Source organism: Pinus tabuliformis, chromosome J (genome assembly GCF_031772625.1).
Source record: "Pinus tabuliformis cultivar Carrire ecotype Pingquan chromosome J, CPIR1, whole genome shotgun sequence".
NCBI lineage: Eukaryota > Viridiplantae > Streptophyta > Pinopsida > Pinales > Pinaceae > Pinus > Pinus tabuliformis.
This window is the reverse complement of record NC_142295.1, coordinates 500,916,973-500,989,061: the sequence shown is the minus strand read 5'-3', so window position 1 is coordinate 500,989,061 and position 72,089 is coordinate 500,916,973.

Sequence of the window (72,089 nt, the reverse complement as noted above, 5' to 3'; positions counted from 1 at the left end):
TTTATTGTTGTAGGTTAAGGTGGTGTTGTTTATAAGAATTAGTTGTCGTTACGTTTCCTAGCTGTTGTTCCATTTCCCGTTATTCACATTATCTTTTCTTTGGTGTGCAGAAGGTCTAAGGCTATAGTGAACATTGACATATGCTGCCTAGTTCCCAGTTTGATGATCCTTCTTTTGAGTGCCTTTTTAATTGCATCAGTTTACAAAGGGATGAGTTACTGTTACTGTACCCTTGACTGATAAATTGTTGTGGTTTCCTGAATGCATGATTTAAGTTTCAGAGTGATAAGTTTCTTTTAATTGTAAGTAGATTTTATTTCCAGCTTTCATTTACTTTTGGATTTTAAGCACTATACTGCAAAACATTACTCTTGAGTAAATAGCCACCTCAGACTGAGTACACTCTTGAAATAAAAATTCATCCCTGGGTTGACAATTAATGTGAAGGTAATTAGGAGTTAAAAAGACACCTTTTTATCGCTCGACATTTTGGCACCATTGCCGGGGAGAGTGTAGCCATTTTTAAAGAGTAGTGTGCATCTGATGAGTGCCTGTTAGGAAAGAATTGGGTATTAAAAACAGAAGGTAAGAACCTGCGTACGGAGCATGTAGAAGCCTTGCTCCCCCGCCCGCTTTCCAACAGAATTGTTAACGAACTTAGGGTAAATGTTTGAATTTTTGTGTGAATGACTAAAAAAAATAAAGAAATAGAAATTTTTAAAAAACAAATCTCATGATTTCACTCAAGTGGTGATGTACGCACCACCCATTTCACTAACCAATTGATAGGAACATTTGAAGAAGGAGCCTCAAAGAAATGTGTGAAGAACATCTTCTATTATGGTAAGAAATGGCTCACATTTCTACTTTTGAATTTCCTGTCAAAAAGCTAGGAGGAGTGACACAAATGCACATAATTCCCCCATCTTCTCTACTAAATTTTCATGGTTTAGCAAATGAAGATCCAGATACATTCTTATTTGAGTTTGAAATACTTTGTAGAGGATATGATTATTGTACTAATGATCAAATATTGAAAGTGTTTCCTCTTACTCTAAAAGGAGCAGCTCTCTGATGGTTCATGAGCCTAGGTGGGAACTGCATCCAAACATGGGAGGACATGAAGAACATATTCTTGAAGAAGTACCAAGACTATTGCAAGGCCAATGAAGATATTTTCGATATGATACAAGGGGAAGATGAAAGCTTGGAGGATTATGTAGATCGATTTCAATACAACTTTCAAAAATCAAAATATAAGCATTTGGAAAAAGAGATCTTAAAAACACTTCTTCTTAAAGGAATCAAAGATGAATTTTTAAAATTCTTAAATCTGATAGGAAAAGGTGATGTTTTTCAGTTATCATATGATGATGTTTTTCAATTGTGCATAAGGTATTCAAGAGGAATCTCAAAGGCTGGTAAGAATTCTAGAGATGTTTGTTCTTTCTTTTCCAAATCTGCTACAAGAATAGGAGACAAAAGAGCTGAAATCAATGCTTTATTTGAAAAATTTAAAGTTGATTTTATTAGCTCTCTAAATGCAAAATTGGATGTTTTGCAGGTTCATAAAAATCAAGAATTTGATGAAGTGTTTTTTACTCATGACCGAAAGGAGCATACCATAGATACTTGTTCTTCCTTATCTAGGATGGAAGTATCATTTCAAAGAAATGAGGAAGCTGCAGCAAGGTCAAAACCATGAAAATCATGGTCTACAGGTATGGTTCAAAGCACTTCCTCTCCACTTTCTTACTTGCATAATCCATTATGGAATACTAATGTGTTAGGGCAGCCATGTCAATTTCAATATAACCACCAATCTTGTCTACAAGTTGGGCATGGTTCACCTTATGATTGCATGACTACTCTCCCTCATCTTGTAGCACAAACATATTCTCCATATTTTTCACCAGCTCTTCCACAACATCCTGCTTGCATATCAAATTCATCCACTCAACCCAACCAACCACATCATCACAATGCTCCATTCCTTACACATTTTCCTGCTCAACTAATTCCACACCCTCACCATAATAAACCAGTACAACATGCTTACAATGTTGAACTGCAAAATTTACCCACCCTTCCCACCCATTCTATCTCACATGCACCAATGGAGAAAACTTACAATGAGATTCAGAATGTTTCAAATTCAAAAATTGTAGAAGCTATGGAAGAAAATGAGGTTTCTTTTAGTATGCATCAACAAGTCATTTTAAAAGCTCAAGAACTTCATGATATGATGGCTATGGGAAATCAACAAAGTAAAGGATACATTGAAGATTGGTTTCACTCCATTACTTGTTTGCAACATTGCTCCATACTTCAACAATTTTTGATACCATTTTTTCAAGGGAAGTTGGCTTCTCATACCCTAATATTCATTAATATGCATTTTTCAAATTTGGGTATGTGTATACGTGAAGCCTTATTTCTAAAATGGTTCCACTGGAAGTACTCATATATGTATTCATATTCATTTTTCAAATCAAAATAGCCTAGTATAGAAAATAAAATAAATAAGGGAATAAATAAATGCATTTTGTTTTTTATGTAAAACTAGTTGTTTTTTGTTACAACACGCTATCGAAATCAACATCGGTGATAAATGTTTCAATTAATTTGCGTATGTAGATGAATTATAATGGAAATAATAGTTCTACAAATATTCGTATTCATTTTTATCACCAATTTGAAAAAATACTTGAATATCATTTTTTTAGGCTTGCGGGCTTGATGAAATTTATGGAAAAATAGTCGGGACAATCATGTTTTGAGGGACCAAAAGTGAATATTTTTAAAACCTGTTTCTACCCTAAGTAGCCCTTGATGTCTACTTTATAACCCAATTTGAATCACTCAATTTGGATTTGAAACGAAAAAGTTACAAACAAAACATTGATAGGGTGTCTAGTAGGCAGCTCATGAACAGAGTTGGGACAGTTAGTTTTTGGAGGCCTAAATGTTTGAATTTTTAAAACCTGTTAATATGGTAGATTATCCTATGAATATAGTTTACAATTCAATTGGAATCACTCATTTTCTATATCTTATGGGGAAGTTATGATCAAAATACTGACTGTCTATCGTAAATCAGCACCCTTAAAACTATGTCTTTTCGGCTGTTCCTTACAGTATTTTACCTATCAATTCTTCTTGTCTTCAAAACATGTTTCTATTGAAAATAAATAAATTAATCTACTTTCATTTCCAATTTTAATCATTTGAATCTGACATCAAACGAAAAATTTATGCTTGAAACATCAACTATTGGTCTAAGCTGGGTAATCGAAAATGACTCTGTTATGCAAGTTGTTCTAACTAAAATTGACATATCATATCATTGAATTTTTAAAACCTGTTGCTATTGGAAATTAACCTTTGAATTATCTCTCATTTGGCTTTGGAATCACTCAATTTGGACGAAAAACAAAGAAGTTGTGATTAAAACACCGCAGGTTAGCATGATTGGCTATTTCTCTCCCGCAAGTGACAAATAAATTTTACTTTGTTATTTTCTTCATGGATTTGTTATACGGAGTAACTACTTGTTGTTTTTTGCATAATTCTTGGATTAGGGGAGCCCGCGCACCTCTCTTTTTCCATGATTTAATGTTTTATTGTAGGTAGACACTCGTTTTTTGCAGGTCCTAGGAGAAAAAGAAGGTCAATTTATGGACGAGTGATTCTTGAAAGAGTTTTTAATGAAACAGGGGCATTTCATATAGTTCATTACCCAACAGATTCATAATATAAGAAATGAAGGATTGATTTCCATTTGAAGATTCATATCTTGTCACTGCTGCCAAAACATTTTTCGAAGAGACCATTTTTTTTTTTACATAATATCATAGCTGTTGTAACTTAATTTATTTACATACTGTTTTTTAAATAAAATGTTGTTTCTTTTCTGATATCTCTTATATTTTGTGTTTCAGGTGTTGCTTCATTCAAACTAAAACCCATCCTCAGTGTCAATACAGTGAACAATTAATTCATTCTTTGCGTGCTTGCATTTTATGCTTGTGCATTTTGTTGTTCCTTTTCTGAAGGAACAACATTTGTGTGCACTTTTGTTGTTTTTGTTGTTCCTTTTCCAAAGGGACAACATTTTCGTTTTGTTGTTCCTTTTTCAAAAGAACAACGCTTTTTGTGTCAGCCGTTCCTTTTTCAATTTCATTTTGTTGTTCCTTTTTCACGGTTCATTTTGCTGTTCCTTTTTCACGTTTTGTTGTTCCTTTCTGAATGGAACAACACTTCTGCACTTTCACATTTTGCTGTTCATTTTCGAATGGAACAACACTTCTGCACTTTCACGTTTTTATGTTCATTTCCGAATGGAACAACACTTCTGCACTTTCAATTTTTGTTGTTCCTTTCCGAATGGAACAACATTTCTGCACTTTCACGTTTTGCTGTTCCTTTCCAAATGGAACAACACTTCTACACTTTCACGTTTTGCTATTCCTTTCCGAATGGAACAACACTTATGCACTTTCACTTTTTGCTATTCCTTTCCGAATGGAACACCATTTCTGCACTTTCACATTTTGTTGTTCCTTTCCGAATAGAACAACACTTCTGCACTTTCACGTTTTGTTGTTCATTTCCGAACGGAACAACACTTTTGCACTTTCACATTTTTGCTATTCCTTTTCGAAGGAACAACACTTTCACATTTTTGCTGTTCCTTTTCAAAGGAACATCATTTTCGCATTTTTTGTTGTTCCTCTTAAGGAACAACACTTTTTCACATGCATTTTTTGCTGTTGTTCCCTACAGGGAACAACACTTTTTCGTGTGTATTTTTTGCTTTTTGGTGTGCATTTCCTTTGCTGTTCCCTACACGGAACACCACTTTTTGAGTGTTTTTGCTGTTCCTTCAAAGAAACACTTTGGGAGTATTTTTGAGAGCAACCCTTTCTTCCTCTTGTGGGATTATTCCTAATTCATCTCAACCACATTTTACTGATTCCCTTTCATGGCATGAAGTACACTATTTTTATGAGGACAAGAATTATGGATTCTATTGAAGCGAGTTAATATCATTCACGTTATGATTTTTAACAGGACAACTCATTGATGATAGATTCTTTTCAAAAGGGACACAATTATTTATATACTACTTTACTGCATTGTTTTCTGTTGTACATGATACTGATTGATCATCTTAATACCATGCTGGTTGTACCTTCCTGGTTATAATCTTCTCTGTCTGTAATAAATGAGATTATGGGTATATTTTTTTTCTATTGACATGTTCAACTTCTTCCACCATCCCTGCTCTTAAGGAGTACTGAGCCTCCCTCTTTTTATCATAAAAATGTGTAATAACAACAAAATTTTGTTGACAGATGGAGGATAGGGGGTCTCATTACAAGCCAGCCTACCATGTTCATAAGGTTGTAACAAAGTGACATTCCCATTATGGCCACCACACCAGGGTTATGATCCATTGGATAGCCAAATTATCTTTGGAACATGAGGTCTCATCATGAGCCGACCTGATTACTTTTTGCTACATCCCAGTGAATGGCAGTGTGGTTATCCGGTTACCACGCCAGCACACTGATCTCTTCCGTAGAACAACATTGGAACTCTCCATTTATAAATTAAGGATCCTGGCTCATATGGGTTAAAAAGCAACCCTGCCAAGGCTATGGACGCCCGCTGGCAGCAGAGGCTCTGCTTATGGTATTGAAGTTATATCTTATCGTCAATTATTACTATAATACCATTTTCTTATTTTTTTCTTTTTATCGGAGAAGTTATTTCCTTAATTTTTTCCCTCTTTTGAACCTTTATGCAGGAGAAATTGTTTTATGATCAGTCACATCATTTTTAGCTAGAATACCGTCAGTAAAGCATCTTTTTGGCATATTGCTGTCATTTTTCTCTTTTTCATAACTTATCATCAATCCAAAGCGTCCTATCTCTTATTCATAACTATCTTTACACACTCTGCTCTCATTATAACCATAACTCCCGCTATCCTATCATTGATATGTGTACTCCGCTTCATTTACTGTTGTATTGTTCATTCCCTTGCCTTGTCATCAACACAAAACCTTTCATATGCTTTATGGTCATGGGATCCCTTTTCCAATTGGAGGGGGGAATGTATGCATTATGGGATTTCATGCGATATGATTACTGCACTCTGCCATAACTTGTTGATTTGACAACATATTAGTATTGCATGTATACATAAGTTTTTCTGATTGAAATTTTTGCATGCATCTTAATCTGTTGTTATTCAAAACTAACACTATGGATTCAAGAACATTGTATGCAAAATAGTGATTTGTTTACAGGAGAACAACAACTATGGGTAGAATTCTATTCACAGCAAGACCACACTATTGCAACTAATAGAAGAGACTCGAGCAACTCGCGAATATGAACAATTCTTCAGACATGATTTGCTTACCTAGATTCCACCTTTTGCATCACTTTTAAAACCAACTCTATCTACATCAACTTCAACAAATGCCAGTCCATATATGTCATTCCACATTTTTCTTTTCTGGAGGTAAAACTTGAGGTAAGATAGCATAATTTTATGATTTATTATGAATTTAGGAGAATTTAATGAAAATCCATTGAGCATTATTTATCATCCTTCATTCCACATCTTTACCACTTCCCATTTTTTCAGCAGCATATCATCTTTCAGTTTCGGGGAGTGCTGCTTTCATTCATTTCTTTCTTATGACCATGTCATCCATATTCTTTCTCATCCATTGTTATTCTTATTCATTCTCAACGCCTCCCTTATTCCATGTTGTTTTACACCCGGCATACAATTCAACAGATGGTAGCAACCACCTCAATTTTTTTCTAGCATCGCATGAGGGCATGCTAATTTTTCAGAGAGGGGGAGGAATTGCTACGCATGATGGATGTTTTCTACTTTCTTTCTCAAGGCATACAATTTTAGTGCAGAAATTGATTTCCACATATTTTTAAAACTGTGAACTCAATTCTTGTGATTTCTGGATAACACAGATGTATCATTAAAATACATAAACCCAAGACAATTTCAAGTTAAATTGGTTCATAAAATTTCGGAAATCATGCACTATTACCTACAACCATTTTGTTTATATCTCATGATCCGTGCGTCAAACGATCTAATTTTTGGATCATAGAGGAATTCATATATTATAAATTTACTTGCAACATTTCAACAAAAGCTGGTTTGTAGTTTTTGGGAAAATGGTTAATGAAGGTTGCTGTCACTTATATCATATTTTGCTGCAACTTCATATGCATAGAACTTGAGTGTCAATGTAAAAATTGTTATGCCTTCATCAAGATTGCTAAAAGTGAATATTCATTAATTAAGGAAGAATTCATTTGTTCTATCATGAGTTGGGATGAACAAATTTTTTTTATTGCTTGGTTAACACATGGGTTGTGTCTTTGGGTTGCATGAGGACATGCAATATATTCAGTTTTTGTTGTATGAGGACATGAAACATATTGAGTGTGGGGGTATTTTGGGCCATTAATATTCCATTATTATTATCACTTTTGAGCACTTATTTCACCCATTTCTACCATTCTTTATCATATCATTTATTATAATCTATTATATAATTCCATCTTATAATGATTTATGCTCTTATGAATGAATATTATTTATTCTCCTTTATTTATAATAAATTGATGATTATGCATGATTTTATCCATGATAGTTTTAATAAATTAGTTGTAACATTATTCACCATTTTTAAACCTCCAAGATAATTTCTAGATTGAAGATTTGATCATTAAATGTGCCAACTCAGAAATTCGCTAGAATAAGAAGTGATAGTTTTACGGTTGAGATTCTAAGCAAATGAAGAAGAATTTGGAAAATCTGGAACATGAGTTTTGTCCAGAACGGACCAAATTAACTTTGATAAATAACAGTTTGCCCAAATTCGACTTGTATTGAGAGAAACGTAGGGTTCTTTGAGCATGATTTTCTCAGATTTGTTGTGTGGCCGTTTCTCAAATCTCAACTGCAAAGCCAAATTCACCTTGCTCTTGTTGAAATATGGATGGAAATATATTTTCTTGTTTATCAATTGGATGGAAACAATCCAATTTTGTAATAGAAATCATGTTGTAGTTATCTCTATTGTAACTTCTCTCTGATCTCTCTCTATTTAAATGAAAACAGAGATCAGAGAGGGGGATGGAAAAATAATGGAAAAATGAAGATGAAAAAAATGATGGAGAATTGAGGATTCAGAATTGGAAATTCAAGAATGATGATGGGATAGGATAGAATAGGAGGAAAAGGAGATTGTTGCATGTTGTAATTCTCAAGCTTTTGATGTTGTAATGATTTCACAATTTGATGATTAATATATGATTTGGGAGTTGCTGTTCATTCCTCTCGTCTGAAGTAGCCCAGCAGCATTAAGGGCCCAGCCTCTGGTGGATTGTGTTGCTGCTGTATATTATCCTTTTGGTTTAAGCATGGTTTTGCTTATCAGCTTTATTCGGTAATCTGGTATGTTCTATTATTTTACATCACAGTTCTGTTATATCTGATTTATGTTCAATTGAGTAATATCATTCTCTATGACAGGAATCTCGTATTGATACATCTTGACTTGGGAACACATTGCTGTTCTTTTAATCATTGATATAACGTTGTTGATCCTTATAAAATGTATTGTTGTTCAATTACAGTGTATCCGTGCTGTAACACTTATTAATTGGTATTACTGAATTCATCTTAGAGATTATATTTCCTTGCGATTGTTGAATCTATTGACGTTGTTGTTCCATTATAAAATACAATCGTATTCTTTATAACTAAGACTAATAAGTGGATTACCAAGATCAGATTACTATTAAGGTGGGTTGTGTGTTATGTTGTTGTGTATTTCTGTTTGGCTTTCAAGCGTTGTTCCGTATTTCATCATTAATCAATGTTGTTCTATTTCTGTGTGCTATTCGATTCATCCTTCAAGATAGAATATTGCTATTTGATTTCTATAGGACATGATTGTTGCATTTATTTTTGTAGATTAAGGTGGTGTTGTTTATAAGAATTAGTTGTCGTTACATTTCCTAGCTGCTGTTCCATTTCTTGTTATTCGCATTATCTTTGCTTTGGTGTGCAAAAGGTCTAAGACTATAGTGAACATTGACATATGCTGTCTAGTTCCCAGTATGATGATCCTTCTTTTGAGTGCCTTTTTAATTGCATCAGTTTACAAAGGGATGAGGTACTGTTACTGTACCCTTGACTGATAAATTGCTGCGGTTTCCTGAATGCATGATTTAAGTTTCAGAGTGATAAGTTTCTTTTAATTGTAAGTAGATTTTATATCCAACTTTCATTTACTTTTGGATTTTAAGCACTATACTGCAAAACATTACTCTTGAGTAAATAGCCACCTCAAACTGAGTACACTCTTGAAATAAAAAGTCGTCCCTGGGTTGACAATTAATGTGAAGGTAATTAGGAGTTAAAAAGACACCTTTTTATCGCTCGACAACGTGGTCAAACTGAGTATAGTATCGGCATGATGAGCATGTCTGGCTTGTACACTCCCATGCGTAGTGTCTTGGAACTCTGCAATTATAGAAAATAACTTTCCCTCGACCTCTACTAGGCCCACCTCCTCCTCGGCCTCGTCCACGGCCCTAATATCCTTCGTGTGCTCCCCTAGTGCCCTAATCGGAAGGCTGAGTTTCAATTTGCATCGATACGCAGGCATTGTTTCCATCATCAATTCATAGCTATGATAGTTAGGCTCATTGTGGCCACTAGTTTACAAAAAATGCAGAATAACTATTGCAGTGACTGTACAAATTTTTGCAGCAAGTGACAATTGTCTGTTACATGTTTTCCAGCTACCTGAAAAATAGCATACCACCACACTGGCACTGTACTTGGTACCGTGGAAGCCTCCTACTTTAGGGGCATTAGCCCTTCCCCTATTATATAATTTGCGAAAATAGGGTAGTGATCTTTATCAGGCCCCTGACTTTTACATTTGAGGCACCAAAATTCTTCGCACACCTCCAACTGAGCAACGTTTTCCTTCTTCAAGCTCTACAACTCCGCATGAATCTACTGAAATCTAAAAGCAACATCCTGTATAGGCATTTCATGCAATCTCATCGCAATTTCCAATGCTTTTGCCTAGGTCCCTATCTTTTGCGATGATAAAGCAACCCTAGGTGGGGAAAGAGCGAGGCTACAAACCATTCGTGTTGCTGACTATCCGTGAGATTCATGTTAGCCTCGCAGATCTGGCACTTTAGTTTATGATCCAACTTCTAGGGTGTTTCTCCAACCCTCATCATGATTTCTTTGAATCCAATGATTGATTGCGATTCAGACTTGGGCCTACCGAATTCTTTATTTAGAGCAGTCTGGGTGTTCGCTAATGATGTCAATGGGTTATCAGTGCAGTACTTAATGTACCATGTCAACGCGCGATCTTGTAGAGTAGTAACCAACTGTGCCTTCTTTATATGATCATCTATAATATTTTGTGCCATACATATAACCTTCGCAACTAACCAAAATTGATCCAGGTCCTCACTTCCGAAGCCCTTGAAAACGTGAAACTTCATGGTATTCGACATATTGAATGACAGAGGAGGTGGTGGTGGTGTGGGTGAAGGTGTATGTTGTGGAGGTGAAGGTGGAGGTAGTGTGTGAAGTTGAGGTATTCATGGAAAACCCTACTTTATCAATTGTACAATGCTTCATAGTGAGGCCTATACTACTCCCTCATCATCACTCGAAGGACGTTCTATCAATGGGTTGTATTCATGACCTGCTCTCTCCTGATTTCTAAATAATCGTTCACTTCACGTAGATCCAAACATCAAGGTAGTGGCATAACCCACTTTTCATACAAGAGAATTTTAATCCAAGTATTCAAAGATTTCAAATACTTACCTTACAATCCTTTGAAAAAGTGTCGCTCTACTTCACTGTAGCTGACTGAGGCATCGACAGCAAATTTTGTCACAAATCCTCCTATGACTCAATTAAGCCAGTGATCGACAGCGCGCACGATCTTATCTTCAGAAGCTTCCAATTTTTGCACTAGCTCCGGGGTCCAGACTATTGGATTGTCAAGCATCCACCTTCCTTGGCCATCTGATAATTTAGCGATCCATTCGTACAGTTCGATCGAGAAGGTGTAGAAGAAAAATTCGTGTATTTCTGTGTATAGATGCCTTTCCAACCACTAAGATTTTGTTAGGAGTGGATTTATGTTCTCTTGTGCCATGAGTTCATGGATCTTTCTATCCAATCACTTCTCAATTTCTTTCTTTGTCAGATTCTAGTGATGCGACATCACACATCTCTTTATGCAGATTCCGATCCCGACAATGGAACCACTTGTTGGGTTAGTGGGTCATGACCTAGGTTCAGAGTTAGTTGTGCCAAACAAATCCATACACTACTAGCTCTTTTGACATCAACGCATGGAGCGCGGATTGAAGTCTCACCCGAAGAAATATGGGGGGATGCTGGAACCAAATTTCCGCACCTAGAGATCAACGGGATGTCGCTTTATGCCCTAAATCTTCGTTCACACAGATCGATAAGCCTTAAAGGCTTATCGATATAACTTCCTTGAATCAGCCTCTAGATTTCCGTGAGGGTCTATGACTAGCTTTTGTGGACCCTGAACAGGATAATCAGCTACTTACGTGATTCAAATATTACTCTTAACCTAGAAATTACTCAGATCGACCTAAGTGTTTGATAAATTTAACATACAAAAAGATAATCTTCACGTAAACAATTAACATCAATTACATCCATATAACAATATAAATTGTGTAAATTCATGCATCAATACATCATTATTTCATAAACCCATCACAACATAAAGCGTATTCATATAAAACAAAAGTAAAAAGATAAAAATGGATATTTCTGCGACAATCTTCTTTATTCATATTCAGTTCAACTTACAGACTCAAGACTTCCCTGTGCACTCAGCTGCAGGGGTCTGCGCACTCAGTTGCTGACTTTACTCTAGGACTCTGAGCACATAGCTACAAAGCCTTCCTTCTACTCTAAGACTTGTACGATCTTCCTTCTACTGGCCCCTTACATTCGTCTTCATCTTTTACTACTACCTTAGACTGCCTAAGGCACACTTATTTATACAATCCTATGGTCTGTGGACCATGGGTAGATCCTCAACAAGCTGACTCAACTTACATAAAGAAGGGTAAAATCCTTTATGACTCTTTAACTATCTATGTGCTCTGCTATCACAATTTGTGGAGACTTTATATTTTATACATCAAAACTTGGGCTTTTTGCCCCAAAACTAACCCAGGGGACCCCATCCCAACACTTTGACCTCTGTTACTGACTGGGATTGTGACTTTGGCTTCTTGAATTCATTATTTAGTTTGTCCTTCATGTCTTTCAGTGTCGCATTTGGATGATATACTAGCTCAACACCCTGTCTTGCAATGTTGTGACCAGTTGTGCTTTCTTCAGGCCATCATCTACAATCTGTTGTGACTTCCACATAGAATCTGCTACAAACCAAAATTGTTCAGGGTCTTCTATCCCCAGACCTCTGAATATGGGCATCTTCATAGAATTTTCCATGTTGAATAGTGGAGGTGGAGGTGGAGTCCGAGGTGTAGGTGTAGGTGTGTGAGGCAAATATGATGGCAGAGGTGGAGTGGATGTATGTGGTATTCCCTTGATACCCTAATTTACCCTCTGCAACACACCTAGAGGTGTCTTGAGAACACTAATTTCTTTGTCACTATCAGATGCTCCCAACAAAGGATTGTACTCAACACCTAAATCTAGATCTCTTCTGAATGTCTTTCCACTTCACGTAGTTCCCATCAAATATCTCCTAAATATTAATTCAATGGCATAACACTTTTCTCACACAATAACATTTTAATCCAAGTTTTTAGGTTCTTCAAATACTTACCTCTTGGTCCTTTGAAAATATAGCGTTTAGCTTTTCTATAATTGACAAGTGTATCAATCGCGAACTCAGTAATGAATCTGCCCAAAATGTTATTGATCTAGTAATTGGCAACCCTTGCGATCTTGTTTTATGAAGCTTCTAGGTGCCTTATCAATTCTACAGTCCACACAATAGGGTTATCCAACATCCATGTACCTTGACTGTCCGCTAATTTAGACAACTGCTAGTGTAATTCACATAGAAAAGCGTAGAAGAAAATTTCGTGTTCGTCTATATATATGTATCTATTCAACCACTCTTCCTTTGACAGGCACAGATTCTTGTTTTCCTAGGCTAGAAATTCATGCAGCTTTCAATCTATCCACTTCTCGATTTCCATGTTAGTTGGGAACCATTTATTCAACATCACACATTCCTCAAACAGATCCCGGTCTTGGCAATGGAACCATTTGTTGGCTTGAGGGGATTTGGAGCCAGGTTCATAGTTAGTTGTGACAACCAACAAAACCCTACACTGTCGGCCCTTTCAGCAACAACCCACGTAGCATAGGTTACAGTCTCACCCAAGGCAGTATTGGGGGATGAGAAAACTAGTTTTCTGCATCCAGAGGCCTATGTGATGGGTTTATATTACTTCTAGGGCTTTATTTAGACCTTTTTGAACCCTAAGCCTTAAAACGCAGAAATTACATTATATACAACTAACATATTATAACCTTGTGCCAATTTATTTAATCATTCATATCATCAAGTAAATTAACAAATCTACCACTTTCACACATTCATTAAGTGTTTCTTATGACAATTGCAATAAATAAAGTGAATTTAGAGTAAATTTAGAAGTAAACATAACACAAAAATAAACAGATATTGCTCCAAAATAGTCTTTTTTATGTTCAAATATTCTCTTATAGACTATTTCTTCCTTGATAATAGAAATGCAGGGGCCCACACACTTAGCAACAGACTTACCAAGGTCTCCGTTCACACAGTTGTAGGAGCCTTCCCCTTTACCTAAGTACAGAAAATAGAATTTTCTAACTTAGATCACTTGCCCATACATAGATATTCAATGGATTGATTCTCTCCTATGACTCACTATGACTCCTTTTTAAAGCATCTTCTTTTACAATACTATTATAGCAGCTACAACCACCCTCCCAAATTTTGGCCTACACCTAATTTTGGAGCCTCCCTTGAGAGTTTCACTTGATGACTGCACACACTCGGGTTCACTCTGTGAGCTCATGTGAGTCTTCGCACCCAGCTTGCTTGATCATTTCACCAAGATTTTGCATGTTGATGTCAATGCCATGCTTGCGATGATGTTTTGGTCATACTCAAGGTCTTTGCTTCCTCTGCACTTGTTGTGTTCACTATGTAAACATCTGTCACACTCACACATGGAGTCACATACACTGTCATGCAAGCGTCATCACGGTTGACCAACGATCAATCACAAATGTCGCTGCTATCACTCACACTATCGGTCAATCATGTGGAGCATGTGTGTCTGGATGGTTTGAGTCATCTCATCATCTAATCATGTAAGTGTGTGTTTTCAAGATCATGTATGCATCTTTCACTTATTCACACACCTAGTCACTTTGCTGAAGTTATGATGACCAGATTCCCCTATGACATCCGGACCATGATCCTACCATCGACTTGATCAATTGTCACTCAAAACAATGAAGAAGCACCAAGCAAGCCATTTCAAACTGCGTTGTCCACAAGCAAATCAATCAACCTTCATGTTGGTCAATCGGAGAGTTTGACTCGACACCCACCCCAGGACTGACTCCCATAAATAATTTCATAAAGGCTACAGACCTTGCCCGCTTCACTGACTAAGAAAATTGTGTAGACAGGGTGGACAGACACCAAGTGCCCATCCCTATCTCCCTCAGAAAATTACGCAGTTTTTCCAGCCAGCCCTCTCGACAGTCAAATGCCTGCGCACCTAGAAAATTGTGCAGTTTTCATGAGCAAGCCCTCTGCTTCTTAGCAGTTTTCTCATCTCAAAAACTACACAAAGGTGACTAGTAGGCTAGCCTCCTAGTATTAGCGTAGTTTTTCCCACCAGTAGCCGACTGCCAGTGCTCTCTAGTAATTGCAAAGTTTTTGTTGCCAAGCTCCCAGGAGTTGACTGCCAGTTCCCCTAAGGAATCGTACAGTTTTTTCTACCAAGCTCCCACTACCCGCTCGTTTCAGAAATTACACATATTTTTCTTGCCCATCCTTCTAGCAGCCCAGACTGTTCCTCCCAAAAACTACACAGTTTTGTCCTCAAGCTGAGCCAGACCCCGCGGACAGCCACTGGTGATCCAGATTGCCCATCTTCATCACCCAGTTACTGCTGCACATTTTTCATTAGCAGTGCCCTCACAACCTTGTCACCTCTCTTGGTCACCTACATCTGAGATTATCATGCATCATGGTAGACTAAGAGGTTTTTAGATTTGATGTCGTCTCATCATGAGTGACTACAAATATAGGTACACAAACAAACATGGCGACACAAAAAATGGGATGAATGAAGTGAGAACATGCAGAAGGACAGGTTCACCAATAGATGACAGATGATGCATGCAAAAAGATGTGCTCACGAACAAATGATCATGCAAAGATGTGTTCACAAACGGACGTACAAGCAAGCAGGTGAGATGTTTTCACGGACGGATAGATGGATGAACATGCACCTTTCGTGAACAGACGAACTTGTCAAGATTACCAACATATAAGAAAGGAGCAATGTGTGAATGCAACAACAATTGAACCAACAACCATCGAAGACTCCATGCACTTTTCCATGTGGAGGTGAAGCTGTGACACACCATGAGGACATCCATCACCCAACAGTACTGCAACTTGACATGCACACCAGCAGCAACACGAATGTACTAGCACTATCATGTTGTTTCATGTCATGAGACATGTTGTCCACATCTGTACTATGGGCCATACTCTCAATCAATGTAATGTAACGTGGAAGTCCAATAGACCCACTTGTTGTATGAAGATTCATGTAAAGTTGAAAAGTCATGGAAGTCAAACAGTCATGAGGGTAGTCGAACAACCCCAAGGGTCAGTTTCACCTTTGGTTATAAATACCCCCTCATTTGTACATGCAAAGGACTTTTTCACCTCAACTCTTGTCACATAGCCTTGAGAGTCTGTAATCTTTTCTTTGATGAGTAAGTAGTAGCTCCAATGCCCCACATGTAGGGTTTTTGATGTATGGTGTAACGATGTGTCTTGGAACTTTCACTTAATTTAGAAGCCTACTCACAGGCTAGCACGTTTTCACACATGTATTATAACTATTGTAAGACAAATATTTAACACTTGTAATGCATGTTGGTTTAACTTGTGTTTAACACTTGAACTAATTCATGTGTTGTAATACATATCTGTTAATGAAAATGTGCTGTAAATGTTGTTAATGTTGTCTCGCCCATGTAGGCTTCTCTCCCGAACATCAGACAAAAATTTCACATAAAACTTGCTACAAAAACCATTGTACTCGTGCAGACTAATTCACTGAGTGTTATATGTATTATCTTCCCTTGTGTAGTGTGATTGTCGCATCTGTGTGGACTGTTTCACCGGAGGCTATGCATGTCCTGTTGTGTTGTGTGTTCCTAGTAGAGTTGGGACCTCTCCCAACCAAGTTGGGACTCACTCCCACCCTCTCCCTCTACGGTGAAAGAACCATTGACACAAGAGACACTTACAATCACCAGGCACGCAGACCTCACTTCTCGAAAGACAAAGCAGATTGCTCTCTTATGCTTACAAGCAAGAGTTGAGGAAAATATTTAAGATAATGGAAACTGAGCCATCATACCGGATGGGACTCCCACACCAAATGGTGTGAGGTTTAGTTGGGACTTCATATCGGGGTGATCCTCTGAATGTTGGTGGGTCGAACATTGTCAACATTTCTGGCACTAGAAGGAAGGCAACCAGTTTTATATGACTGAATGTCCTCTCACACTCACTCATCAACCATCTGGTCAAGGAAGTAACTCGTACTCCTTCTCACTTACGCGTGACTCTACAGTTGGTTACTTCTCAACTCCCAGGATTGAACATGAAATTCCATATCACCACCTTCACTCCATCCATCCCATCACTCGCCAGTTCATGAAATCCGTCAAACTGATCCTAGGCATGCAACATCTTCCATATGCATCAAGGAAGCAAAAATCCACTCCTACAGAGGTTTTTGTATCATCAGTGGAAGAAGCAGTCCTTACCACACTAAAGGGTCTGGTCAGAGCTATTGAATATGGAGAATTACCTCTGGTCTTCCAACAAGGTGAACGAGACACCCTTTTGATCTTGGGATCAGACTCTGGTACAAGAGGTGGAGGGGAAGGTAGCAGAGGAGGTGGAGGTGTAGATGAACCAACAGACTCAGAGCTGGAACCATTAGATTCTGAAAGAGAGAAGGAGGATGAAGAAGAGTAAGAGATGCTTGACCCAAATCTAGAATGGATGACACAGGGACCATTGGCTCTCCCGGATGTTTTGCACAAGATGCCCAAGCGCGCGGAGAGAATGAACATCAAGTTCAACCCTAACAGCACGATGAAGGCAGAAGACCATTTGGACAACTTCTACCTGCAACTGCAGACCCTTGAGGTAAAACATGATGACATAGCACGTAGATTGTTTCCATGTACCTTGGATGGTCAAGCAGCTGCATGGTATCACAACATTCCACCAAACTCCATACAGAATTGGGGCGCATTCAAATTCATGTTCCTTGAAAATTTTGTTGATGATAAGACCCCAGCTATGTTACTCAAAGAATTTGGAAGCCTGAAGATGGAGGAGAAAGAAAAGGTAAAAGACTTCAACCAGAGGTTTACACGCATATTGAACAAATTGGAATTGGACACCAAACCTCATGACTCCATCACTGTTGATTAATACACGTCCAAACTGTGGAACAACATTGCGTAGTTCACCAAGCGAGCTGTGAAACCAACACTCTTGGAAAACTATGAAGAGGTTATTGTTGTAGAGAAAGACTTGCACACAACTGTAGTCATCAAGGATGATGAATGAGAAAAGGACTTCAAATATGTGATCAAGAATTCCCAAGTGATGGCGAGCAAGGGTAGAGACAAAGAAGCAAATGATATTGAAATCCTTACTTGCCTCATCAAGAACTTGACAACAGAAGTGTCCGAGCTTAAACAACGGAAAATTGACACATACGCAATCATCCATCCACCTAGACAGAGATAGGGAAGAAGATAGTGAGACAGCAATCGTTTCGATCAAAATATTGTGCAGAGCTCTGTGTTTAATGTCAAACTATGCACAGATCCCGAGTTCTATTCATTCCATGAAGAACATTACCCCAAAAAATTCTGTTAAGACTGGAAGCGAGTTGCAAACTCGGTATGCAACCATATATTCGATGCAAAAAACAACATGCAGGAGCAGTCGGATGACAGAGATAATGATGAAGGTATTTCACTTGATGAAGCATCAAGTTCTAGGCATGTGGTGAATGCATATCAGTGCTCACAAGCAATGCCAAAGATGATCACTAAGAAGTAGCCCCTAAAGCAAAATGATCGTTACAATCTTAGGAGAAAAGGGGCTCCCCTTACACTTGGGGAAGCACAGGAAAAGATGAGACTATTATTGATGAAGGCTAATCCACAGGCCACCCCAAAGTATAAAGCACAAAACAAATCTGGGAAGACAGTGGCAGACAAGAGTACATCCATGAGTAGCAAACTGCAGAACACTCCGTCGAACAACACGAACATTAGTCCTACCCCGGATACCTCAGTGAGTCTTCCACCTCTAGACTACTATTGGGTGTGGAGCCCGATTATCTTCTTTATTCAGAGGTATCACTGCATTGGACCCCAGTTGCCACCTATAAAATGTACGCTGCCAAGGGGGTCCAGAGAGGGTGACAATGATTATTTGAAGCCCCTCCCCCAGCGGGGGATTGGGGGAAGAGCCCTCAAAGCTAAAAATAGATGTAAAATTGCCTTGTAAAATGCTATAATTTCGTATTCAATCTGGGCCATTCATTAGGTGGAGATCTGAAGATAGAAGTTATGTTTAATTTAGGGTTTTTTTCCCCTAGAAGGCAACCCCTCGCTATATATGAGGGAATTGTATTGCGGATATGTAGATCTAATTTTGAGTGAGAGATAGAGAGGAGATCGTGTGAGAGTGAAGAGGGAATTACAACGGATGTTTTGTAGGTTGTATCTCTTCAGTTTGTTGGATAATATAAAAGGAAGGACTGACTATTTCTCTGTGGATGTAGCGTAAATTAGGTGAACCACGTATATCTTTGTCTCTCTTGTTTTATGTGTTTTTAGTGTTTATATTTATGAAATATATTTTATGTTTTCCATTGCTCAGTAATATATAGTTTTATAACAACTAGTATCATAGACAAAGGTCTATTTGGCTGATAACTCACAGAAGAGAAGGGTTCCTAGTTCGAGTGGGAGCAATGGCGGAAGATGGTAGGTTTAGGGTCGAAAAATTTAATGACCAAAACTACCAACTATGGAAGATGCAGGTAGAAGATTATCTGTACTAGAAAGATCTGTACCTACCATTGAGTAGAAAGATAAAGAAGCTAACGGGTATGATAGACACAGAATGAGATATTCTCAATAGAAAGGCACTTGGAACAATACGGTTGTGCCTAGCGGTGTCAGTAACCTTTAATATTTCAAAGGAAATGACAATAGAGGGTTTAACATCGATATTGGCCAAACTATATGAAAAACCCTCGGCCTCAAATTAGGTATTTCTTATGACGCGTTTATTTAATATGAAGATGTTAGAAGGCGGATCTGTTGCTGATCATTTAAATGAATTTAATACAGTTACTAGTCAATTAAGTTCTGTAGGGGTAACTTTTGATGATGAAGTTAGGGTTGTGTTATTTTTGTGCTCATTTCCAGAATGTTGGAATGGTTTAGTTATGGTCATTAGAAACTTTGTCTCTGGATCTAGTACTTTAAAGTTTGATGATGTTGTTGGTGCATACTTAGTGACGAAATGTGATGGAAAAGCTATAGTGAGACATGAGGTACTGCTTTGACTACAAAGAGCAAGGGAAGAAAAATGGAAAGAGGAAAGAGCTCAGGATATGTTATAGACATATTTGGGCACTGCAAACCCAAACTCATATGTCCATAAACCAAGGGCTCTTTAGTCCCTAAAAGTTTTGTTTCATACCCTAAAGGATCAAGGTCAACTGATTACATCATTTCCCAGAAGTTCCACCTGAAAAAATACTCAGAACTGGCCAAAAGTGGACCATACTGACTGCTCCATGGTCAGGGTGTGATGCATCTCACCTTGTACACACAGGGGGTGCAATGCATACTAAAAATGCCTTCTGTAGGGTGCAATGAGTGAGAATAGACAAATGGCAGAGACAGTTTGCTAAGTGGATGATCATGGAATCTTCCAGAAACTTCTCCTGTGACACTTGCCTCTCAGAATTCACCCAGGGATGAGTAAGAGATCAATGAAATCTCCAAGTGGAACCAAGAATTATTAGTGGAATGAAACTAATAAAAAACCCAGAGCTGACTCACACACTTGCAAGACATCTATAAATGGATCCCTCATCTGAGAGATCTAGAGGCTGGAATTTTGTATTTTGTAAGGAAGTGTTGTAGGTTTGTTGAGAAGAGACATTGCATTATTGGGTGATTTGCTTGTTCATGAGGTGAAGAGAGTTTCTACAACTGGGAGGATGATGCTAGATTAGATAGCTGGGTTGTTATCCTCTCTTACATTACTATTAATAAAGTTTTTTGAGTTTTCCTCCATATGACCTTGTATTTGTGAATCTTATTATTTATTTATTATTTGTGTTTCTGATTCCATATTGTTTATGATGTTTTAGATAGAGATGCTTTGATAGTTTGTTGTTGCTTTGACTCTACAAGTACTCTTTGAAGCAGGACAAGTAGGAGAGGAGTGGCAAATTCTATCAAGGAAATGAGAAATCAAGCTAGGATCAAATCAAAATATCGAGGCTGGTCCTTTGTTCTTCTCTTCCATCTATCACATGTAAAGGAACTCTTGACAAGCTTTCATTGTTTGTTTCTAAGATAGCTACTCGTCTTAGTGGGACTAGCAGTTCGAATTGACACTAGTTTTCCCTTAAACAAAATGGTGACTCCGCTGGGGAATGAATAGTTTGTTTTGTTTGTTTATTTTTTTCTTTATAAACTATAGACAGAGCCTGAAGTTAGCCAGCTAGCCTTCGAAACACCTTTTCTATGCAATTGCGAAGTAGATAAACGTTGCTTCAGTCAAACTCTGCGTTGGTTTATGAATTGAACATTTGACTTACAAAGCATCCTAGGTGCCCTTGTGGTAGCTCAGAACCTCATCAGATCCTATGTTTATGCTTTGTGTTTACTGTCCATCATTACTCAGCCTAAATCACTGAACTTAGCTGCAATTTTTGAGAAAAAACCAAGCTCAATTTCATTCCCTGGCCCATCACACTATATGTAACTGTGAAACCTAGATGCATCGCACCTCCCGTGTCTTGCAGGTGAGATGCATCCCCGTTTCCCTATGTTGCAGGTGCTATGATTGAGTAAACTGTGTTTTCTTCTCTGAAATTTGGTTTTTTCTCTTTGCTTTCAGCTTTGTTCAATAGTTTTGTTGTTCATGATCAATACCTTCATGCTGTAACCATCTTCATTCACATTATTTCAGCCTCCATCAGTTAGGAATTGTAAATGTTTTTCTGTATTTCTCAACCATTTGCAATCCTCCTTTGTTGAAAGTAGCCTAATCGAACTGTCGTTTTTGATGCAAGTGTCGTAATTGTCATTCTAAATCAAAAGAAGAGTGTGTAAAGTCTTCCTCTTCTAGATAGTTGATTGTAGTTTTGTCATTGTACTTGATTTTGAAATTATTAGTATTTCAAGTGTCGAAAACAGTTTTAAATTTGAAATCGAAAAGTGTTGTCTTAGTCTTCCTTCCATTTTGAAAAGAGAAAATTGTTAGTACTGACGCTTTGAAAGAAAATAGTTTAGATCTATACTTAGCTTTCTTTTTGTCATTCACACATTAAGGAAGTGAGAAACAAATACATGCATGTGCATCTACATTTTGACTGCTTGCGAAATTTGATTTACGAAGTGCATTTAGTGTTTGCTCTATGCTCTCTGATGAAAGAAAAATCGTTATTTTGTAGCTAGGATTTTCATTGCTAAAAGGACATAAATCACTGTTTATCATTTTAGATTGCATATTTAGGAATTTCACATCTACATCACGTGGTGAACCTTGAAAGACAAACTTCTAATCAAGATAAACTCTAAAATAAACCCCAATGAACATAAAAACGCTTTGGGATCTAACACAACACATCTAGAAGTCTAGGCTAGAGACGTGTTCCGGTGTCGTAAAACCTAGTAACTATCGTTTTCATCAAAGGTTGGGTGATTCCTCCTCTTTGATATGACAAGTGCCATACAGACTTGTGCTCCCCGTATCGTCGAGTATATATTGGGAGACCATAATAGGTTGATATCCTTTATCCTTAGGAAGCCGTGTCTGCCACCCTATCGATTGTAATGCACCGAACACAACATTCAGGAAGATTGACTGTCGTACATAAGTCCTTGGTAATTTCTCTATCATTTATCACCAAGGTGTATTTTGTGGTTTTACAATAGATTTGGTAAACCCTCTGTCTAGACTTCTAGAGTAGTCACTTTCGTTCCTTTTCGACTCCTTAAAAGAAAAGGTCCATCTGAGCACTTGCCACTTCAGGCTCATTAAAAATCGAAGGTGACTAGAGTCACCTTTAGCTTTTTCTCGACTCTTAAAAATTGAAAAATTAAGTGCGTCAAAGTGTCTTAAAATTCATTTAAATCAGAATAACATTTTTCCCCTTTAATTCTTGAGTTTATTAAGTAATCCGCAATCGTGGAAGAAATTCAATCAAAACCTCGTTGTTCGCGGAGACTAGCGAGTCAACCGTCTTTGACCCTAGAAAAGAAACCATCATGGGCAAAGATTTCTCGTTTAACTGAGTCCAATTCACCTGATTTATTTGAAACTTGCATTTCAACATCGTCAGAGACTACAGTTACTCCAATTATCTCTGGTACATCTGCCTTTACAGAAGAAGTTCTGCATTTACAAGATAACATTAGAACTGATCCTAGTGTAACAGTAGACACCTCTATTCCTAAAGCAACTCCACCTAGGACTGGTCCACAAACTGAAGTTCACTTACCTGAACATCTGGAAGTTGAATTCCCGAACTTAGAAGGTGTCACCCCTCTAGTATATGTTACTGCAGAAACTACACTTTCTTCGGCTACAAAAATATTTTACGGACCTGACGGTCGACCTCTTCCACCTAGATTGATTGCTATAGAAGAGATAATAGAGGATCTTCCACCTAGTACTCCAGTGCATTTTGGAACTGGGATCCACTTACATCCTTCTACTACAGAAGTTAGTTCCTTTTCATCGCAAGTTCCTTTCGAATCACTAGGAAATATTTTGGATAGACTAAACATGTCTGAACAACCATCAACATCTAGGACTGTGTCAACTGACACAGCTATGGCGGAGCTTCCTGCTACCATTCCTAAAATCATTGCTGGTATACCATCTATCCTGGCAAGTTATCAACAACAATCTGGAGTCCAATCAGGGACTGTTTCGATGACATGGTCAGTTCCTATTTCTTCATCTGAATTCTCATCTGGTATTTCTTATGTTGAAACTCAACAAGTCGATCCGATGTGTCTTCAAAGGCCAATCTACCCTTTAAGTATCAGATTGCCACCATATGGGGGCAGTATGCCTTTTCATTGTTCCCTCTTGGAGAAAAACCACATGAGTGTTACACAAAAATATCGTCACCATGATTATTTGCAGTCAGTATGGGTCCATCATCACTTGTACTGTCCTCCTAAGAAAGTCTCAGACCTCAGCTCTTCAAGTCAAGCTTTGGAAATGAGAGAAAGACATTAAAAATCAATGTAACTCTGGTTCTGCACTTTCTCTCACTGTCACCTACGGTCCCGCACCTTCTGTTTACAAAAACTGCAGACCTGCCCACTCTGTCCCTAACGGTGTGGGTGCGGACCCCTATGAAAGTCAAAAGGCGCAAGTTTTATCTTAAAAAACTCACTTTGGGTTAATTCTAGAGGATTCTAGAAGGAATTTTGACGTGGATTGTTCGCTATGAGGTGGTTCATGCATCCCAAAAGAGAAGGAGCTAATCCCTTGATGAGAGGAGCTATCCCTTTGAAGGAGGGCTTTATCCCTTTGAAGGAGGACTTAATAACCTCCCTCCATTGCACTATAAATATAGGCACTGGGCTGGTTGCTGGGGAAGTTAGAAGCTGAACATTTTTGAGGGTAAATGCTGGTGAAATCAAAACTTCCTAGTTGAGCTTAAGAGGAGAGATCACATACCTTTTTGGCTTCATTGGGGAGTGAGTGAAACTTGTCAAAGTAGAGGAGACTTCTTGCTGGACCCTGGGAGGAGCTTGTATAGCATCAAGGCAAAGGTTGTAAAGTTCTTCTTCTTTTGAATTAATACAATCAAACTCAGTTTTCTCAACAAGTATCTTATGCTACTTGTTTCATGGACTCCTTGAATTTCATGTTAAATATGTTTTATGATATTGGCTTTTCAGGTGCTATTTAATTTTTTTGCCTTGTTTGTGTTTGCAGATTCACGACAAAGGAGCTCATTTGGATCAAAGGAGCGAGGGCATCCACAAACTTGCGTTGGACCTAAGGTAGGCCCTAAAAACACTTGTTTGCCATTGTTTATAAAAGCATATTTAGAGAAAGATAGTGTCTGGTTGGTTTGCTTGTCATTAGGTCTTCTTTAGATTCTAGGAAGGTCTATCTTGTCCGCAAGATCAACTTATCCCATGTGACAAAATGGCGACTCTGTTGGGGACTTGATTGTTTTCCTTGTTTTTACTTTGACCTGAGAAACTATGTTTTTGTTTCTGTTTTTGGCTTGTTGTGTGTAAAATTGGGTAGAGTTTGTAGATCCAGGGTTATTTTTTGTTTTTCATAGCTTTGGGAGAGGACAGAACCCTAGCCGTTTGACACAGTGCGTACCTACCCGCAGCCTGGCTTTTAGCACAGAGAGGGACCACACCTGTGTCAACTGTGGGCCTGCGGACCCTGTCAAAATTTTGAAAAACCTAAGATTTCCTTTGTTAGCCAGCTTAATTTTTGTTTAGAAATTGTTATCCAATGCCCAGACTTTCATATAACTTGTCAGAAGCTTTCCTTAGGTTGATTTCGTTAGTGTTAGGGTTTCAGGTGAAATTCCTAGGAGTTTTGCTTGTTGGGTTTGTTTTTCATTTTGGTTATGTAGTGGCTCTAAGCTTAGAAGCTATGGGGACTTCAGATCACCTTAGTGTCTACCAGTATTCTTATGAGTCTGACCATTTATGAATTCCCCCCTTGTTGAGGAATCCGCTTTGAGTTTTCTCTTTACAAAACTTCGAAAAGCTTGTATTTAAAAGTTTGGATTTTCATTTTCAAAAAGAAAGCAAAATTGGTTGTTCTTGACTTATTTGTGATTCTGCATAAATTGGTCCTTAGCTTACATCTAGCTAAGTAAAACATCCTTAAAAAAGACTTTTAGTAGGCTTTGACTTCAAATAGGTTTTTATAATTTATAGATCTCAAAGTTAGTCATTTTCATAGTTTTGAGTGTTTTATAAAAAATATAAAAAATTTCTTTTGAAAAAAAGGTTTGTTTTTGTAGTGATTGAGTGCTTTGAAATGAAAAAGGGAATTTTTTGTGAAATAAATAGTTGTCTCGTTTTGAGTGCATTGGAAAGAACAAAAAACTCTTCTTTTAATTTGTTTGATTAGGAAAGATTTGTGTTTACAAAAGTATTTTCGTTCTCAAACTCTTTCTTAGTTTAGAAGTTCATCGAAGAGAAAAAGATTGTTTAAATCATCTTAGGTGCATTTTTAGTGGTTTTGAGTCGAGTCTTCATACCACAAGTTTCATCTCCGCACCTTTGGACTTAAACAAAAACCAATAAAAAATAATGCTTAAAGTAAAATTCATCTAGTAACATTTTTTATTTCTAGGGCTCTGATACACCAACTTAGCTTAGGCTAGTGTCTTGGAGTAGGAGAGTAATTAACTCTCCAAGACAGTAAAAACAAACAAGTAGCTATATCTTGTGGTAGGGAAGAAATCCAATTGTTGCATTTATGCTCTGGGAAAGCTCCTCTTAAAGGAGAAGCACGAGATCATGTCCGAACCAATGTGCGAATCAATCCTTCCTCATTGGGAACGACGCCAGATATTCACGTATTAAAAACGGTAAACCTCGGATTAACCATTGTCGAGGAGCCTGGGGTCACTTGCTGGTAAACCTTGGATTATGTCAAGGAGCTTTCAAGGGGATTGAGCCTGCTACTCTGCCCTTGCGTGCGTATCGGATCGTAGACTGTTCCCCCAGGTGTATTTGTTTCAGTTGGTAACCTTAGTGGCCACATTCTTTAGGATTCTTCCTGAGGTGACAGTGGTGGGAAGATCACACTGTACCTGGAGCAGACGTCGGCTAGAATCACTTGGATTTTCTGGGGGATTCTCTTCACTCGAGATGGTTAAGTGGAGGAACTTGTGCTAGTCTATTCATTAAGCAGGTTGCCGGGGCAACTGTTCCAACCGCCATTTCTGTATTGAACTCTGCGACGTTGGATTTCATCACCAACTAGTGTTTTCAGTACAGAAAGTTACTATTTGTGTGTGTTTGATCTCCTAGATTGTTTAGGCATGTGATTCAAATTTGTTTGCTTCTTTAGAGACTTTAGGTGATTTTCATTGAGATTTTACTTTGTTTGCATGTGAAGTAGTTAAAAGTTTTTAACTGTGGCTGAATTACGAAGGCAGTCCCGTAGACTTCGGGGCCAATCTCCTGAGTTTGTAAACGTGGCTGAGTTACTGAGGAAGTCCCGTAGACTTCGGGGCCAACCTCCTGAGGAAGTACCGAGCCAGATTGAAGGCTTGAAAGTCCTCGTAACTCCTAGAGACAGTAGAGTTGGGTCACCTGAAGAAGGAGAATCTTCTTTGATAGTACATCCTGATTTTCAACCGTTAGTAGCAGATTATAATCCACAGTCAGTGTCTGTTTCCGAAGTTACTGGTAGTTTTTCATCTACTAGTGATATAGGTGAGGAACCTGAAATATCCAAGCATAAAAGTGAATTTTCTGCTACTCCGACATCGGGGTTTGTTTCTCCAGCTTCTAGTGGTCCTGGTTCACCTAGGGTAGAAAGAGTAATCACCCAAGATCTTCCTTCTGGACTTATTGCTATTGAAGAACTTGCTCCGGAAGAAGAAGTAGGCATTCCTATCCCTGAAAATCAACCTATTATTGGGCTAAGGGAGCGTGAATCAATTTTTTACAGTCCACCTAGGAGCAGTTCTTGGTATCTTTCTTTGACTAATTTCTTAGAAAACTCAAGGTTAAGTTTTTCACCACCTCGCGCTCCTTATCACCCAACACCTAGAGGTTTTTATACTCCCATAAATATGACAGGACAGTCATCCATGTTTACTCAATCGCCTGAATCCTTTTTGTACGGCGGTCCTTCTATTCCCTCCGGGTATCAGTCACTTTCTGGTACTTTTTCGGGAGCATCTCCTCAACCCATTGAGCAAGGGTTATTAACTGGAAGCAATGGTACTAAGTCGTTGAGCATAGAAGACATTCTTATGATGTTAGGTTCTATTCCCAATCCTCAACCTCAAGGTGGCTAGTTACCGCCTGGGGGGCAGCCTCAATTCTTGCCTAGGGGGCAACCTCAAGGTACACAATTTGCATATGGGGGGCAACCTCAAGGACAGTACATACCTACGGGACAGTACGTTCGTCAAGGTCAACCCGAAACTCAATATGTACCCCAAGGTCAACCCCAGTATCAATTTATACCTCAAGGTCAACCCCAGTATCAGTACGTGCCTCAAGGGTATCAACCCCAAGGTCAGTACTCGAACTAAGGTTTCCAACCACCCTCCGGTCAAACGTATGTTCAAGGAACAAGAAATGTACCTTTCAATTATCAATCCTACCTTCAACCCGGTTATGGTCCTCAGTATTCTCAACCTGTTATGGGTCAGTACCTCGGAATGAATATAGTGTGGGATCCATCGCAAACTCAACAGGTGTTGCAACTAAATGTACAATTGTCATCTCAAATTGGACAACCCTTAGTTTCTGGTACACCCCAGCAACTAGTCCAGTCTAATATTCAAACTTCTGTACCTTTGGTAGTTTCTCAGCCTAGGCCTAGTACACCTTGTACTCTGCCTCAAACGACTGCTACAACTGTCGCAACATCTGTTCAATCTACCCTACCTACTTCTGGAGTATCGATAGCTCTGGTTTCTATTGTTCCTGTATCTACTCCTCAGACATCTTTACCACCGTCTGGATCTACGATTCAAACTTCGGTTCAGATGCCTGTAGGACAACCTGGTTCAAGTACGGTTGCCATAAGTCAACCACAATTTACTTATCAACCATACCAGGGACAGTACCAATTCGGTCCTGCTATGCAGCAGCCAGTCTATCAGTATCAATCGTATCCTGGGTACACTTATCAACAACCTCAACAACCCCAGTATGGTCCGGTTAATCCTGGTTTTCCAGGAGGATACAATATCCCAAACGCAATTCTTATTCCTAGTTATCCTGGATATCCTCCTCCTGGGGCTGGTCTCATGACCCAGAGTTTTAGGGATCCTAATTGGCAGTTACCGTTTATCGCAACTTTGGACTTGCCTGACTTGTCGCGCCTAACGAACGATCCCATTAATTATCTTCCGTTTTGGCCGCCAATGCTGAATAAGTTTCCCAGTGACATTCCCAAGTTCGAAGGTAAATCAGGAGAGGAACCGTCGAACCATGTGATGACTTACCACCTCTGGTGTGCGTCTAACTCCATTTCAGATGATTCAATCCGTCTTAGACTTTTCCAGCGCACTCTAATTGGTCTCGCGGCCAAGTGGTACATTGAGTTACCGCGAGGCACTTTTTATAATTTTAGTCAGTTAGCTACCTCGTTTTTTACTCATTTTCAATTGCCAGTCCGATATGACAATGGCACGGAATTGTTAACTTCGTTAAAACAATCGACGTCTACTTATATTTCAGATCATATTCATGAGTGGAGACGTCGACGACGTTTAGTGAAGGTGTTTATTCCGGATGAGATCTTGGCCGACTGGTTTGTAAAATATTTGTTGCCTAAGATCAGTGAAGATGTTGTTAAAGCCTGAGTTGTTATTGAGGAGAAAGTAATTGCTCAAGCACAGTACCTTGACTTGGTCTATACTCAGTCAGGTACGTTACATGAGAAAATCCCCGATTTTCCCAAGCAAAATCAAATCGCTGCAACTCCTTCGGGATCTCATGCCGCCGTTGGTATGATTGGTACGGTTAACACTAAAAGTAAGAAGAAATCTTCCAAGAATTCTTCTCCTATCATAACCTTGCCTAATTCCCCAACAGGAGATTCTTCTGTAGAGATTTCCGCCGATATTCACGTTGTAGAGTCATCTACAGCCAAATCAAAATCCGGTGGGAAGAAGAAAGGAAAGAAGAAGAATAAAATGGACAAAAGTTCAAAGGAGAAACCTGAAAAGGTGGAATCCAATGATGAAAAGTGCAAACCTCATTATCCTTGTCTCATTTGTGACGATGAACATTTTACAAGAGACTGCCCTCATCGTGCAGAGGTTGCGAAGATTGTCAAAGGTTCCCAAACTCCTGTTGTTTTGAAGGATCCTTTTCTAGCTCAAGACAGTAAGATGATAGGTTCATCCTCGAGTGCCAATGAAGAACCCATACTGATGATGTCCCATGTTAGGATTGCGACTCGATCGCAAGATTACGGTAGTAAAAATCCTGTTGATGGTAAAGAAGTAGAATCTTCTCATTCCAATCCATCAACCTCAACTCCCGGTTCCGATCCACTACAGATCAAGAAACCTAATCCAGACTTGGTAATCAAACCGCCCGCCAAGGGTATACTTTGAAAGTCATCTTTCAATCCACATGCGAGAGCGGCTCAGAATTATAACATTTTTGAGGATTTAGCTGTTTCACCCTCAGCAATGTCGGCATTGGAAGTGCTGCAATCATGTCCAGCACAACGTAAATTACTTTTGTTGGCTATAGGATCTGTTGATGTTCAGGACTCGAATCTAATAATTTTCGATCTAGAAAATAGTACACCACGTTTGCCTCATCAAATGGCTTTCCAGATTCCAGTGATAGTCAAAAACAGGCCTATTCATCGGACTGTAATTGATGAGGGAGCCTCAACATGTATTATGTCGATACAGTGTTGGAGATCGCTTGGTTCTCCTTTGATAAACCAATACACGATGATTCTAAAGGCCTTTGATGGCCGTGGGTTTCATCCTTTTGGCATTCTACAGGATTTGCCTATAGGGGTTGAAGGAAAAACCGTTAGTCTAGATGTGGAGGTGGTTGATGCCCCTCTAGATTACAACCTTCTCTTGGGTCGAAGTTGGTCTTACGCTATGATAGCGGTCGTTTCATCGGTCTTTCGAGTAATAAAGTTTCCACATAATGTAAAGATCGTAACAATAGACCAGCTGGCTTACTTTTCATCCAACCCAGCCGCTTTTGGGAGTATTCAACATGTCGGTAAAACGACTATCCCATATAAGGATGTTGGAGTAGGACTAGTTAAAGATGTCGGTTTACTGGGAGCTTTTTCTTTTCCTCCGATCAACGCATCGTCTTCATTTGCAACTATTCATATGATCACATTGGACACCATTGTTTATGATGATCCTTGGATCGTTCCTTCTGAATCTGAGATAGACTCATTTGGTAATTCCATGCCTTTGAGTCCATATGAAATTGCCTATGAAGCCATGCAGTCGTTTGCCGACCCATGTTCAACCGAAAATGACTTCATGAATGTGGTCCGTGAGGAATCACTTTTCACATCAAGCTTGGATTTAATCATGTTTTCTGAACTTGTTCACTCTGATGAGCAAATTCGTGAAATCCTATGTGTAGATGATCTACCATGGGAAGATCTCCATCACAGATCTTCGTTTTTACCCGAGGATGATCATTTTGAAAATGATTTATCATCAATTTTTACGACTAAATATGTCAAGGAACCTCAGAATCCAATAAAACATCCCAATTCAGAGTTAAATTTGGGAAACATCTCTCGAACTATTCCTGTTGACATTTTGGTTAAGTCCGGAATTGTTGAGAACATTCATATAGGTGCCTCGTGTACAGATGACGAAATTCAGCTATATAAGGCCCTATTTCAAGAATTTCGCGACGTGTTTGCCTGGTCCTATGAGGAAATGCCAGGAATTGATCCCGCGATTGTTGTTCATGAGATCAAGACTTACACGGACGCTAAACCCGTCCGGCAATGTTTGCGTCAGATTCACCCACGAAAAGCTGCTGCAATTAAAGCAGAAGTTAAGAAACTATTGAAAGTGGGTTTCATTTATCCGATCCCGTTAACGGATTGGGTATCGAATATTGTTCTGATTAACAAAAAACAGGGAACAATAAGAATATGCATCGACTATAGGGACATTAATCGAGCCTGTCCAAAGGACAATTACCCAACTCCCTATATCGATCAAATCATTGATGATTGTGCCGACAGCGAAATATTCTCCTTCATGGACGGTTTTTCCGGATACAATCAAATCAATATTCTACCTACCGATCAACCAAAAACGGCTTTCATTTGTCCATGGGGGACATTTTCTTATTGCAAGTTACCTTTTGGGATTAAGAATGTTGGAGCAACTTTTCAAAGGGTGATGTCTTATGCGTTTCATGACATCAAGCACATTGTGCAACCATATCTCGATGATTTGCCTGCTCATTCATTACATCGAGCTGATCACCTCGTCCATTTACGAGCAATCTTTATGAGGTGTAGGCATTATTGGATTCGGTTAAACCCACACAAATGTGTCTTCTGTATAGAAACGGGTCGATTGTTGGGGTTTGTAGTTTCAAAAATCAGCATTTGCGTCGATCCCTCGAAGGTCGAAGCTTTCGTCAAATTGCCTCCTCCTTCGAGTCTTCGCCAACTCCAAAGTTTGCAAGGGAAAGCAAACTTTTTACGACGATTCATTCCTAACTACACTGAGGTTAAAAAGGGTTTTACCTGGTTGTTGAAGCAAAATACTCCATTCTATTGGGATGAGATAGCTCAGAAATCTTTTGATGCACTCAAACACGCATTGACCCATGCACTGTTGTTGCATCCTCCCAACTACAACCAGGATTACTTCTTGTATCTCGCCACCTCTCATTCCACCATTGGAATGGTATTAGTTCAGGAAGATGAATTCGGAACTGAACATGTGATATATTACCTTAGTCGAACTTTAAATCCAACTGAGCTAAAATACTCACATGTGGAGAAATTGGCATTGGCAGCTGTTCAAGTTGTCCAATGTTTTCGTCACTACATCTTACTACCTAAAACTACAGTAATTTCGGATTGCAACCCTATGATCTACATTTTGACCAAGCAATTGCTAGGGGGCAAGTACTCTAAATGGATTGTTATCCTACAGGAGTTCGACCTGGAATTTGAGAAGTCTAAGTCTAAGAAATCTTTAGTTTTTGCGGAGTTAATGTGTGACTTCCTGCGTGCTGACACGGAAACTGTGGCAGAGGAGTCCATTGCGGACGAATCCTTGTTTCTAATCAGCAGTTTAGATCCGTGGTATGGGGATATCATCGTTTATGTCTAGACCCAATCCTTTCGGCCAGAAATTTCAAGGTCAGAACGTTGAAAAATTCGATTCCAGTCCCAACAATTTAGGATTATTGGAGATACTCTTTATCGCTGTGGGGCGGACTCTGTTTTTCGACATTGCTTAACTCACGAGGAAGCTGAAAGGGTTCTAAATGACTGTCACTCTGGAGCGTGTGGCGGTCATATATCTAGGTTTGCCATAGCCCAAAAGATATTGCGTGCTGGCTACTTCTGGCTATCTTTATTTAAAGATTGTATTACGGCGGTCCGAAAATGCCACAACTGCCAAATTTTTGATCGTAAGATGGTGCTCCACCTGCTCCTCTCCAGCTTATAATTGCCATTGGTCCTTTTGCCAAATGGGGTATCGATTTTATTACATGTAACCCTCACTCGGCTGGGGGGCATGCGTATATCATCCTTGCGGTAGATTATTTTACCGAATGGGCCGAGGCGATGCCTACATTTGAGGCAGAGGGAAAGACAACTGCAATTTTTGTGTTCAATCATATAATTGCTAGGTTTGGTGTCCCACAAGTGATAATCACTGATCATGGGCGCCATTTTCGAAACGTTATGATGACCGAACTTACAGGCCAGCTTGGTTTATGTCACGATAGTTCAACCCCTTATTATCCACAAGCGAATGGTCTGGTTGAATCCATCAACAAAGTTTTAGTTATCATGATCCAACGAATCATTGGGATTCATCGGTCGAATTGGCACAACATGCTATTTTCAGCGCTTTGGGTGTACCGAACTTCAGTAAAAACATCAACAGGGTTCACTCCTTTCCAACTAGTTTATGGTCTGGAAGCTGTGTTACCCATTGAATGCGAAATCCAGTCATTGCAAATGGCCATCGAGTTACTTGCAGCCACTTCCGAAGAGGAAAAGTGTTTGTTATACTTGGCTCAATTAGATGAGAATCGATGCGATGCTGCATTGGCGATCGAGACTCACGCAAAACGCATGAAAGCTCAGTATGATCGAAATGTGACCCCTCGAAATTTTTCAGAAGGAGATCTAGTCTTAGTTTATGGTCAAGATAATGATAAATTAGGCGCTGGAAAATTCGTTCCTATGTGGCATGGTCCCTATGTTGTCAAGCGAAAGCTAGCCAAAGGGGCCTATGAATTGGTAGACTTTGACGAGGACTCTTTGGGTAAACCCAGAAATGGTCTTTACTGGAAGAGGTATTATGCTTAAAGGATTGGTACGGAGATTTTAGTTAGGATAGTTTTTCTTTCTAGCTGGTGTGTTTTAAGTTTAAACAGTGTGTTTAGCTTAGAGAGTGTTTTTTCGTCATTATTCCTGCTTATCTTGGTTTTACTCTTGATATTGCAAATGTCGATGCCTCTCCAAACATACATTGGTTTCGCTGATGGTGCTTGTTGTAATACACGGAACATCTCTTCCGCAGCTTCGGTTATCTATTCGCCCTTTGACGAGTTAGTATTTATGCATGGGGTAAACCTCAGTCAAACAATGAACAACCTTGCCGAGTATAGTGCAGTGATTGAGTTATTATCTGAATCTATTTCATTTGGGATTCGGAGTTTGATAGTGAGGTTAGATTCTGAACTCGTTGTATTATAGCTTAATAGAGTGTATGCCATTAGAAATCCAGTGTTATTAAGATTATTTTTGAGAGTGCTCTCTTGGAACGTGAGTTTGATTATATTGAATATCAGCATATTCCAAGATCTTTAAATACATTAGTAGATGCAATTGCTTCTCGAATGTTAAATGGACATTTGCAATAATCATACATGTAAACTCAGCCAAAACCTCTGCTGATTCGTCCTGTGGGGCTGGCGCGGGTGCAACTGGTTGCTTCCTCTCGTAAGGCCGGAGAGCGGTTGGTCACTGTGGACCCACATCTTCATTTGAAACTTTTGCTATAAGTTTTGAGACGATGGAAAAATAAAAAAAAAAATAAATAGGAAAAATGTTGAAAATGATTTTACCTGAATCATCCCACTGCTCTCCTGGTGGAAGAACCATGTCTGGATCACCACGAAAATCTATCCCAACGTAAGGGAAGTCTTGAATAGAAAATACCTGGTTTACCAGCCATTGGAAATACTCAGGTTTGAATCGAGCAACCTCTATCCTCTCGTCCGGGTGACGGGCCATAACTGCGACCCATTGCATCAGTTTGGGCTCTCGAGGAAGCCCAGCTCCAACAGTATGGTGCTGCGGGATCAGCATAGGAACCCTCTCCAGGCCAAAGCTCACAACCAAAGCCGCATAACCAAAGGTCTTTAGTTGTCTTTTTTTGGCCCTGGTCAGTTGGCCTTTCAGATTGGCCAACACGACATCACACCAGTTGAAGATGGTGCCTCGGAAGCAATCAACTGCCATACGCATCTGGGATCCGGTGGCAATATGTAATGTGGTAGCCCTGCAAAGTCTGGTGACAGTAAACGCAATCACCATGAGTTCAGGACGGGATATGGTCTTTATGTCTATCCCTTTGTCTCTAGCCTGGCTGTTGCAGTACTCTAGCCTGAGGTTATCGACAGACTGGCCACTTGGCCTAGCCCCAAACAGAGTCAAGTCTTTGCCTCTCTTAGGCAAACCAGTCAAGAAATATATGTCCACCAGCTCGATTTCGAGCTGGTGGCCACCAATGAAGAAGCACTGGTCCTGTATGCTCCATCTGTCAACCAACCACTATAAGAAATCCACCTGAGCCTTCATGCTAGGAATGGCCCTGAATTTGTACAAGCCGCATGCCCTCAAAGCATCAAGTGAAGGCTGATGATTCCATGCGGCAGCATCCACGTCCTCATGCTCTCGTTCATGCCAATCTAGCATGATGTACTCTGTGCATCAAGCATAAGGATAAATTAAATTGCTACAAATTATTTTGATTGGTCCATTTTTGAGAATTTTTGGGTTAAAAACCCTTGTGACGGGGACCGCACCCTCCGGGTTAGACACAGTGCGTGGGACCACACTTTGTCTACATGGAAGGTGCGGACCCTGAGCTTCTTCCCAATGGAGAAAAAGTCAGGGTCCGCAGGCCAGCAGTGGTAAACCTGCGGGCCCCCGCGCGTGGGTTTTATGCCTAAAAACCCTCCCAAAAATGAAATAAATGACTAAAAAAAAATTTGAAACGGTTAAAAATGAAGAGTAGGATGATGTGGATTACCTGGAGAAGACGGTGTTCGATTCCGACGGTTGGATTTTCCGCAATCTTCACGGGAAGTTTTCTGAGCAAAAGCACTATTTTCTCACCCAAAACTCAAACGGTAAAAATGAATTGACGAAGGCCCTTTTTATAAGTTTTTTGAGTAAATAAATTGCAAATTTGTTTATGTTTCACTTTGGAAAGGTATTTTTGCGACATTTTTATCCATTTCAAACAAGTATGAGTAATGTTTGTGTTTTTGTCCACGATAATGGATTATTCAGGCGAAATCTATCATTTTCAACGAAAAAACATTTAGAGTCACCTTTAAGCTCTTTTCTGACTCCTGAAACATGAAAAGATTGCCGAGTGTTTCTTTTAAACTTGTTAAAACGGAATTAAAAGACGGTCCACTTACAGCTCTTTTCCGACCGTAAAAACATGAAAAGATTGCCGGATTTTTGTCGTTTCAAATTCGATATCGGTTATAAAACGACGTGTCGTTGATCGCTTTTTTACTTTTTCAGATCAAGGGCACTAATGACGAAAAGTACTCCTTGGTCGTAAAAGATCAAGCGGTTCTCTCAAGTATTATTTTATACTTTTTTGGGCTTGGGAGACACAAATTTACGAAAAAGGTCAACCCTGGAGTCTTCTTAAGTTTTTTTCAGACTCTCTAAAATTGAAAAACGCCGAGTTTCTCCTATACTGGACTTGTTAAAATTTCATAGTAAAGGACCTGTTCAATTACAAACAGGAACGAACCACTCCTTCTTAGGGTTTGAATTTAAACTAAGTTGGACTCATCCGAAGGATGAGCTTATAATCAAGCAAATGTTATCCTCCTCAAGCTTGTCAAAAATAAAGAGGTACTTGCCAGAAATGGTGGGCGAAAAGAGAGAAAAATGAGCCTGTTTGTCATACTTTGTAACCGCTCTTGAACACGACACTTTTATTCACCTAGGTTGGGAAATCCTTTGCCTAACAGTTGATCAAACCACATTGAAAGTTTTCAGCCGGTTTCTGGGTATTAACTTTGGGTCAATTGTCACCAAAACATCTGTTATGTCGTTATGTGTTCAAGAGGTCACTGCCAATAAGCCATTCATCTGCAAAATATCTGTCATCCATCTTGACCATCCCTGAGCCAGTCCTTGCAACTAAATTTCTTCAACTTGATCTATGATTTTGTGTTGTGGGTCTACCTACGACGGATCACTTTCTATCGACATCAGCTCATTATCTAGAAAGATGATCTAGAAATCATCAGTACCTTGAGATCTACCTGCCTCAATGGCAGGTTTCTCGCCTTCGACGACAGGTTGCATCATTGACCTTCAATTAAAGGATTTCGTGACGTGTTCGACATCAACACGTTTATTCGCATCTCATGGATTGTACTGGGTACTTTGAGAGCCATTGACATCACTGGTGGTTTCTCTCACACTTTTTAACAATTTACATCATTGACTGGTAATCAAGTGGTTTCTACCATGTTCGACATCAACACATTCATTCGCATGGATAGAATCGTACTGTTTCGGGAAGTAGAAATGAAGACCCTGGATCTAGTTTCCACAATCAAGGCTGCGAGGAATTTTGTATTCATTATATAATGGACTATTCATAAACAGATGGTTGCGTCCATACTGTGTCCACCTGAGTCTATACTTGTGATGTTTTACAAGATCATTCCTATATCAGAGCAGTAGTTAGATTTCTAGTCAGTTTTGATCTGAGTATGGGAATGCCTACCTCAGTGATGATATGATCTCATATATATATATATATATATATATATATATATATATATATATATATCTTGCATTGAATGTTTTTTCAGGTTCCAACCGGGCTCTCCACAAGATGATCCTCGAAATGATAAAGTACTTCACTCTTCCTAAATGATCAATGAAATCCTCATCTACTACAAACTTCGCACTTTAGGGGGCAATCTGTTACACAAAAATATCGTCACCATGATTATTTGCAGTCAGTATGGGTCCATCATCACTTGTACTATCCTCCTAAGCAAGTCTCAGACCTCAGCTCTTCAAGTCAAGCTTTGGAAATGAGAGAAAGACATTAAAAATCAATGTAACTCTGGTTCCGCACTTTCTCTCACTGTTACCTGCGGTCCCACACCTTCTGTTTACAAAAACTGCGGACCTGCCCGCTCTGTCCCTAACGGTGTGGGTGCGGACCCCTGTGAAAGTCAAAAGGTGCAAGTTTTATCTTAAAAAACTCACTTTGGGTTAATTCTAGAGGATTCTAGAAGGAATTTTGACGTGGATTGTTCGCTCTGAGGTGGTTCATGCATCCCAAAAGAGAAGGAGCTAATCCCTTGATGAGAGGAGCTATCCCTTTGAAGGAGGACTTAGTAACCTCCCTCCATTGCACTATAAATACATGCATTGGGCTGGTTGCCGGTGAGATTAGAAGCTGAAAATTTTTGAGGGTAAATGTTGGTGAAATCAAGACTTCCTAGTTGAGCTTAAGAGGAGAGATCACATACCTTTTTGGCTTCATTTGGGAGTGAGTGAAACTTGTCAAAGTAGAGGAGACTTCTTGCTGGACCCTGGGAGGAGCTTGTACAGTGTCAAGGCAAAGGTTGTAAAGTTATTCTTCTTTTGAATTAATACAATCAAACTCATTTTTCTCAACAAGTATCTTATGTTATTTGTTTCATGGACTCCTTGACTTTCATGTTAAATATGTTTTATGATATTGGATTTTCAGGTGCTATTTAATTTGTTTGCCTTGTTTGTGTTTGCAGATTCGCGACAAAGGAGCTCATTTGGATCAAAGGAGCGAGGGCATCCACAAACTTGCGTTGGACCTAAGGCAGGCCCTAAAAACACTTGTTTGCCATTGTTTATAAAAGCATATTTAGAGAAAGATAGTGTCTGGTTGGTTTGCTTGTCATTATGTCTTCTTTAGATTCTAGGAAGGTCTATCTTGTCCACAAGATCGACTTATCCCGTGTGACAATGAGAGTTTACAACAAAGTTCAGGTCAAACTAGAATTACATCTAGTGGTTGGATACCAATACTGCCTCAACAACCAGGAGTTATATATTCAATGCAACCAGTCCATCCTGTGTCGAATATTCCCACTACACCTGCTATTGTGACTGTATCGCAAGTACAAGCACTACCTGTTGTATGTCCACCTCAAGTTTCTCAGGTTGTAATACAAAAACCTCTTGTCTCAGTGATTCAATCACAACCTCAAGTTAGTGCCTCCTTATCTGTAGTGACTCGAGCTCAAACAGGTACTATCACTCCACATCTTGGTCAATCATCAAATATTGGACAACAGAAAATGGTCCAACAACCATGGCTAGTTCAATATCAACAACCACAATTCCAGCAATCATACCAACGACCTAAGCAACAAGTATCTGTAAGTAAGGGGCAACCGCATTTCCAAAATGGTTATCAAAAACCATACTATAATGGTTATGCCCATCAACCTTATCAAAGTTACCAGCATCAGATACATTATGCTGGCATGCAAAGACCTACTACTTAGGAAATTCCATCTTATCTTGGGTATGCTTCGCCTAACCTGAATCAACAGTTTCCCTTCGTAGCAACTCTAGAATTACCAGATCTAAACTGATTGACAAATGATCCAATTTCTTATGCCCCTTGGTGGCCCGTGATTCCTCATAAACTTCCCTCTGATATTCCCAAATTCAATGGAAATCTGGGTGAGGATCCGTCGAATCATGTGATGACTTTCCATTTGTGGTGTTCATCCAACACCCTTAATGATGATTCGATTAGGCTTCGCCTTTTCCAGCAAATGTTAACAGGTCCGAAAGCTAAATGGTATACAGAATTGCCTAGAGCTTTGTTTGACAACTTTAGTACCCTTGCCACTACATTTTTAACCCATTTTCAGTTAGCCATAAGGTACGAAACAAGGATAGAACTCCTTACCAACTTTAAACAGACGATAGCCACTCATATATCTGATCATATTCATGAGTGGCGGCGTCGTCAAAGAATGGTGAAGACGTACATTCCTAATCAACTTTTAGCTGAATGGTTTATAAAGTCATTGTTACCCTCTATTATAGAGGATGTGGCTAAGGGAGGAGTTGTAGAAATTTTGAATAATATGACACTTGGATTTAAGACCTCTGTGGTTTATTACTTTCAACTTAGTCACCGGAGAATCCACAGTAAGAACGATTTTCTGCCAACGTTTCAAATCCCAACCAGGATCCATCATCAGGACAACTTGAATGCTTGATAGAGATTATCCTGATTATACACTATTGTGGAATACATGCACAATACATAAGCTACTCTACGTTGATCATCAATTTAGCAGCATAAAAAACAATGAAACATCAATCGCATGCACACATTAACACAGTATGTAACCCAGGGAAAGCTTACAACTGAAAACCCCACACTATCTGTATATTAATGATTGAGAACATGTAACAATACATAGTACAATACTCCTCACAAGTAATCAGTACTATCTCCACCTGTTACACACAAAACTAGCTCAGATCCGAACAAGTCACAGGTTCAAATCTCCTCCGCTGCTTTGCCTGCCTCCACTGCACAATACCTTGTGAAAATCACCCACACGTAAAATCACGTGAGCATAGGCTATAATACCTTGTATTGGCCCACACTACGCAATACTCATTGGCATAACTCAATCCCTTTGATTGTGCAAGATCTCATGCACAACTATAGTCACAACTGATAGCAATCTCAACCTCTAACACCTGTCTCCACTGAACTGTACATGCACTGACATGCAATTGAGTTAACTGATGTATTCTTTAGTTGCTTTATGAGTTAATAATTAATTCACATAACTTATCACTAGTCTATTTGTAGTTAGACCAAGTACAACTAGTTCAACTAAGTCAAACTGAACACAACTCCATCAACTCCACATCCAACTCCACCAAACTCAACTGCTTGAGTTCTAACTGAAGTCCTGCATCCAATAGCTCAACTGACCCACAAAGAAAGTGTATTTTCTTCTGAAAGCTACATGTGCCACATCTGTAGCTCAAACTGAAGTGCTCCAAGAGGATAAGATAAAGTTTATAGTCTAAATATTATTATGAGACAATAATATTTGACTTTTCTATTTGTAGCCTCGCAGTCTAAAAATAGACTTTGATCACTCCGATGTGAACCAGAAATAGAAGTCCATCTATTTTTCCCAACATGACCAATCATCCATAAACAACATCCTACAACTCATAGACCATGATCCATATGTCTAAAAATAGACTTTGCGCCATAATTTTCCTGCGGGCCCACTTAGTGAAGACGACTCCTTTCCATAAGCTCCATCATCTTGTTGCATTCTCAATAGGAGTTGTTACAGAAGAGCATGTCATTGCTCATGCGCAATATTTAGACTTGATCTATACTCAATCTAGCATGCTCTACAACAAAATTCCTGACACTCCTAGACCAAAATTTTTCGTACCTCCTCCTAAATCAAATAAAGACTCTCATGCCGGCGATGGCATGATAGGTACGACAAGCACAAAAGCCACAAAGGCTACATCTAAAAAAGCCCTTGTAGTTTCCAGTCAAAAAGCAAATGAAGAACCTTTTGCCTCGGAGGTTAATGTTGTGTCATCTGACAAGGGAAAAAATCCAAAGCAACCAGGGGGCAAGAAGAAAGGGAAAAATAATAAGAAGAAACAGGAAAATTCACCTCCTGAAAAATCTTCTGAAAACCCTACTAGGCAAAAGAAACCTCGTTATCCATGTTACATATGCGACGACAAGAATTTCACGAAAGATTGTCCACATAAAGCTAAGGTTATGAAATTTTTAAAAACTTCAAATACCCCAGCAGTGTTGACTAATCCATTTCCGAGCCTAGAAACAAACCTGGTTGCTATCGATCATGCTTCCCCATCCCAAGTGCTTATGCTATCCATCTTGAAACAGCAAAATGATGCTTTGATATCGACAAGGAATAAAGATTATGGAAATCCACAATTGTTGAACAACAAGGCTACAAATCAACCTAGTAGTTCGACAACAACCTTGCCAGAAGTTGTTCCACCCATCATTCCTAAATTAACTATAAAATTTCCAAAGGGAGTACTACATAAATCGACATTTAATCCTCATGCCCGAGCAGCACAGAATTATAATATAGTGGAGGATCTGGCCCAATCGCCATCTGCTATGTCAACACTTGAAGTACTGCAGAATTGCCCCTCCCAAAAGCAGGCTTTGTTATCAGCGATAGGTGGGATTGATCCAGCGGATTCCAATCTGGTGGCCTTTAATCATAAAGGATATGAACCTCAGTTACCGGCCCAGCTCGCTTTCCTTATACAGATAAAATCCCTCAACAAAATTGTTCATCGAACAATCATTGATGAGGGGGCATCTACCTGTATTATGTCAATGAGTTGCTGGAAAACTTTAGGCTCACCACCCTTGTCACGATCATCAACGACATTAAAATCATTCGATGGAAGAACATACACACCATATGGGATATTAAGTAACTTGCAAGTTGAACTGGGGGGAAAGATAGTAGAAATTGAAGTTGAGGTCATTGATGGAAACCTTGACTACAATATCCTATTGGGCAGGCCCTAGATTTATGCTATGGCTGCTATTGTGTCAACATATTTTAGAAATATTGCATTTCCCTTCCAAGGTGGAATTACAATCGTTGACCAACTAACCTTTTTCCCCAACAGTTCACAAGCTACTGGAAGCATTCCATTGATCCATGGAAATTCTCAATCGCTTCAACATGTCGGAGTAGGTCTCCTAAAAGACCCTTCCTTAATGGGTACTTTTGCCCTCCTGCCTCCAAGTAATCTGGTGGAAGTGGCCACAGTGGAAACCTATCATATGATATCTTCTACATCATCAAAGATTAAGAAGAACTCTGACCATTTTGATAGTGTGGATCATCGCGAGGTATTGCCTCCAAGCCCTACCATACCTACATCATCTGACGATCAATTCAGTGATGTTGTACATTATGTACTGGGGGCATTGGAACTAGATCTTTCCTTCATGACCCCTTATGAGTTGTGATCAAAGGTCGCCAGAGGATAGTTCATTGACTGGTGTCAACCTCGTTAAAAAATGAAACCAAGGATCTGAGCAGAATTCCTTGTCTTGTGTCAAGCTCGTTAAAAAATGAAACAAGGCTGAGCAAAGTTCCAAGTCGAGTCTTTCACTTGATCTCGTAAAGGAACCTTCATTCCATCTGTTATCACAAAATCAGGTACTGAAGGCTGCCAATCAGCAAGACTCTGTGTAACTGTTTCAAACCAGGCTTTAGACTAAGGCTTAGCCTCCTTAGTCAGAGAGGGCTCTCTCACAGATTATCAATATGGAATACTGACAAGGAAAGATGGCTAACTCTTCAAAAAACACATGAAAATAAGCTGGCTGGACAAATATCAAAGTGATTCCCATTGGGCTTATGGAGTCTCACACATCTCAGCAAACAAAAAACACCCTCTTTTCATAGAAATCAGGGCTCTTTACATCTAATGTTCAAACACAACTTACATAAAACACAGTTTGCCAAAGCATACAGGAAGTCAGAGCATGATACATGAGTTCTGAGTGATTATGCCATAACAAGACTGTAAAAGAACATTAAGAGAATAAACCACCATACATTTGAACAATAAGATCTATTGAGAATCCTGAGAAGAAACAACAGCTGTTTACATTACTGAAATCTGCTTTACATAAACCAAAATAGACTTGTTCTTTTTCAAAACATCCAACCTCAATTACATCCCAATCTGATCCATATATAGGAATACATGCTTAACCACCTTGAGCTTCCTCCTCCAGCATGAGGGGAGCATTGAAGGCTGCTATTAACTATCCCTATCTACTATGTAACTAATTCATTAATTACATGATTGCTGAATTGTAATTACAAATGGTCTTAATTTACTCAAAACTCAAAATCTGTCCTCCTCGTAGCATGATGCTTTTCTGACTCTTGACACATGTCCTCTATCTGTTTTGGTTGAGGTATCTTGGAGGAGAATACACTGAACGAACTGGCTTTGGATTCTAGTTGCGCAGATGGCTCATTAATTAACCAAGAGAAGTGCTCTGTTTTTACGGTCCCTGTCTCCCATCATTCTTCATCACTTAAAGAACATGTCCCCTGCTCTCTAATTCTTCACAAACAATGCATATCACCATACTCTCCAATGAGCTGGAAGCCTTGTGAGCTGAACAAGTGTACAAACAAAATTCTCTGATAACCTTAACAGGAACCCTAACAATTCGGTCATAAAGTACCTTTAACGAGACTTGAGCTAGAAACAAAATATTTCACCTTTTCCAAAATGCACATCTGTCATTCTATGAATAGCTAGGAGAGTCTTTTAAGGTTTCCCTTATGTCCTTGAGGCTTTTCCTTCAAAAATTTGCTGACCTCATCATTAAACTCCTTGTTTTTCTTATAAAACAGCACCTACAGCAGTTTCGTAGCGCGCTACGAAACTGCTGTTTTTGCTAAAACAGAATGCATTTGCACTAAAGCTTCCTTTGCTTGAACTTTTGACTTTTCAAACTTCCTCTACAGGTGTCAAAGACTTTAGATGACTTCAAAATAGTGGAACTCAAACAAAATTGACCAAAACTGAAAATATCACCTTTTCCTCAAATCAATGAGCTAGTTGACCTAGCCGTATCTTCAAATTTGAAATCTTCTTCTTTAAAGCTTTGTTTTTAGCTCTCAGGGTCAGGTTCATTTTTCTGAGGAGTTTAGCTTGCTTGAGGGCTGGGACCGTCCAGGTATATACATCAGCCACGGAATCTGTCTGACCCACTAGGTTTTTGCTGCCCTTTAACACAGCTATTTTATAGTTGGCATACCTAACTGCACGCTCCTTAATCACATTTTTGGCTTTGAAAATTTCTTCTTTGGTTGCTCTCACAAGTTAAATATTTTTGAATACAAGTAAGAAGCATAGCATAACTCTCCTTAACATAACTTCTAGGTACAGCCTTGGTTAAATCTTCATTCACATAGGCTTCCTTCAAGAATACTTTACAGGGGCTCATATCAAATTTGAAATTTTTGAACCACTCCTGCCCTCCTCTAGGTATCTCAGTTACCCTAGCAATAGCCTCTGGAGATACTGGGAATTCTAACATAGATACCTTGGAACTTAAGCCTGTAAAATTCAAGGCAAATTCTTTTGTTACCTGAGTGTGTCCTCCCTTCAGCTTTTCACAAAAACTCCAGCAACCAACGTCTTTGAAGGCCTTTTTAACACCTTCATCCCTCAATGTCAGGTCCAATCCTTCGGGTTCTGCCCTTTGACACCTTCCAGACCGATGCTCCTTCTTCTCCATTGTGCTTTGAAAACTTTTTCACAGAGAAACACCGACAGTCTCAACTCGAAAAGCAAATTCAAACTTTAGAACGCAGGCTCGCTTGCAATGCAGCTCTCTTGAAGAAGAAACTCGGGCTCTTTTCAATTTGAATATCTTAACATATAAGTTGGCCACTTCGTGTAATACTTAACAAAACATCATGACACAACTATGCATGACAAAAACATTTGAATGAACTTGATGTGCATGACTATGAACCTATTGGTGGAATGATGGCTCGTAAGTGCTTGGAAGGTACACTAACTGACAACAACCGATCGGACACAATGAGTCATCCCTGGACATGACATTTCGAAGATCTGCGCTGCAAAATCCCCGAATCCGCGATTTCGTAGCGCAGACAGTTATAACTTAGCGACATGTGCTGCGAAATGGCTGGCGCTACGAAAAGGCTAAAACATTATTGTGCTTCAAAATCAGCCAATCAAACTGCGCTACGAAACTGCGAAAAGGACAAATGACATGCGCTACAAAACTGCGAAAAGGACAAATGACATGCGAGATAAGACACATCTTAATCAATCATAATGGAGGATGATTAACGGTTTTGAAAATGATTCTCATTGATATCATTGAAAAACATGACCCCCTAAGTAGTTAATATAGGATAACAACCATTTGACATCCATTTTTAACAATGAAATTTTGGACTCAACTTATATACATGTGACTGCAGTTCTCAGTGATAACACCATCCACCTAATTACCGCGAGTAGTACTGGTGAATGTAAAGAAGCTTAGGGGGCATGTACCCTTATCTATTTTGCAGACAAACCCAACTGTAGAGATAAGTTTCCCTATAAGTTATGCGATCGGTCCGAGTGACCTTTCACCTTTGTCTATTTGGCAAACAAAGTGCATGAATTATTTTGTCTAAATATTGGCAGAAAATCATCCTGCTTAACCATAGTAAGTTTCCTTATGGTTACTAAAGACTTTTATGCTGGGGGCATGCAAACCTTTTTATACAAGCAAAAACAACCAATTTCATTTTTTTAGCTTTTTAACTTTATAGTCTGGTCATTCCTAGATTAGATAAAAAGGAAAACGAGCAATGTTCCCACAAGGATAAAGATAATTAAAAAAATCAACCTACATTGAGCACATTTTGGCACAAGGTTCAAGCTCATTAAAAAATAAACCTACCTTTGGTAAATGACCTTTGTGATCGCTTTGCTATCTGCCCTTTTGAACTTTGGATGTGTTCCTTCCATCACCTCCATTTCATTCGACCGACCATACGCTTCCACTTGATTGTTTACCCTTTTGAGGAACATCTGTGACAAGTGGTTCTGATTGCCACCCTCTTCACACTGCCATGTTTTGAGAAGTTCCAAACTTACCTGGAACCAGCTACTACCTGAAAATACCACTTGTTCCTAAAAAACGAGTCCCTTTTAAACTCTTTTTAGACTCGTTAAATATAAAAATATTGTCGAGCTGTTGGCCTCTCCAGCTCGTTAAAGTAAAGGGAATGCCATCCCTCTCATATATTTTAATCTTTTAGGACTTGAGGGATTATTAAACAAAAATATCGAGCGCTTGTCTTTGTCGGCGCATTAAAGCTATCGAAAAGTCATCCCTTTCATATTATTTTATATTTTTCAGACTTAAGGGATTATGCCACGAAAAAGGACTGTTGGAGTCTCCTTTTCATCCCTTTTCAAACTCTCTACACATGAGAAGGACCAAATTATATTTGTCATTAAACTCGTTAAAACAATAGCGACAAACTTTTCCACCTAGACAAGAACGAGTCTCACTGATGCTAGGCTCGCTAAACACAAAGTGACAGGTTTGCCCGAAGGGAAAATTATAGGCCAAGCATATGTTATCCTCCTCAAGCTTGTCAAAAATAAAGAGGTGCTGGTCAGCAATGACTGGGGAAAAATGGGAAGAAAACTTGAAGAACTTTATTGGTAGCAAGTCACTCTTGAACATGACACTTTCACTCCATCACTATGATTGAGTTGGGTTGGGTTTTTCCGTTCACCATCACCATTGGTCCTATGTACCATCCATGGGTCAATGCTACCAAGTCCATATCAGTTTCACCAATATGTTCAAGAGAAGTCATTAAGAGAATTCACCATGCAGCAAATGCCTCATCCATTGTAATACTTCCACCCTTCATTTTTCATGACCGCCATTCCTGAACCTTATATCATCATATCGTTTTCACCTCCACAAAAATCATTTGCTCCGTTTCACGTCGTAGATGTGTGATACATCAAGGCCCTCCTACGACAGGTCACTTCTTGTCGACATCAGCTCATTATCCAAGAAGTTGACGTAGAAACAACCCTTTCAGTACTTTGAAGCTTGCATGCCTCAATGGCAAGTTTCTCACTTCCGATGACAGGTTTACATCAATGACCTTCGACCGAAAGATTTTGCGTGGTGTTCAACATAGGCTCATATATTCACACCACGCGAGTGTACTGTAGTATCTTGAGGGTCATCATCATTATCGGTGATTCCTCTCGCGTCTGTTAACAACTTACAGTATTCGCTGGTAATCAGGCGGTGTCTTTCCATGTTCAACTTCAGAACATATTTTTCACATGGATCGACTTATACAATCAGGCGAGGATTGAACGAGTTTGAAGACCCTGGATTTAGTTTCATCCATCCAGGCTGTGATATATTCAAGAACATAAAGACCTCAAATGTGCACAGAATCTACATAGATAGTCATCTAAGCAAAAGAAGATGACTCTTCATACGAAGAATCACTCTATCCTATGTACATGAAAATGAATTTATGAAGCTGAGCATGGGAATGCTTGCCTTAGCTAGATCATGAAAATAATATGATGATGATGTATTGTATTGTATCTTATACAGGTCACCTTCTAGTTCGAATACCTCGGATCCTCATGATAAAGCATTTCACCCGACATCAGAAGATTTACGAACTTATGCTTTAGGGGGCAACTGTTATAGACATATTTGGGCACTGCAACCCTAAACTCATATATCCATAAACCAAGGGCTCTTTAGTCACTAAAAGTGTTGTTTCATACCCTAAAGGATCATGGTCAACTGATTACATCATTTCCTAGAAGTTCCACCTGAAAAACTACTTAGAACTAGCCAAAAGTGGACCATACTGACTGCTTCATGGTCAGGGTGCGATGCATCTCACCTTGTACACACGGGGGGTGTGATGCATACTAAAAAGGCCTTCTGTAGGGTGTGATGAGTGAGAATAGACAAATGGTGGAGACAGTTTGCTAAGTGGATGATCATGGAATCTTCCAGAAACTTCTCCTGTGACACTTGCCTCTCAGAATTCGCCCAGGGATGAGTAAGAGATCAATGAAATATCCAAGTGGAACCAAGACCTCTCAATGGAATGACACTAATAAAAAACCCAGAGATGACTCACACCCTTGCAATACATCTATAAATGGATCCCTCATCTGAGAGATCTAGAGGCTGGAATTTTGTATTTTGTAAGGAAGTGTTGTTGGTTTGTTGAGAAGAGACATTGCATTGTTCGGTGATTTTCTTGTTCATGAGGTGAAGAGGGTTTCTACAATTGGGAGGATGATGTTGGATCTGACAACTGGGTTGTAATCCTCTCTTACATTACTATTAATAAATTTCTTCGATTTTTCCTCCATATGAACTTGTATTTGTGAATCTTATTGTTTATGAATGCAATTGTATGGTCAATGTGTTTCTGATTCCATATTGTTTATGATATTCTAGATAGAGATGCTTTGATAGTTTGTTGTTTCTTTGACTCTACAGGTACTCTTTGAAGCAGGACAAGTAGGAGAGGAGTGGAAAATTCTATCAAGGAAAGGAGAAATCAAGCTAGGATCAAAGCGAAAGATCCAAGTTGGTCCTTCGTTCTTCTCTTCCATCTATCACACTTAAATGAACTCATGAAAAGCTTTCATTGTTTGTTTCTAAGATAGCTACCCGTCTTAGTGGGACTAGCAATTCGAATTGACACTAGTTTTCCCTGAAAGAGGATATCATAGTAAGTTAAGGAAAGGTAGATCCAAGTCTAGATCGGGGATAGTGTGTTGGAAACATAGGAAGAAAGGACACCTGAAGAAAGACTACAAGTGACAGAAGGGAAAAGAAGGAGACACACAAGAAGAAAACAATCATGAAGTGATTGTGATAGGTGATGTGTTGCAAGATGCTTTTATTCTTTCATTAGAAAATATTATTGATACCTGGGTGGTAGATTCAGAGGCCTCATTCCATGCCACACCTGATAGGAAACATTTTCATGATTATGTTGAAGGACATTTTGGACAGGTTCGATTTGGTGATGATAAACCCTGTAAAATCATTAGAATGGGTACAATTTTCATAAAATAGTAGAATGGAAATCAATGGCTATTGAAGGAGGTAAGGCATGCTCCAGATCTGAAGAAAAATATGATTTCAATAGGGAAGTTGGGAGGTGAAGGTTGTGTAACAACTTTTATAGATAAAACCTGGAAGGTCACTAAAGAAGCCCTGGTAATAGAAAAAGGTGAAAAGTTTGGTACATTGTATTTATGCAATGGTATTTCTAATTATGTTAATGTTTTAGCCTCTACAGGAGAAGATATGAAATTGTGGCATCATAGGCTCGGGAAAATGAGTGAGAAGGGGATGAAAATTCTTCACTCAAGAAATTTGTTGCCAGGTTTGAAGCATGCTAATTTAAAATTATGTGAGAATTGTGTTTATGGAAAATAGAAGAGAGTCATATTCCTCAGAGTTGGGAAAGAAAAGAAGAGCAAAAAATTAGAGCTTGTGCATACAGATGTATGGGGACCTGCTCAGGTATCATCTCTCAGTGGCTCTCATTATTATTTTACTTTTATTGATGATGCAACTAGAAAAAACGGGATTTATTGTATTCGAAATAAATCTAATGTATTTGATACTTTCAAGAAATGGAAAGCTTTGGTTGAAAATGAGACAGGGAAAAGGTTGAACTGTCTCAAATCAAACTATGGAGGTGAATATTGCAGCAAAGAGTGTGATAGGTATTGTTCACAGAATGGAATTCGCAGAGAGAAGATAGTTCCAAGAACACCACAAGAAAATGGTGTGTCAGAAAGGATGAACAGTACAATCATGGAGCATGCAAGATGCATCAAATTGCATGCAGGATTGCCTTTACAATTTTGTGCAGATGTTGTAGATACTATTGTTTATCTAATAAACAGAGGACCTTCAAGTTCCTTGGATGGTGGTATTCCAAAGGAGGCATGGACAGGTAAAAAGGTAAACTACTCATTTTTGAAAACTTTTGGTTGTGAAGCCTTTGTTCACATTAATAAAGAAAATAGAACAAAGCTTGAGGCAAAATCAAAGAAATGTACTTTTATTGGATATGGTGTTAATGATTTTCGTTTATCGCTTTTATGATTATGAAAAATAAAAAATCATTAGGAGCAAAGATGTCATATTCAATGAAAAGGTTTTGTATAAGGTTCAGATGCGGGAAAAGTAACAGGAAAAAGAAAACAAAGAATACACAGTGCTTGATGAGATCATAGAAAAAGTGAAGGTGCCTAAAAATCATAATGATCAACAACTAGAACAACAAAAACAACCACAACAGAAAGAAGCACCTCAAACGCCTAAAAGTGGTGTTATAAGATCTACCACGATAAGTAGAACGCCTGAACGATACTCTCCTTCATTATATTATGTAATGTTGCCTGATTCTGGTGAACCAGAATGTTATGAACAAGAAATGTAGGTAGAAACTAGGAAGAAGTGGCAGCAAGACATGAAAGAAGAGATGGACTCCTTAGCACATAACCAGACTTGGGACTTATTCAGGTTGCCTGCAGGCAAAACAACATTGCAGAATAAATGGGATTACAAGATTAAGGAAGAAGATGGAGGTAGAAAAAGGTATAAAGCTAGACTTGTGGTGAAGGGGTTTGCACAGAAAAAGGGTATAGACTTTGATGAGATATTTTCTCCTGTCATTAAAATGACTTCAATTGGAACTATTTTAAGTCTAATAGTAGCTGGAATTTTTCATCATGAGTAGTTAGATGTAAATACAACCTTTGTCCATGGGGATTTGGAGGAAGAGATATATATGCAGCAGCCACAAGGATATGAGGTAAAAGAGAAGGAGAAACTAGTGTGAAGGTTTAAAAAGAGCTTGTATGGCTTAAAACAGGCTCCATGGCAGTGGTATCTAAAATTTGACTGATTTATGTTTGAACAAGGTTATACTAGATGTCACTCTGATCATTATGTTTATCTCAAAAGGAAAAATTTTGGAAGCTATATTATATTGTTATTGTATGTAGATGACATGCTTGTTGCAAGTTCTAACATGCAGGAAATAAATGTGCTCAAGAGAAAATTGGAAAACTCATTTGCAATGAAGGATTTGGGTGTTGCAAAACAAATCCTTGGTATGAGAATAACTAGAGATAGGAGGAATGAAAAATTAACATTGTCTCAGAGTGAGTACATAGAAAAGGTGTTGAAAAGATTTAGTATGCAGAATGCAAAACAAGTTAGTATAACTTTGGATAGCCATTTCAAACTATGTAAGGAGATGTGTCCCAAGACTCAGGAAGAAATGGCTTATGTGTCTAAAGTTCCATATGCATCAACAGTTGGAAGCTTAATGTATGCAATGGTCTGCACAAGGCCTGATATTGCACTTACATTGGGAGTTGTAAGTAGCTGAACAATCTAGGAAAAAAACATTGGATGGCGGTGAAGTGGATTATCAGGTATTTGAGAGGTACCACAAATCAAGCATCATGCTTTGGTGGTTTAAATATTGCTCTATAGGAATATGTTGATGCAGATATGGCAAGTGATAGAGATAACAGGAGGAGCACCATAGGGTATGTGTTTACAATAGGTGGAACAACTTTCAGTTGGATTTCAAAACTGCAAAGTGTTGTTGCAATCTCAACGACGAAAGCAAAGTATGTTGTTGCTATAGAGGCTAGGAAAGAAATGATTTGGTTACAAAGGTTTCTAAATGAATTGGGTACGAATCAGGAGTTGGGCAGGTTATACAGTGAAAACCAGAGTGCCATACATATTGCAAAGAACTCTGCATTTCATTCCAAGACTAAACATATATATCTCAAGTACCATTTCATACGGTCAGTGTTGGAAGATGGATAGTTGAAGCTAGAAAAGATACACACTAGCCAGAATCCTGCAGATATGTTAACAAAAGTTGCAACCAGGGAGAAACTGAGATTCTGCTCAATTTCAATTAGACTTCAAGTATGATGAAGAAGATGAGAAACAACTAGGTCCAAAGTGGAGTCATTTTCCAGCAAATGAAGCAGTGGTGGAGTTGCTATAATTAGTCTCCAAGTGGGAGATTGTTGGGTGTGGAGCCTGATTATCTTCTTTATTTAGAGGTATCGCCACATTGGACCCTAGTTCGTAATGTGGCAGCAATGCCACCCATAAAATGTATGCTGCTAGGGGGGTCCATGGGGGGCAACGACGATTACTTGGAGCCCCCCCTTGGCGAGAGATCAGGGGTAGCACCCCTGAAGCTAAAAATAGATGTAAAATTTCCTTGTAAAATGTTGTAATTTCATAGCCAATCTGAGCCATTCATTATGCGGAGATATGACAGTAGAAGTTATGTTTAATTTAGGGTTTTTTTCCCTAGAAGATAACCCCTCGCTATATTTGATGGAATTGTCTTGCAACTATGTAGATCTGTATTCTGAGTGAGAAAGAGAGAGGAGATTTTGTGAGAGTGAACAAGGAATTATAGTGGATTTGTTGTAGGTTGTATCTCTTCAGTTTGTTGGATAATATAAAAGGAAGGATTTGATGTTTCTCTGTGGACGTATATCTGTGTCTCTCTTGTTTTATGTGTTTTTTGTGTTTATATTTCTTTAATATATTTTATGTGTTCCATTGCTCAGTAATATATAATTTTCTAACAACTAAAAAATTGTAGATGACATGAAGAAAAATCGAGTGAACATTAGTTTGTTCGAGTTAGCTAATATCTAGAGTCAATGACACATCCTGCTATGCACATCGGGATAGACAAGAATGGACAACACAACCTCTACTAGCAAGGGAGCAAGCACACCTCCTGTATCACTTTCTAGTGTGCTTAACATACTCCGGATGGAAGAATAAAACTCTGGTTTCCCTCCATTCCTGTTATCATTTGAAATTTTTAACTACAATGTCCACAACTGCCTGGTGGATTTTGGTATGGAAGCCAACGTCATGCCACTCTCCATTGTTAAAAGGATCAATGCACAATGGAGCAAGACATCCGCGTGAATCATCCAACTTGATCGAACATTGGTACCAACCATTGGTGAACTTTGAGATGTGATCATCCGATTGTTTCATGACAGTCGAGTCCACCAATGCATCGACATAGTTTCTCTGGACATACTGGAAGCATATGGTCTACTACTTAGCATAGATTGGTCCAACAAGCAGGATTGATATTTTGCTACAAACCGGTCACACATGTGGCTTCCATACAAGGGAAAATGCAACCAAATCTAGGTGTTATCCGAGATATATATGAAGCATAATGTCACTCCCCTTAATGACGAGAATGAACCATTGGACTTCGCAGAACTCATATTTGGCAACTACCTCCTAGAAACAACGTTGGGGTGTTATCCTACACTGCCAACTCCAACACCACCAGACACATAGTTGGGCCTCGTTCCTTTCCCAACTGATGGAAATGAAACATGTATAACACATTGTAACATAATTAGTAGTAGCAGTAGCAACAGTAGTAGCAGCAGTACAGGTGTGCCAAATAGTCCTTGTATAGACAAGTTGTGGACCATGTATTTTGATAGGTCAAAGACACATGATGGCTCAGGGGCTGGGTGCATCTTGGTCGATCCAAACAACAGAAAACACATGATTTCAAGTCGCTTGGAGTTCGAGTGCACAAACAACATTATTGAGTACGAAGCACTCATGTTGGGATTACAAAAATCCATTAGCCTCAATGTGGTCGCACTGAAAGTGGCAGGTGATTTGGAAACAACAGTACTACAGGTACGTAACACCATTCATTTTGTGTCACCTTGTCTCAAAAGTTACCAGCTAGAGGTATGGTGACTGATCTCTAACTTCCAAGCATTTAATATCACTGTTGTGCCAAGAACACGTATTGCAGCTACCAATTCCTTGGCAAACACAACTGCTAGTATGTCACTACTTAGGGATAGATGTAGTGTTGAAGATTTGTATAAGCCTTCTGTTTCTGATAACATAAGCAAGCTATGTGTTTTTGGTGATGGTTGATAGATATTACACTCCATGAACAATGTTGATGTTTTCAAGGACACAATAACTAATAAAGTTGAGCATGAGTAGCACCTGAAAACTGCAGCTGATGGAAAGAAAGGAAAGCCCATCCCCAATGGTGCAGTTTCTCTCAATAAGCTCTATGACTTGTAGAACCGCTACCAAGGCCCAAAAAACAGCATAACCCATAGGTCAACCACTATGAATGAACAAAGAAACTTGGGAACCAATCACTATCCGAAGATAGTTAGTCTCGGTACAAACTACACACTGCATTGGCGACAAGCCTTTGACCGCTTGATCAAACAGTACCGAGATGTGTCTATGTGTACATATGATGGCCTGAGTACATACGACATGTAGATAATCCAACATGGGACTCCAAGCAAAGGAAGAACCAAGCCATTGCAGCAAAATGTAGGTAAAATACATATGTCGCTTGAACCCCTCATATAAAAAGAATTGACTAAGTTGTCGGACATTTGGATTACTTACAAAGTTCATCACCATTAATGGGTTTCTGATTTAAGTTCTGTATGTAAGAAATCCAGGGAAATCCACTTATACATTGATTTTAGAAACTTCAACCATTCCCAGAATAAAAACAACTACACCATGCCATCATCAGAGCCTATGTTGCATGCAGTATCTAAAGCAGTAGTGTTGTTTTCACCTAAAGGTCTTTCAGGATACCACCAAGTTTCGATAGCAAAACCTGATAGTCTTACAATGGTCCATGAGAAGCTTGGACCACACACATACCGTCTGCAATCACTCGACAGGAGGGTGAAAACCTTCCTATCAATGGCCAAGATCTCAAGCATCACTTCCAATAGGCCGGGCCGCGCCCTGTGCCATGTACATAGTCTACTTGGTGCTTGTTGTTTTCATTTTGTTTTCTTATTAATATCTTTGCTTCGATTCGGTTTGTTCTTCTTACTATTTTTGTTTACATTTGTTTTGGTTGCTTGATACCTTACTATTTTTGTTCCCAGAAATAAGTGTTGCCAACTACTACGTTCTGGCTTTTAAATAGAGTATGTGGCTCAAATTTGAAGAAACATGTGACACTGCAGCACTTGGCCAGTCTTGTATCTGTCTTCTTTGTGCTTGGTTATAACCTTCGGTTGATGAAGTATTGATGGAAAATACGAGCTGTTTGCAAGGGAAGTTTTGGTCCAACCATGAACCTATGTCCACACTAGGAGGCCAGATGCTTGTACTCGGCCTTCTGCTCTGTGTGTTCAAGCTCATCCCACTAGTGGAAATGGAGAAGGGGAAGATCTAAATGATCAAACCTATGTCAAAGGTCTTACATGCCTCTCTGAAGGAACAACCTCTTTTTCTCTCAATAAGTTGGGATCCATATTCCACCCCAAAAATAAATAAGTGCCTATGAACAGTCCTGTTGAAAAAAAATATGAAGGCAAAAGAAAGGAAAGGCTTCCTACATAGAGAGGTGAAGCATGCAATTCCACTAGGGTACTGACCAGGCTTGCTAGCAGTGGAGAAATGTGTGTGTTCTTGTGTGTCTCTGTCAGGGTACTGTCCAGACCTGCTGGCAGCGGAGCAACATAAGAGATGAAAAATTATACTATAAAAATCTTCAACTTGCGAGCTAAACTACCCTTCCCAAATTCAAAACATTGTGATCAAGATGAACTTGTGATTGTGTTTGATTGAGTTGGAAAAAGGTGAACCATGTATGTCAATGGGGTAAGTGGGGAAGCCAAAGTAACCCATACAATGATTCAATACTCCCTGAAATACCAAGGCCCTGTGCTATCAATGAACCAAAATAGAGAAGATGGAGTTCTACTAGTGTGTCACCAAGTGTTGTAGTGGCTACAACCACCGTCTAAAATTTTGGTTTGCACCCAATTTCTGAGCCTCCATTAAGAGTTTCACTTGATAACTGCAAACACTTGAGTTCACTCCGTGAGCTCATGTGAGTCTTTGAAACCACCTTGCTTGATCATTTCACCCAAGATTTTGCATGTTGATGTCAATGTCATGCTTGCGACCATGTTCTATTCATACTTAAGGTCTTCGCTTTGTGTGTACTTATTGTGTTCGCTATGTAAACATATGTCACACTGACACACAGAGTCACATAGACTGTCGCATAAACATCATCATGGTTGATCAATGATCAATCACAACTGTCATGCTCGTCACTCACACCATTAGTCAGTCATGTGGAGCATGTGTGTCTAGATGGTTTGAGTCATCTCATCGTCTAATCATGTAAGTGTGTGTTTGTAAGATCACGTATACATCTTTCACTCGTTCACACACTTAGTCACTTTGCTGAAGTTCTGTCGATTGGATTCCCCTCTGATAGCCATACCATCACCCCATGATCGACTCGAGCGATTGTCACCAAGAACAATGCAGAAGCACCAAGCAAGCCATTTCAATCTCTGTTATCTGTAAGCAAAACAATTAACCTTCATGCTAGTCAACCAAAGAGTTTGACCCGACCACCACCCCAGGACTGACTCCCCTTAAAAGCTGCGTAGAGGCTGCAGACCTTGCCTGCTCTGATGACTGAGAAAATTGCACAAATAGGTTGAATAGAAACCAAGTGCCTCTCCCTATCTCCCTAAACAAATTACGCGGTTTTTCTAGCTAGCCCTCCTGACAGTTGACCGGCTGCTCACCGAGAAAATTGCACAATTGTCATGAGAAAGTCCTTTGCTGCCTAGCACTCCGCTCATCTAAGAAATTGCACAAAGGTGACTAGAAGGCCAGCCTCCTAGCATCAGTGCAGTTTTTCTACTAGCAGCTCCCAGTAGCTGACTACCAGTTCCCTCCATGAATTGCGCAATTTTTTCTGCCAAGCTCCTAATAGTTGACTGCCAGTTCCCCTCAGGAATTGTGTAGTTTTTGCTTCCAGTGACCTAGCAACAAACTTCCAGTTCCCCTCAGGAATTGCATAGTTTTTGCTTCCAAGCTGCCACTACCTACTCATTCCAGAAATTGTGCAGATTTTTCCTGCCCAGACTTCCCACAACCTAGACTGTTCCTCCCAAAAACTATGCAATTTTGTCCCCACGTATAGTCATTGTCAATCCAGATTGCCCATCTTCATCACCAAGTGACTTTTGCACAGTTTTCATCAGTAGAACCTGAAGCCTCCATCCCAGCTCACAACCTTGTCACCTCTCCCAGTCACCTGCATCTGAGACGATCATGCATCATGGTAGACTAGGAGGTTTTCGGATTTGATTTCATCTTGTCATGAGTGACTGTAGATACAGGTACAAAAACAAACATGGCGTGATGATGGATGGGATGAACGAAGGCATTACATGCAGAAGGACAGGTTTACGAATAGATGAACAGGTGGTGCATGCAAAGAGATGTGCTCACGAATAGATGATCATGCAAAGATGTGTTTGCGGATGGACGGACGAGCAAACACGCAAGATATGCTCATAGATAGACGGATGAACATACGAATATGCACCTTTCGCGACTGGATGAACCTGTCAATCTTACTAACATAGAAGCAACGAGCAATGTGTGAATGCAACAAAACGTGAACCAATGACCATCGAAGACTCTGCACACTTTGCCATGCGGAGGTGAAAGTGTGACACACTATGAGGACATCCATCACCTAACAGTACTGCAGCTCAACATGCACACCAATAGCAGCACGAATGTACCAACACTATCATGTCGAGTCATGTCATAAGCCTTGTCGTTCACATCTCTACTGTGGGCCATACTGTCGATCAATGTAATGTAACGTTGAATTCCAAGAGACCCACTTGTATGAAGAGTCAAGTAAAGTAAAAAAGTCATGGAAGTCAAGTACTCATTAGGGTAGTTGAAGAGCCACAAGGGTTAGTTTCACCCTTGGGTATAAATACCCCCTCATTTGTACATGCAAAGGAATTTCTCACGTCAGCTCCTCCCACATAGCCTTGAGAGTCTGTAATATTTTCTTTGAGGACTTCAACGCCTTGCACGTGGGGTTAGTGATGTATGGTGTAATGACGTGTCTTGGAACTTTCACTTAATTTAGAAACCTTCTCATAGGCTAGCATGTTTTCACACATGTATTGTAACTATTGTAAGACTAATCTTTAACACCTGTAATGCATGTTTCTTTAACCTGTTTTTAACACTTGAACTAATTCACTTGTTGTAATACATATCTGTTAATGAAAATGTGTTGTAAATGTTGTTAACACTGTCTCTTCTCTGTAGACTTCTCCCCTAGACATCAGACAAACCTTTCACATAAAACTTGCTACAACAACCGTTGTACTTGTGTGGACTAATCCACTGAGTGTTATATGTGTTATCTTTGATTCTGTGTTGTGTTTTCCGCATTCGTGTGGACTGTTGGTAGAAAATGGTTCTTACTGTGGATTCTCCGGTAACTAAGTCAAAAGCTATGCACGTCCTGTTGTGTTTTGTGTTCCTAGCAGAGTTGGGACTTCTCCCAACTGACATGGGACTCACTACCACCCTCTCCCTCTATGGTGAAAGAAACAATTGACATAAGAGACACTTACAATCACAAGGCATGCAAAACTCACTTCTCGAAAGACAAAGCATACCACCCTCCTGTGCTGACAAGCAAGAATTGAGGCAAATATTTAACATAATGAAAACCAAGCCATCATACCAAATGGGAGTCCCACTATTTTTGAGAATTTAGTATCTACTGATAAACACTAATTCCCTAGATAAGTAGTTGTATCTAGAACAATAGTTTAAAGTGTTTTAGACTTTTCCTATAAGCAACAGATAAGATGAGAAGATAGAAGGCCTACCTGTAGTTTCGCTTTCCTCTCGTCTCCCTTGTATCGATTCCGTCACTCCTTCCCATACTTAATCTGCTTAAGAAGTACCCTGTAAACACAATAGAAGACAAAAAATTGAGCAAAGCATATGATCTATTTAAAATAAGTGAAAGGAATCAGATACAATTCACACACATAAGCATTATAAAACAATACAAACATATGGGAAAAAGGTTCAAACACTTTATTCGATAGAAGAAGGAATTAAAACCATTGGTGTCTTATTTAAAGTCATTCCTCTAGCTTGGATCCCATCCACATCACATGAAAAGCATGAAAAACTTGTAGCATCGCAATACTTGCTTCAAAGCCAAATCTCATAGCAGCATTATCTCCTTACAATTCAACATGATCCAGTCCATGATCACTTAGATGAGTTGTCAATTTATAGAAAGATGAAGGAGGTTTTGTCATTAATGGTGTCATTGAATGGCCTTCCATACTTAGAATTAGTTCCATGGAAGAAGGGATGAGAGGATAGGATGCACATTAAATCATTCCTCATCCATTTTCGAGCTCATAGGAGTTGATAAGTGAGGGAAACTTCTAGATGACTCCAAAAGATAAGAATATTACCCGAACCCTATGTGAATTTCGCTCATTCTCACCCAATGAAGGTGAAAGTAAGCCTAAGTGCTCTGTAGAGCACCCTAGCAGTGGACTTAACTGCTCCGCAGCACACCTTCATATGGGCTTACGTGCGTTGGTCCCTCTAGAGGCTACTTATGGATGTCTTCAAGTCATGAAATTGTATGGGAAGGAGGCATTCAAAGGGGTGACTTGTTTAGGGCATGAAGCAACTGAAATTAGGGTTTGATGAGCCCTAAAACACTGATCTAGATGTTGGGATTTGATGTGCCCAAATAGATCTATAACAATTGCCTCCTAAAGCATGAAGTCGGAAAAATTGCAATGTTGAATGAAATGCTTTACGATGTGATGAGGAGGTATCAAAGTGGAAGGTGACCTGCATCAATTACAATACATATATAATGATATTTGATTTTTTATGAATTTCTAAGGGAAGGCATACCCATGCTAAGCTTATAAACTTTCATTACATGTACATAAAAAGTCGTCTACATATACAGAACCATGATTGGAATGACTATCAATGTAAAGCCATTGTACATATGATTTATTACTCTTGAAATCGCAGCCTAGATGGATGAAACTAGATCCGGGGTCTTCAATCTCGTTGAACCTTTTGCTCAAGTACGAGTCTAACCATGTGAATATGTGATCTGAAGTCGAACATCGGAAGACACCATCTGATTACCAGCAAATGATGTAAGTTGTTAACAGATGCAAGAGAAATCATCGATAATGATAATGATCCTCAAGGTACTGCAATACATTTTGTATCGTGTGAATGGATGATTTGATTTCAAACACCATACAAAGTCTTTCGGTCGAAGGCCATTGATGTATGTCTATCACCGGAAGTGAGAAACCTGCCATTGATGTATGCAAGCTTCAAGGTACTGAATGGGTGTTTCTAAGTCAACTTCTTGGATAATGAGCTGATCTCGACAAGAAGAGACTCATCACAGGAGGGCCTTGATGTATCCCACATCAATGACATGAAATGGGTGTAGTGATTTTAGAGATGGAATTTGACTGACGACACAAGGTTTAGGAATGGAGGTCATGAAAATGAAGGTTTATGGTATTGCAAAAGATGAATTTTGACTGAATGACCTCTCTTGAACATGTCAGCGACACTAAAGTGAATTGGTAGCATTGACCCAAAAAAAAGTGATGGATGGTATGATAGACCAACGATGTGATAACCATCAAGCTAATAACCCAACCCAAATAGTCACGATGATGGAGTGAAAGTGTCATGTTCAAGAGCGACCTTCTACCATAAAGTGGTTTTCCCCTTTTCCCCTTTTCCCCAGTCATTGCTAACCAGTACCTCTTTATTTTTATCAAGATTGAGGAGGATAACATATGCTTGTATAATTTCACCCTTTAGGTGAATCCATTGCTATTTGATGTTTTAATGAGTCTAGTGAAGGTGAAACTCAATCTTGTCTAGATGGACAAGTTTGTCACTATTTGATGTTTTAACGAGTTTAACGAAAAAGATAACTCGGTCCTTTTCATGTTTAGAGAGTTTGAAAATGGACAAAAAGAAAACTCCACAAGTTCTTTTCTGTAAATTAATCTCTTAAGCCCAAAAATGTGTAAGATAATACAAGAGAGATATCATTTCCAATCCATTAACAAGCTGGAAAGGACAAGTGCTTGACAATCATTTCATATTTAGAGAGTCTAAAAAGAGCTTAAAGAGGACTCCACTTTGAGGAAAAAGTGGTGTCTAGGATATCAACTGGTTCTAGTGATATTGGAACTTCTCAAAATATGTTGATTTATGTGAAGAGGCCGGATAATAATACAACTCATTGCAACTATTCCTCAAAAGGGTAAAACAACCAAGTGAAAGCATATGATCGACCAAAGGGATGGTGACGATGGGATGAAAACAACCAAGACTCATCTGATGAAAGAGGCTGATAGAATGGAAATCATGAGGGTTAAAATGGAAATGGGTTCATTTTTAGACAAGCTTGAACCATAGGGAACTTTGCCTGGATTCAGTTTCATGTTTACACAAGATTGAAAGGAAAAACTATGATTTGATTCAGATTCATTTTTACACAAGATTAAAACAAAGAACTATGCTTGAGTTCAGTTTCATTTTTACACAAGCTTGAAATGAAGAACTATGCTTGAGATTGGTTTACATGCCCCCAGTATGATGAAAGGGAGAGTCTCCTGCAACCAGATGGAAGTCGTTGCGGTGAAGCAGGATGGTTATCCAACATCTTTTTGGCTTCGTCCAAATAGGGACAAAGGTGAATGGAATCATTCCCTTCAAATAATCTACAGGGAAACTTAACTTTACCACTAGGTGCATGCCCCTGGAGATTCATTACATTCACCTAAGTAGACTACTCATGGCTATCAAGTGGAAGGAATGAAGGTTCATTTACGAGATCAAGTGAAAGACTCGACTGGGATTTTACGAGATCTAATCAAAGACTCGACTTGGAACTTGGGATCTTGTTTCATTTTTTAATGAGCTTGACACAAGACAAGGAACTCTTCTCAAATTCCTTGTTTCATTTTTTAACGAGGTTGACACAAGACTAGGAACTATCCTCATGTGAGATGTTTCACTTTTTTAATGAGGTTGACACAGTAAAAGAACCATCCTCATATTCCTTGTTTCATTTTTTAACAAGGTTGACACAAGACAAGGAACTATCCTCATGCTTCAATCACAACTCATAAGAGGTCATGAAGGATAGATCTGGTTCCAATGCCCCCAGTACATGATGTACAACATCACTGAATTGATCATCAGTTGATGTAGGTATGGAACGGGTTGCCACATAATTGACCTGTGGCGGGGATGATACCATTGGTACAAAAGGACCATTTAGGGAAGATGGTTGACATGAAACCATATTTAGACCAGGAAAAGAAAGTTGGTCAATGGTGACAATTCAGCCTTCATGTCGGAAACAAATCACTCGAAAGAGTGTTGAAACAATAGCTCCCATGTCATCAACATAGTCACGCCTAAGAAGTAAATTGTAATCTAAAGGGCCTGGGAATACCATCACATTCAGATAAGCGATTTTTCCTCAAAAAGTAATAGGTAAATGAGGGAGGATCCTTAATGGTTGACTGGCTCCTCTACTAAAAGCCAACAGATTTTGGGTAATAGGCACAAGTGGCAGTGAACCGAGCACTTGCCAAGAAGTTCAGGAAAGGATACTCACTGATGCAACTTCATCTATAATAGTGCCAGATACAATCACATTACAAACCTGTACTATGATATGGAAAGGCACATAAGAAGGAAGATGGAATCCTACCAGTCGATTCCAATCAAAGGAAGTGACCAGAATACTTGGAGGGGGTACCATAAGAAGGGGAGAATTAACCCCTTGAGTTACTAAAACGGGAGAATTTTCCTCCTGTGTTGATGGAACAGATGGATTGCCCCCAAGCTCATTTGAATCTGAAGAAACAAAAAGAACTTGAGTGGTATCATATTCACTCTCTTTGGGAAAGGTACGATTAACTGAAGGTGAAATCGGGTTAACTGTTACCTCGACCTGTTGATTTGGGTCGGGTATAGACTCATAGGATTCACTTTCAGAGAGAGTGGGTTTGACCAACGGTTGATTTTGGTCAGTAAATTCATTAACTAGTGAAGGATTAAGGGATAGTCTCTTGTAACCAGATGGAAGTCACTGCAGAGAAGCAGGACGATTATCCAACACTTTTTTGGCTTCATCCAGATAGGGACAAAGGTGAATGGGGTGATTCCCTTCACATAACCTACAGGGAAACTTAACTCTACCCTTCTTTCCATGAACCTTACTACCACTAGTTGATGGTGTGTCACCAGCATCATCTCTAGAAGTTGATGACAAAGGATGATGTGAATGGGAAAACCATTCTTCTAAGATCTGAGGAATATTAGGACAATTTCGAAGAAGATGGTCTCCTGTACAAATTTTGCCTGGATATTGAACTTTGTGAGGCTTGATGGATATTTTCTCATCAGATGTTGCATTCAAAGCAATGGTTGCTTGGTTACCTCTCTGCTGAATTTGCTTCTTCTTCTTCTTCTTCTTCCCTTTCTTCTTCTTCTTAGCCACCTTGTTACTAGTACCAATACTTTCACCAGGTGAAGAGGAAGAAACAAGTGAGGAAGAAGGAAAAGGGTCAACTTTAGGATCAACTGGAGGTTGATTTTGTCCAGTTGGAGGAGTACTCGATTAAGGAGAAATCACGACATTTTGAACCAATGAGGTTGAAAACAACCATACTGGTAAACCAATGGTAAGTCCTGGAAGGGACAATGTAGCCATATATGGAGCACCAATATTTTCGAAAGGAAGAAAAGGACTAGGATTCCCATCAAAAGGAGTTCCTTGATCGGTAGACTTCAGATTTATTGCCATATGTTTCAAACTAAGACCAACTAAGGAGTGAGCATGGAGGATGTTGTTTGTGGTCAATTAATTTATTTTAATCAAAGTAACATAACAAAACAAAAGAGGGATAATCTAGCCAAAAGGTTTACCAAGCAACTGTGAACTGTAGAATACCTCCTGGCGAACCAAGAAGTACAGGTAGGCAATCTCCGTGAATGTTGTGTTTGGTGTATCACAGTGTACAAGGCAACTGACTTGGTTACCTAAGGATGGATAGCAACCTAGAATTTTCCTCCCATATATACCTGAAGGTATGTGGAGGCACAGTCTGTATAAGCACTGTCTAATGCAAAACCACACAGTGAGAGCATTCCCATATACTTTACGTACTGTAACACCGCCCTATATACCCAAAGGTACGTGGACGAGCTACAATATACTCACATATGTGGAATTAGGTATCACACTCGGTATGTATTGCAGACAAGTTCGCGACAGCTGCTTTGTTTTACGATGCCGGAACACGTCTCTAGCCTAGACCTCTAATTTTTTTTCATTAGATGACAATGCTCCATTACGTAAATTTAGATAAATTTTAAGTTGATCTTCTTTAGAATTTTTGTTGGCTTGATGGGGCCCAACCCAAGTTTAGAAGTGTTTTATCCAAACAAATCTCGAAACTACCGGCCCTTTCGGCAATAGTCCATGGAGTGTGGACTGAGGTCTCACCTGAGGTAGTATGGGAGGGTGATGGAACTAGGTTTCTGCACCCTAGGGATGTCTTGATGAGGTCTGGAGAGTTCGTGAACTGATATTTCGCACTTGTAAAGTTTCGCGCAACTATCCAACCTTCGCGTAGCCCTAGTACCAAGCACGAGACAACGCTGTCTAGATCCCTTACCCTTAGTATGTTTTATTGGTATTATACATATTGGATTAACTTACATGGCCCTAATGATTTCCTTTACCATTCAACATAAATAGACTTGTACACAATCATAAACAATAAATAGATGCATAAATAGAAATAGAGCAACAGATATGCGATATTCCAAAACCAACTTATCTTTATTAATGCTTTTTCTAGTTACAATCCACTTCCTACCCTGCGCACACAACTACGGAATTTACTAGGCCTCTACACACATAGCTGCAGAGCCCCTTCTACTACTATGACCCATGACTCAGACTTACAGACTTAGATCTAATATTACTTTCAAAAACCCATAAACTTTAGATTTGAACAAAAAGCTACCTTCTACACTTAGAGCCTTGCTCTATTTATACATTCCCATGGTCTATGGACCATGGGTGGGCTGACACATTCTAGATTAAATTACAATATTTTAGGGTGGACTACCCTTTGACTTGACTCATTACAATTTGTGCTCTGTGCACTTCGCAGAGCCTTTACAATACCAATACCCAAAATTGTGGGCTTTAAGCCCCAAAACCATTATGCAGGGGATTCGTTGCCCAACAAGCCCCCAACACAATCATCGTGACTCGTCCTGAGTCACTCGTCGGTGTGTCGAGATGCGCTGCCTAGGCCTTGTGGTCCACCATCCCCGTGAGTGATGCACTACGTTCTGCTACTCCATCCTTACTTCCTGTAACATTTCTTCAAGCTCCTACTCCATTGCCTCTATGAATTCGCTTAACCGATGATGCTCATTCTGCTCTGCTTGGTTAACACAAAGCGACCTCTCATAGGATTTTAGCTCTAGCTGAGATGCTAAAGGCATGAACTCCTTGTGCCAGAGCAGCAAGCTTGTGATCTTGGGTCCAGTATACTCAATGTCTGCTGAAGCTTGTGTTGCATTTTTGCAAGAGATATGTTGATGTCCACGAGGTCCCAATCTTCAAGTTTCATCATGGGCACGTGATTGAAGGATGCACTGTTCAACGAAATTCTGTCTTTTATCCCAAGATTCACCATCTCGCCATTATCTTTCATAGATCGCTTACCAGACCACAGGTTTCACGGTGACATCCGAACCGATCTTGATATCTGTCTGAGAATTTGCGATATATCTCCCACTGCTGATATTGGACTCGGTGTTGCAGCCTTGGCAGTGGACATTACGCTGTCCTGAAGGTCCTCCGGCTCTTTTGGCCATGTCACAACCATGGGGATTACTCTCAACTCGTCAAAGTTTAACGAGTCCATGCCTATTAGATAGTGCAATAAATTAAGTCTCAAGATGCCACAGTTTTTTCAGTGCATGACTAGCTGTAATTTATAGACCTGATGAAATTCAAATTCCACTGTTCCCACCTTCTCTGGCTCATTAATGCGACACTAGCAGCAGATCAGTTCAAATCCAATTCTGACTTCATGTCTTAATTGCCCACTGTCCACTCCTTTTGCATTAAATTGACCATATTGTCATGAACAGTGTCCTCAATGGCCACTTTCCAGCCTATCCGCGCAGCAGCACAGCCCCTTATGCGCGACCGTGATTCCTGCAATAGATTCACCCTATGCAGAACCTTGTTTCCATGCAGCTTTCCTGCAAACTCGTTTATAGTCCCCCACCTTCTTTCAACTGCTTGGAGCGCTGAGACTGTGCTTTAGTCGATTAGTTAGATAGTTCTCCCACTCGTGTAGGGCTTCAGGTGACTGCCATTTACTCTTCCTGGTAAGGGCTCTCCATTAAGCTTGACAAGTTGGACCGCACCTCCATCTATGACCTCTTTGACCACATATGGTCCCAACGAATGCATTCAGAGTTTTCCAAGGAATTTTTCAAACTTGATGTCATACAGCAATACTAAATCGTTTACTTTGAATGTGCGCAACTTGATATGGCGATTGTGCCAAGCTTTCTCATGCTATTTATGCACTTTCTGATGGAATCCCGCTAGAAACTGTTCTTACTCAAGTTCTTCCAGTTGCGCGAGCCTCTCTTCCAAGGCTTCACGGTCTGCCATGCCTGTCATTGCTGCTATCCACAAACTGGGTACAATGTATTCCATTGGCATGACAGCTTCCGTGCCATAGACTAACCTAAAAGGTGTCTGACTCGTCAATTTCTTGCATGTGGTTTAGTATGCCCATAGCACGGCAGGTATGTGCAAATCCCAATCGTTTCACTGCGCATTACGTACTTTGGTCAATGTAGTTTCCAGAATCTTGTTGAAGGCTTCTACTATCCCATTCGCTTGTGGATGGTACGACGTACTTCGCTATTGATATACCTTGAATTCGTCAGTGAGTACGCTGATAGTTTCATTTAGGAAGTGCATTGTGTGGTCACTCATTAGAATTTACGGGCATCCAAACTGTGTCAACACATTATCGAACAAAAATTTCATAGCTGTAGCGGCCGTGCAGTCCTTGACAGACTATGCTTCCACCCATTGAGTCAAGTACTCTATCACTGTGATGATATAGTGTGCACCCTTCTTCCCTCGAGGTGTGATGGACCTCACAAAGTCTATCACCCATTTTTCGAATGGTTGTAGCATCATCTGTGGATTGAGGGTCATTTCATCCCTTCACGATGGTTTCCCAGTCCGTTGACATATGTCACAGGCCTAACAGTACGATTTTAAATCTTGATGTAGGGTTGGCCACCATTGTCCGACATGAGGAATCTTCTGTGCTATCGCTCGTCCCACATAATGTCCTCCGATAGCCCCCCCATGTGCTTTTGCGAGGATCTGTCCTCATTCAAATTTAGGTACATATCTTCGTAATATCTTGTCATTTCCCATTTTGTAGAGGTGCCCCACGATAACAGAAAAACCCACCGCGCGTACCGCCAATTCTTTCTTCTGCTGAACTGAATATCCCTGCAGCGCAGTCCCTATGGTTAAGAAATGTATTATATCTTTGAAGTGGCTATCCGTGGCACGCATTGCATACAGCTATGCAACAGGTAGTCCTTCCTCCAAATTCGTTTGCTCCTCACCATTCTCAATTCATGATAGATGATCTGGTCCTGCATTTAAGCGTCCTGGCTTTACGATGACCTCAAAGTCATATTCTTGAAACAGTAACAGCCATCTGCATATGTGCCCCCCCAACACAGGCTTTTTCACTAGGTATTTCAACGTGGAATGATCGGTATACATATTGAAGTTCCCACCAAGTAGATAGTGGCGGTATTTCTGGAGCACATATACCATTGCCAATCCCTCACCCTTAGTAGTAGAGTAGTTCTTTTCAGATTTGGACAACCGTCAACTTGCAAATACGATCGGGTGATCAATGCCTTCCGCTCCTTCCTATGTGATTGCAGCTCCCAGCGCGATACACAACGCATCAACATGTACATGAAATTCGATGTCCCACTTTGGGAAAACCAAAAAAGGAGCGGATGCCATTTTTTCCTTGAGAATCTCCAGAATTTTCTTACAATCATCATTCCAACAATATGTAGCATCCTTTTTCAACAACTGTTCCATTGTTGTCATGATTTGTGCATATCTATTAATAAACTTTTGATAGTAGCTAGTGTGCCCCAACATGGTGCGGAGTTGTTTGACACTTTGCGATGCTTCCACATTGAGTATGACAGCAATCTTCATAGGGTCCACCATCAGGCCTTGTCTACAGATCACATGGCCGAGAAAATTTCCAAAGGGGATGAGGAAGGTGCACTTCTTAAGATTTAGCGCAATCTGGCATTGTTAGCAAGTATCCAGCATCAACTGTAAGCTCGCTATATGTTTCTTGACTAGCCAAAATACAGTCCAATCATCGAAATAAAGCTCCAAAAACTTGTGGATGAATTCCTTGAATGCAACCACCACTACGCATGAAAATATCGTTGGCGCATTCTTCAACCCAAAGGGCATAATAGTGTACTGAAAAAAACCCCATTTGGTCGCGAAGGTTGTCTTGCTCCTATCTCCTGGCGCGATCTTGATCTGATGGTACCCTGAGAACCCATCCGTGAATGAGTAAGCTTCCTATCCGCCAACACTCTCCAAGACTGCATCTGTAAATGGTGTCAGGAATGGATCATGAACACAGGCATCATTAAGTTTTCTAAGGTCCATGCATATTCAAATTTTGCCCTTTTTTTTTCTCATGTACTTTCATAGGACTCACCCAGTCATACTCTTCCACTGGTTCAATAATTCCTACTGTAAGAATTTTGTCCAATTATTCATGGACCTTTTCCTTATACTTTGGATTCAAACGGTAAGGACGCTGCTTAATTGGCTTCGCATCTAGTTTTAGAGTTATCTTCATCATCCCTAGGTCACCAAGGATCCCCTTTAACTCTGTGATTTTGGTTGGGAAAAAGTCTTGATATTCGCGAAGTAGCTCGACAACCTTATCCACTATGGCATGATCCCAATAATCCCCAAGTGTCGCGTACTTCAGTTGCACATCTGTTCCAATGTTTACCTGCTTTATTTTTAGTGGCGCCGTGATGTTGGGCTCCTCAATTGTTGGTCCTTGAACTTCGCGACTCCCTTCAGTTTCTAGAATATTAATATTTCGGGGGTCATCATCCTCATCCTCCGCTTGTATGTTGTAACATTCTAGGGAATGGCTTAACTAAGGTGACCATTCTAGTTGAACTATTTCCCGCAGTTCCTGTAGTATTTTGAAAATGGTGACTTTCATGGCTTGTAGCACATCATCAACAGTATCTGCCCATAGGTCTTCAAATGAGAATGTTAACAAAAATCCATCACACAAGATATCCCATTCGCCCATACCATGTCGAAGTTCCGTCTCAGTATACCAGTTCCTTGGGATGACATCTAGGGTATGATAGAATAAGTGTACCCATTCAAGCTGAGGCTCTTCTCCATAGGCCTTGATCCATTTAGTGAGGTGTGTGCGCAGGTCATCACGTCCATTGTGTTTTTCAGTTATTCATAGTTCTAGATTCCCAAACTGTAGCCACACCATCCTCCTACAGCCATGCCATTTTTCAAATTCTCCTTGATGTGTTCCCCAACAACACACAGGTGTCACCCACAGTGCCCATTTTAATGCATCGAACCGTTGGTGCTCTGATACTAGGCTCTCAAACTTGTCCAAGAATTCATCCACCGTTGTTAATCCATAATATATTGGTAGATCTCGAGCCTGGGTTGTTACACAACGCAGTGATTTAGTCATCATATTACAATTTAGCATTGTTACTTCGCTCAACCGATTGTGCCAACATTCATATTCTTCATCTGAATCCGAAGGGTAGGAACCTACGCATTCCCACGAGACCCTTCCATCTGCAGTCAGATTTAGCCAATCCTGGTGTCGTGCAGTTATCTTGTAGATCCAATCCAGCTCATCATCGCTTCCATCGTCACGCATGGGTTCAGTGTAGCGTGCCCCTTCGGCCTGATCGAGCGGAACTGCTATGCATAGGTGCTTTTTCTCGAAAATCATTTTCCACTTCTTCAAATTGATGACTCCATTCATATCTATGGGCCAGTCTATCCCTAACAATGCAAGGTAAGGGTTACTATCATCCACAATATTTATTACCTCAAAGTCCATCTGCATGCTCGCACCTTCGATATCCACTGTTACCCCTTGCAATCTTCCCATGAGCAAAATCTTCTGCTGGTTCACCATCCGTAATTGAATATGAGACAACTGTAACATGGGCCTGCCCATTTGTTCCCAAGTCTACCTTGGTAACATGTTCGCATCCGAACCCAGGTCTAGGATTACCTGGTCCATCTCATATTTGCCAATTTTCATCTTCAACCTCATTTCCCTCCTAGTGCACAAAGCATGCTTCCCCATATTTCGAACTACGCGTGGTTCACTCGGTCCAGTGCACCTAGAGATCAATTCTTAAAGTCCCTTAACTATCTTATTGTCACATAGAAGCTTCATGCATGTCTCTAAAAAGGTAGTAAGCATAGAAGGATCCATTCATGTCTCTGGTTGATCCTTACTACCTAAAGTAGAGGCATCCGCGAAGCTCTTCTTAGCTTCCGTAAATGTTTCCCTTGCGCACCCCAAGTCAAACTCAAGTTCCTTCATAGAAGCCTTGCGAAACCATGTATCACCCTCGGGTTGCTTTCCCTTATCATCCCCTATGGTCGTGCCACTTGTAAGAACCATGTTCATGTTAGGGTCTTCTTCGCATGGTTACAACCTCATCATTTGGATATTTTGAGTTGGAGTAGGCTGTAGTACCCCTTTCTCACGCATTTCTGAAATTAGTGTCGAACAATCTACCATTTCATGATCAAACTGTTCATATTACAGATAAGATATTCTCGTTGGGTTGGTACAATCATGAGTGTAGTGCCCTGGTCCTCCACAATTGTAATAGATTAGTTGTCCACGTCCTCGTCCGGGTCCCATTCCTCCTCATCCTTGTCGGCATCCTTGGAATCCACCGTGTGCTATTACTGCGGCTAGATCGAGGCCTCGTATTTCTGTCTGCATTCAATAAGTTGGAGTCCTATCCATAATTAGCTCATAGCTCCGACACGTTCACTCATCGTGGCCTACTGATCTACAAAAATTACAAAATAGCTATTACGGAGTCTGCGTATACTTCTGCAACAGGTGATAGTTGTTTGTAGTGTGTTTTCCTCCCACCTGACAGATCACACACAATAGCGCGGGTGCCGCACTTGGCCCTACCTGAGCCTCTAGTCTCAATAGCATTGGTCCCCCTCCCGCCAAATAGTTTGCAAATAATGGGCAGTGATCCTTATCGTGACCCTGACCTTTACATTTTATGCACCACAC